The sequence below is a fragment of the Hoplias malabaricus genome, chromosome 1, assembly GCF_029633855.1.
Source record: "Hoplias malabaricus isolate fHopMal1 chromosome 1, fHopMal1.hap1, whole genome shotgun sequence".
Lineage (NCBI taxonomy): Eukaryota > Metazoa > Chordata > Actinopteri > Characiformes > Erythrinidae > Hoplias > Hoplias malabaricus.
The window spans coordinates 86,112,319-86,184,407 of record NC_089800.1 but is presented as its reverse complement, the minus strand read 5'-3'; the positions used below and the strand labels follow the sequence as shown (position 1 = coordinate 86,184,407).

At 44.2% G+C, this 72,089-nt stretch overlaps 2 protein-coding genes across 2 annotated transcripts; both read left to right on the top strand.

The window, feature by feature from the left end:
- Positions 1-34,776: 34,776 nt before the first annotated feature.
- On the top strand, positions 34,777-47,770 carry galcb (galactosylceramidase b). The gene is made up of 17 exons (XM_066685590.1): positions 34,777-34,952; positions 37,079-37,147; positions 37,239-37,302; positions 37,472-37,585; positions 37,937-38,076; positions 38,181-38,219; positions 39,513-39,643; positions 41,295-41,450; positions 42,127-42,251; positions 42,810-42,937; positions 43,031-43,120; positions 43,207-43,296; positions 44,159-44,303; positions 44,429-44,609; positions 45,491-45,651; positions 47,073-47,149; positions 47,541-47,770. The coding sequence occupies exons 1-17, from the start codon at positions 34,797-34,799 to the stop codon at positions 47,682-47,684; spliced, it is 2,010 nt and encodes a 669-aa protein (XP_066541687.1). The 5' UTR covers positions 34,777-34,796; the 3' UTR covers positions 47,685-47,770.
- Positions 47,771-51,604: 3,834 nt separating this feature from the next.
- ak7b (adenylate kinase 7b) lies at positions 51,605-66,016 on the top strand. The gene is given in 18 exon segments (XM_066656885.1): positions 51,605-51,706; positions 53,319-53,501; positions 55,106-55,214; positions 55,323-55,417; positions 55,504-55,614; positions 55,886-55,969; positions 56,303-56,391; positions 56,596-56,686; positions 56,772-56,849; positions 57,027-57,176; positions 59,119-59,247; positions 59,496-59,601; positions 59,935-60,063; positions 60,135-60,206; positions 62,395-62,592; positions 64,805-65,025; positions 65,662-65,820; positions 65,957-66,016. Coding segments are annotated over 18 exon segments (2,151 nt in total). The 5' UTR covers positions 51,605-51,619.
- Positions 66,017-72,089: the final 6,073 nt, after the last annotated feature.

Here is a 72,089-nt window from a genome sequence, read left to right as displayed (position 1 = left end):
AAGTCATCAATAATAAACATCCAGGAACGAGAAAACAATGGGACTGTACAAATAGCACATGTCACTCCCCAAATCCCACGTTATCTAATGAGGGGATTCGTCTGAGGCATTAGGCACGTCAAAGCATTGAGCCACTCATCCTTGTTAAGATCCCAATTTGTTCGGCTTGCTTAACATCTCTCCATGCGGCCTTTTAATCTGCTTTCATTTCTCAAATTAATGAAAAGTTAAGTGTCTGAGGCGATCCTGATATGTGGCCACAGCCATCCATGGACCATGAATACTTTATAACGGCCATAAACCGTGTGATTACAGAGTGAAAACCACTGGAAACCTCGCTCTCTGGAAAGTCCTTCGCAGCAATAGAACACACGTTAATCTGTGGAGGAACCTGAGAAATACTCAGGCCTAGCTTTCAAACACCAATGAGGTGTGGTGCGCAAATTTCTCTGGGTGCAGGAAATGACTGCCCCCCCCCCCCCCCTCTGAAACGTGCTATTTTTCAAAACAAATTACAGTAACGCTTGTGGTAAACAACTAATTTGCATCGGTAATATATACTGTTTATCCCACCAGTCAGAGAGCATGCTGAAAAAGATTAATACCCTACTTTATTTTAAGTGAAAATGCTTATGACCACAGAGACCGCCGGAGGAGACCCAGATACTCATCTTTCATTAGAGCATCCACTGCTAAAAGCACTTGGCACTGGAGTTCTGCGCCAAATCCAATGCGTCCCGAAATACAATTCTGAATAGAGGCTTTGTGGTGGGGCTATCTGATACAGTGCTAATGAAATGCACTAAAGCCAGCTACACACTCTCTGCACACTCTCCCCTCACCGCCGTCCCCTAATCAACCTCCACTGACCTTTGGCTCTAATCCCTTTTGAGCCTCCTGCTGAGGCAGACTGGGCTCTGTGAAAGGCTCAGACTCGGGTCTAAAGGCTGAGGGTGCGTTACACTAAAGAAAATCAACTGCACAGACTGGGAGAGCTCACTCTAAAAAAGAAACTGCTGAGAGGACTCGAAATATCAAGGCAACGCGATGCAGTACGGTTCCCAGCTTTTCCCAACAGCTGTCCTTAGAAAGGGTCATTTAGCCAACACACTCTACATGGTCAAACGTGAGTGGACACCTACTTATCCTGTACTTACTCTGACATTAATGCCACTGCTTGGGAGCTGCTACTGCACTGGAATCTTCTATTCTTAGAGGAAGGCTTTAAGACTAGATGTTCTGTGAGGATTTGATGGCATTTGGTGTTTGGTTTGTGTGTGTGTGTGTGTGTGTGTGTTAGCATTTATTCTTGTTAGCATGGTGTTGTTTAGTCTTATTTGTTTGTGTGTGTCTATGTGTATTTAGTCTTGTTAGTGTGGTGTTGTTTAGTCTTATTTGTGTGTGTGTGTGTGTGTGTGTGTGTTAGCATGGTGTTGTTTAGTCTTATTTGTGTGTGTGTGTGTGTGTATTTAGTCTTGTTAGCATGGTGATGTTTAGTCTTGTTTGAGTGTGTGTGTGTGTGTGTGTGTGTGTGTGTGTGTGTTAGCATTTATTCTTGTTAGCATGGTGTTGTTTAGTCTTATTTGTTTGTGTGTGTGTGTGTGTGCGTGTGTGTTAGCATTTAGTCTTGTTAGTGTGGTGTTGTTTAGTCTTGTTTGTTTGTGTGTGTGTGTGTGTGTGTTAGTATTTAGTCTTGTTAGCATGGTGTTGTTTAGTCTTATTTGTTTGTGTGTGTGTGTGCGTGTGTATTAGCATTTAGTCTTGTTGGTGTGGTGTTGTTTAGTCTTATTTGTTTGTGTGTGTGTGTGTTAGTATTTAGTCTTGTTAGCATGGTGTTGTTTAGTCTTATTTGTTTGTGTGTGTGTGTGTGTGTGTGTGTGTATTAGCATTTAGTCTTCTTAGCATGGTGTTGTTTAGTCTTGTTAGCACGCTAGCATTTAGTCTTGTTAGCGTGGTGTTGTTTAATATTGCTTGTTTGTTTGTGTGTGTGTATTAGCATTTAGTCTTGTGTGTGTGTGTGTGTGTGTGTGTGTGTGTGTGTGTGTGTGTGTATGTATACGTGTGTATTAGCATTTAGTCTTGTCAGGGTGGTGGTGTTTAGTCTTGTGTGTGTGTGTATTAGCATTTAGTCTTGTCAGGGTGGTGCTGTTTAGTCTTGTGTGTGTGTGTATATATATATATATATATATATATATATATATATGTGTTGATCCTGAATGAAATAAAGCAGGCTGAGCATTTCCACTTGAAAAATTTTCCTAAGACACTCTCAAAAGCATGGATTCAGACATAAACCTAAAGAATAAATCCCATCGACTTCCATGGGATTATCTGATGATCCTGATGAACACAGAGGAGGTCCTAGAGGTTTAATGATGGACTGAAGATGGCCTTTAAGACAGTAGTTTATTCCCAGCCAGGATTCTTATTAAAGACCATTACCACTGCTCAGACTTCCTCAATGTTTTGAGATCCTTTCTGTGCTCAGAATTGTTTTTTTTTTTTTTTCCTTCAGGAGGCCATTCCAGAGATCAAGTGATTGTTCCACTCGGCTCTACTGTACAACCACACTACAACACATCAGCATTCAGAGAGAGCAGAGATAATGAATGTTGACTCGTATAAATGACAAGTTAATAACAGCCTGCAACTCCCCATCCCCTTGTAGAGCTGTTCTTCTGAAACCGTATTGAGAGGCCTCCTCTGGAAGACATATGGCTCCGTTTTAATTAGTAATAGGTATCACCCCACTAAATAAACAGCGCTGCGATACTCCCACTGATAAGGCTTTCTAAAGTCAGCTAAAGCACATTAATAATTTCTGATATATGACATTTAGGGGTGGATTTCCAAACAAGGTATGAATTAAAATAGAAACGAGTGGACAGTTTAGATGAACTGCCAAATAAAATGTAAAATAAAATCATAATTAATGATTAAAATAAGTACCTCTGGGAAAAGCAGCAGATGCGTTAGAGAGCAGGTCACACTTACACTGTTAATTTAATTCAAATTTCTTAATGAATCTTGACATAAACGCAAACCTTTGTTCATTTCTCAACTTCTGTAACAACTATGAAAAAAACATCACTTCATCATCAACTCATCATTTCGATTTAATAAATATGTTCCCTTCTGGGGACTTACTGAAATATGTGTGGCCCTGATTTGGTCAAAATACCACAAAGACCAAACATTACAGCAGTTTTCCCCTGTCTGAGCAGGATTGTTCAGAACGGCTGTTTTCAGCGCCTGTTCCTTTAAATGATAATGAGCCGCTCGCAGTTCACTCCGACCCCGAGCGCACAGCAGTGAGGAGCGAGGAGCAGAAGCTCTGGTTTTAAGATGTTTTCACTCAGTTCCCTTTTTTCCTCCCTCTCATTTTACTCCATGTTCCTATTTGCTCAGTTTGGACGCTGTGCTGTGATTGGTCTTGTCCCACAGTGTGTGTGTGTTGGTGGGCTCCAGATCCCTACTCCACATGCATTGAACAAGTTTTTGCGGCTGCAGGTAGTGTTGCTGTCGAACAGGGCTGTGGGTTCGAGCCCCTCTGTGGGTGACCGACTGTGAGAACTCGAGCATGTTCTCCCTGTGTCTGCATGGGTTTCCTCCAGGTGACTGACTGTGAGGAGTGTGTTGTGTTATCCCTGTGGCTGCATGGGTTTCCTCCGGGTGACTGACTGTAAGGAGTGTGGTGTGTTCTCTCTGTGTCTGCATGGGTTTCCCCCGGGTGACTGTCTGTGAGGAGTGTGGTGTGTTCTCTCTGTGTCTGCATGGGTTTCCTCCGGGTGACTGTCTGTGAGGAGTGTGGTGTGTTCTCCCTGTGTGTGCAAGGGTTTCCTCCGGGTGCTCCAGTTTCCTCCCACAGTCCAAAAACACATGCTGGTTCGTGAATGCACGACTCAAAAGTGTCCGTAGATGTGACTGAATGTGTAAGTGTGTGTCACCCTGTGAAGGACTGGCGCCCCCTCCAGGGTGTGTTCCTGCCTTGCACCCAGTGATTCTAGGTAGTCTCCGAACCCACTGCCACCCTGAGCTGGATAAGCACTTACATACAATGAATGAATGTCCCAGTTATGAACATACCTTATTTGAAGGCCTAATTTATATAAAAATAAATCTCTAAATCTTAAACAAATGCATATAAATAAGGAAAATTATAAAGGCAGCTATTTAGAACCCTCAGATTTCCTAATGCAGCATGTTGCCTAGATATATTTTCAGATTTTTTCAAGCTTAAGCCCCCCTTGAGCCTAGAGAAGTGAGCTTAAGGCCGGAGGGTCACCAGCAAGGAAATATTCACTCAAGGCTGAAGTGCCCTTGAGCAAGGCACCCAACCCCGAAACTGCTCCCTGGGCACCTTGCTCCAAGTGTGTGTGCGCTCACTGCCCCTAGTGTATGTGAAGAATTGCTCACGAGTGTGCGTTTGTGTGCCTACTACCTCAGATGGGTCAAATGCTTCTTCTAATAAATCTATCATTGGATGCAATATTTTTCTTCATAGGCCACCTTCATTTACAGCAACGAAATATACAAACATCATCAACAGCACCCAGACGTAGTTAAGTATAACTTGAGTCTGCTGCAGATGAACGGTTTTAACCCAGACCCGCGACCCCTTATGATTAGTGAGGCTTACTGGGCTCACTCTGAAACACAGAGACACAGGATTGCACTGACAATTTGTCTTTTGTAGAAAATCATGAAATGGGATGCTGTGAAACAGCTGCATACATCTGGCGGGGTACGACACCCCCAGGATGATAAATTGGAATAGTGTTTGTGATCCACTGACATCAGTCCCTGACTTCACTGTTGCCATCATCGTCTCACAGAAATGTTGCAACGTCTTGAATGTGTCTTGTGATCGTAGCACTCGTTCAATTTACTGTTCACTTATGTATATTCTTTACTAGTCATCAATTATTTAGTGTATTTTCTTTTCCATTTGGCATTTCTTGGTGAGGAGCAAAGAAATCATTTCATTGTACACGGAAATCTGTTCCTTACTGTGTAAATGAAAATAAACACTCTTTGAATGCTCTAAAAGGGCGGCACGGTGGCGCAGCAGGTAGGTGTCGCAGTCACACAGCTCCAGGGACTGTCTGTGAGGAGTGTGGTGTGTTCTCCCTGTGTCTGCGTGGGTTTCCTCCGGGTGACTGTCTGTGAGGAGTGTGGTGTGTTCTCCCTGTGTCTGCGTGGGTTTCCTCCGGGTGACTGTCTGTGAGGAGTGTGGTGTGTTCTTCCTGTGTCTGCGTGGGTTTCCTCCGGGTGACTGTCTGTGAGGAGTGTGGTGTGTTCTCCCTGTGTCTGCGTGGGTTTCCTCCGGGTGACTGTCTGAGGAGGAGCTGGAGGCTGTTGTGGCTGTGTCTGGTTCTTCCACACGCTACTGAGGCTCCTGTTTGTTAAATGAATACATTGTTAAATTGCCAAAATGTTCTTGTTTCTTCAAACTTCAATTTTCCAGTCCACCACACACCAAACGAGTCAATAGCAGAATAAACTGTTTGGCTTTGGCAGAGAGGATTTTGGCAAATTTTTCATGGGCGCAACCCACATACTCAGCTCTACTGCTCATCCCACAAATGCATGTTCCTTACAAATGTGGCACCATTTAAAAGGGAAATTAACAGGCTTTCCCATGGTATAAGATTTGTTGCCAAGAAGCATTGTTACAAGATCGAAATAATCTACAAACCCAAGTTTCCTTACTTTATGTGCTATGTTTATACAACTTGTTTATTAATGGTTTTGTAAGATTGTTCTTTTATAACATCCCTGCCCAGGGACTGCAGATGATAATTAGCCATTCAGCTAAATCTGACACATTTACATTATGAAATTATGATGTTGATTAATGTGTATTGTCACTGTTTTTAATTGGACTGTGATGTTATTTAAATGTAAAATAAAGAATGAATGTAAGATCAACACAATGGAATTATGTTTATATTGGTAGTGTCTGTCTATGAATTGAAAAATGTAATAAATTTAAAACACTGGTACTCCATTATATTATTGTGAGAGTGATAAATGTGTATTATGATAGGGATGACAGTACAGGACAGCTTCCATAAAACAGGAGCTGTGTGTGTTTGTATGAGAGAGAGAGAGAGAGAGAGAGAGAGAGAGAGCTGCTGAAATTATGTTTTTGTGTAAAACACTAACTGAATTTTGTTTTTTAAACTGATTCATTTTTTAAAAAATGTTTAGATGTAATTTTTATTACTGAGCGCTTGCAATTACTTGTGTGTCCCTGAGCTGCATGAAATCCCCAGGTTAGTGTAAAAGTCCTCATAGAACTCATAGAACCTCCTCACAGACAGTCACCCGAGGGAAACCCACACAGACACAGGGAGAACACACCACACTCCTCACAGACAGTCACCCGGAGGAAACCCACACAGACACAGAGAGAACACACCACACTCCTCACAGACAGTAACCCGGAGGAAACCCACGCAGACACAGAGAGAACACACCACACTCCTCACAGACAGTCACCCGGAGGAAACCCACGCAGACACAGAGAGAACACACCACACTCCTCACAGACAGTCACCCGGAGGAAACCCACACAGACACAGGGAGAACACACCACACTCCTCACAGACAGTCACCCGGAGGAAACCCACGCAGACACAGGGAGAACACGCCACACTCCTCACAGACAGTCACCCGGAGGAAACCTACGCAGACACAGGGAGATCACACCACACTCCTCACAGACAGTCACCCGGAGCGGGAATCGACCCCACAACATCCAGGTCCCTGGAGCTGTGTGACTGCGACACCTACCTGGTGCACCACCGTGACGCCCTGCGCATGTATATATTGTAAATGTCGACCCTACATCGCCACAGGCCTCTTGCCCGACTCTACCCACAGAGAACACCTCCCGCCATTACACTTCTCGACGGTTGAGGGGTGAGCTCTATCACACTGCTCAGTGCACAGACCTGGTTCTGTCCATTGCCATTGGTTCATTCCTGGCTTTGGGGACAAGCATCAAGCCAGTGAATGGAACACAGCAGTGGAGTAACATGAACTTCAGAAGATTGAAGACCAGCCAGGCTGCAGTGTTCTGGAACAGAGGGCATGATGACCCATAGAGGAAGACCAGTGAGGAGTGAGCTGCAGTAGACAAGCTCTGAGATGACAAGAGACTGAACAAACACCTGAGCAGCCTCCTGAAAGAGAGGGTCGAATCCTTCCTACATTGTATAAGGTCTCAAACAAGTGTCAGGAACAATAACAGCTTTCAGACACACATTTCACCGTATAATATACCACATCAGAGCACAGTGTAGTTTAATAATTACAGACTGTAGGCCACCTGTTTCTCTACATATTGTTTTGTTAACCCTTTTTCAACCAGAGCAGCAGGAGACCATCAGCGTTTGGAAGTTAGGTGCCTTTCTCAAGGGCACCTCGGCCATGGATGCTCCCGCCGGTCATGGGGATCGAACCGGCAACCGTCCTCTAACCATTAGGCCTCAACTGCCTCAAAAGTATTATTACCAATTAAATAATAATAAAAATCCACTAAGACCAGTTTCCATAGAAGAGCAACAAACATTGTGCTGTCTCCTGTTTGTGAGTGTGTTCCAGGAGCACAACACACTGCCGTCTCTAAACTCGGTTTGCAGTTAAGGGTAGGGTTCAGGGTTAGGTTTAGGATTGGTGTTAGGATTGGGGTTAGGAGGTGTTAGCGAAACGCAAAATGCTGTCATTGGGTCTCGGTGTTGGGTTTAAGGTAAAGGTCAGGTGTAGGAACGTTTAACTGTCATTTGTTATTATTATTTCTCTCCCTGGGTTGCCAGAAATTCACATGAACATGCTCATAAACAGTACACATTTACGAGGGCCAATGAATGCACTTTGAGACCAATCTGAACTTATAGCACTCTGTCAAAGTCATGATATAAATGAAGGGTTTCAGTGGCATGATATTTTACAGAGTGCCCGAACCCTAGTGCCTGATGCAGTCCTCCAGGTGGACGGTCGTTCCTGGTCGAGAGTACGCTGTGCGCGTTTGGCTCCTGCTTCTCACCAGTGTGTGTGTGGATTGAGTGTTCTGAGCTGTGTGGATTGTAAAGCGTCCTTGGGTGTCTAGAAAGGCGCTATATAAGTGTAACAAGATATATATATATATATATATATATATATATATATATATATAGAGAGAGAGAGAGAGAGAGAGAGAGAGAGAGAGAGAGGGAGAGAGATAGAGAGAGATAGAGAGAGAGCGAGAGAGAGATAGAGAGAGAGCAAGAGCGAGAGAGAGAGAGAGAGAGAGAGAGATAGAGAGAGATAGAGAGAGAGCGAGAGAGATAGAGAGAGAGCGGGAGAGAGATAGAGAGCGAGAGAGATAGAGAGAGAGCGAGAGAGATAGAGAGCGAGAGAGATAGAGCGCGAGCGAGAGATAGAGAGCGAGAGAGATAGTGAGAGAGCGAGAGAGATAGAGAGCGAGAGAGAGAGCGAGAGAGAGAGAGAGAGAGCGAGAGAGAGAGAGCAAGAGAGATAGAGAGCAAGAGAGATAGAGAGCAAGAGAGATAGAGAGCAAGAGAGATAGAGAGCAAGAGAGATAGAGAGCGAGATAGATAGAGAGAGAGAGAGAGAGATAGAGAGAGATATAGAGAGAAAGATAGAGAGATATAGATTTAGAGATAGATGGAGATCGAGATAGAGAGAGATAGATAGATTTGAAGGAGTCTCAAAGAGGATGATATAGGATCTCGATCTTGACCTGCCTTACGGGTTGCCAGGTGTCCTGCGTGTCCTGTCCGCACAAGGAGCACTGTGTCCTGTGGGTGGGGCATAACCTGAATAAGAAAACAGGCGGCAGCCATGACACTTCTCGACTCCATGTGCTCGTTCTTTCCTCTGTCTCGACAAAGACGGCCTTGTTTATTACTGGGCACCAAAATTAATCTCGTTCCTCCTTGCCATGGCCGTAGTAGTTTACAGAGACGAGATGCCAATTTCCTCTTACACTGAAAGTCTGAAAACGACCAAAAGATTAATGCCACTCGGTGTAGTGTGTGTCCCCTTCCGTAACGTGTGTCCGAAAAATATAACGAATAAGTAAATAAACTAAAAAACAGGACTGCAATGCTCCCAACACCCAAACAAACAAGAATAAACATAAAACACAAGGCTCTGGATCTATACGGTCGTCTATAACAACAGACAGATGCAGCTTCTTGCCAGTTCTCATTAAAATCTACAGACAAACCCATGCCAATACTTTCACATGCTGTAAACAACACAAATAATGCAAACAGAATCCTTATTCTCAATTTCTGCTGGAGCCTGTCAGTCCTATATGACTAAGTGCCTCGCCAGCCACAGCAAGTGTGTGTACTGCCTTGAGGTAACGTGTCCTTTGATGTATATTCCCACCATGCGCAGTGTTCTTTCTGTCCTGATGTATTTGTGTAATTTGCCACACAGAGGGGAAATCTCCTTTTTTGTATACCACACTCTAAACAAGAGAGTGGAGGAAAATCTTCCACTTTGTTTCTTGCTGAATATCAAAGGAGAGAGACATTAAAAATAAAGAGCACCATCTGCTCTCGTTCCCCCGCTCGGGTGCCGCGCTGTTTGAGGAGAGGAATCCATTTGGAGGAAGACGAGGAGGAGGAAAGGGGAAAATTTCTGCTTTTTTTTAATCTCCGTTCCTGCAGTCAGGGTCTGAAACAGAACGTGTAAGAGGCCTAACAACTAGTGTATAGTTGTGTGACTCCTGGCAAAATGAGAAATTCATTTTTATTATTTTCCAATTTCAGGCTCCTAAGGGCACATCAAATAAAAGCTCTGCTTAGCAGAACAGGAACACTCCCCGCTCCAGGTCAGGCTCCAGCTCGCTTCTTTACATCCATGACTGTGTCCCAGAGCACAGAAAGAGTCTCTCTCTCTCTCTCTCTCTCTCTCTCTCTCTCTCTCTCTCTCTCTCTCTTTCAGCATTTCTCTCTCTCTCTCTCTCTCTCTCTCTCTCTCTTTCAGCATTTCTCTCTCTCTCAGCATCTCTCTTTCTCTCTCTCTTTCAGCATTTCTCTCTCTCTCTCAGCATCTCTCTCTCTCTCTCTCTTTCAGCATTTCTCTCTCTCTCTCTCTCTCTCTCAGCATCTCTCTCTCTCTCTCAGCATCTCTCTCTCTCTCTCAGCATCTCTCTCTCTCTCAGCATCTCTCTCTCTCTCTCTCTCTTTCAGCATTTCTCTCTCTCTCAGCATATCTCTCTCTCTCTCTCTTTCAGCATTCCTCTCTCTCTCTCTCTCTCAGCATCTCTCTCTCTCTCAGCATCTCTCTCTCTCTCAGCATTGCTCTCTCTCTCAGCATTTCTCTCTCTCTCTCTCTCTTCTCTAATACGCTCTCTCTGTGTTTGTTCTTTCACACTTTGTCCTCTCTGTCTTGCTCTCTCTCATTTAATTCTTGCACTGTTTCTCCATCTCTCACAGTTCTTTCACTGTTTACTCTCCCTCTCTCTTTTCTCTCCTCCATAACTAACATTTTCCTTTTCTATCCCTTCCTTTCTTTCTCTTCCTTTCCCAAATCTTTCCCCACTCACATCACCACCCTCTCTGGTTCTGTTTGGGCTCTCTCTCCTTTCACCAGGACTCCCTCGCTCCCCTCCCTCTAGGCCATATCTCAGCCAGCCCAGAATCTGCATAATGGACCCAAGACAAAGCTGAGTGTTCAGTATTCTCCTCTGAGTGTGTTGAGGAAGTCAAGCATGCTCCATAACCAACAGCTCCAGGATTTAAGGCCAGCAGCTGTTTTTATCCACTTTTCATTTTTCATAAGACTTCTGTAGTGCGTGGGGAGTGATGCAGAGAGGACGCTCTGCACAAAGACTAAATGGCAGCTCAAGTACGGGAGGTTTCCAAGAGGAAATTCACTGACGCAATGTTATTTCATTATAAATGAATGCTTAAGGTATAAGCAGTCATTCAGAGATCCTCTTTTCCAGAGAAACACAGGGTCTGAACTGTTCACAGCAGTGGTGATAGGAACCAGACGTCTGAGGTTAATGCCTATTAAAGGAGACATGTTTAATGATATGCATGTATTCAAATTATTTATCCATGTGTTATCAGGTTAATGTGAGTATCTGGAGCCCACACACACACTGAGAAACAAGCGGCTCAGTATCATTTAAAGGAACAGGGCTGTTTAGACAGGGGGAGAACGCTGCTGTGGTGTTTGATCCTTGTGGTATATTGGCTAAAACGTGTCTGTGACACATGAACAATAGTGTGATTTTGCAGTGAACTGTGGGAGCTGAGGTTCATTCTTAACAGGTCTCTCATTTATTCTTATCGCTGATAAAAGGCATATTAGCACTGTCCAATGAAAAACATACTTCACTACATCATTTGAACATAGTCTAAACATTTCATAATTAATGGACCAATAAAAATGCTCCAGAATTATTTTGAATAAAATGTTTTTACATGAACTTCCATCGAAAATCAAAAACAAAGTGAGGAATAAGGTTTTATATAAAGTTGTAAATTCTGTGGTTTCTGTTTTAACCAACAGCAACCTCAACTAGTGACGTTTAAACCTAGAAGCGCCAAAACCCAACTAAATGACTGACTAACTTCATGTCGTGTTGGTTTTGGTCTGGGAGGGAAGTCAGCGCGGCACACAGAGTCAGTCTCAGAGGTCAAAGGTGAGGTTCTATGTGCTTCCAGGTCTCTGTGGGTCAAAGAAGCATAATGTAGCGTTACGGCAGAAAAAACGTGAACTTTTTTTGTTACCTCCGGCGGTTAAAACAGCAGTGGTTAGTTTGTTTTTTCCACCTCACGGTCTCTTTACTGCTGTAAATGTAGTCTACTTCCCTGTCTTCCCTCCCAGACCAAAACCAACACGACATGAAGTTAGTCAGTCAGTCAGTTGGGTTTTGGCGCTTCTAGGTTTAAATGTGTCAGTAGGGGTTAGCCTCTGCAACACGCTCAACACCAGGTTCCTGTCAGTGGTACGTATCTGCCTGATGCCTGAAGTGAAAATATACGCCATGCCCCTCCTCACCAAAGTTTCTCTGATAGGCTGCATTTTTAATTATTGACAGTGGTGTCCTTGAACCCTGGTAAAAAAAAAAAAAAAAAAAAAAGACGTCCAGAAGACGGTCAGTGAAGCCATTTTACTACAGCTTTACATTTCCATACACTGTCACCGATGTTGGTTTTCATTACCGTGTGCTCACACTCCTCTCTATTCACAGAAGGAAGGACTAGATAATGGAAGCTGTTTCTCTTCGTGAAGGTCACTCTGATTGAGAAAATGCACTGAGCAGCTTGGACACAACTGGTCAATGCAGCTCCTTCAGATTCATGGCGAGTCAGGGTCAGGGAAATATGCATGTGCTTCACACGGACAAGATAAAGGGGGAAATAAAGATAAGAATATAGTGTGTGGATGCACACACACACACTTCATAACATAATCACCACCTTCTTATGTCTACACTCTGTCCATTCTCTCAGCTCCCCTGACCACACGGGAGCACTTTGTAGTTCAACAATTAGACAGTGGTCGTCTGGTGCTATGCATACTTTTTACAGCCCCTTCTTTCAAACATTCGGGACCCCTACAGAGCAGATGTGATGTGGTGGTGGTGTTAGTGTGTGTTGTGCTGGTGCGAGTGGATCAGACACAGCAGTGCTGCTGGAGTTTTTAATAGAGAATAGTCCACCGACCAAAACATTCAGCAGACAGTGTCCTGTGTCCATTGATGTCTCTGACTTTACGTCTATAAGGTGGAGCAATGTGGTGGGTGTGTCTAAGAGAGTGGACTGTGGGTGGACAGTGTCAGAGTCACTGCAGCGCTGAGAATGATCCACAACCCAATCCATACCTGCCCTGTGGGGGTCCTGACCATTAGTTATAGAACTCCAGCATGCTCCTGTGTGGTCAGTGGAGTTGAGAAAATGCACAGTGTGTGTAGAAACGAGGTGGTCGTAATGTTATGGCTGATTTGTGTGGAGAAAATGCAGCACAAGGCCATAGATATTCCAGTGCTTTGACTGAAAAGGATCTTTCGAAGCAATCTGAGCAGTTATGAGTGGCATAAATGACCTCGGTATTATTCCGGTCCTCCATTTATCTCCCGCAGCCCGACCTGTGGCTCCCTATCGGACTTAGGCCGGGTTTACAATTGAAGAGTTTACATCAGCTCCCCTTAAGGACGACTGGGAATTGGAAGCCAGTGATAGGAGTAATATTTAGTACACACAGCATGCGGTTCACTCGAGTGTGAGGAGATGGAGCTTTAGTCCCTTTCCAAAAGCCCTAAACACTGATGGAATGATTAGTGCTTCATATTCAAAGACCTCTCTCCTGAGCGCACTACAAACACGCCCTGAAAACTTCACAGCTGAAGGAAAAACTCATCTGCTTCTGAATAAATAAGAGTCAGCCATGTTTCTTCAGTCACAAAGACTTCAATTTCACTAAAATGGGGCTTTTTATGACTGGCACAGTGGAGTGGTCCTGGGCTCCTGGCTTCCATCCCCACCTCGGGTCAATGCCTGCGAGGAGTGTGGTGTGTTCTCCCTGTGTTTGCATGTGTTTCCTCCCACAATCTAAAAAAAAAAAAAAAAAATGTTGGGTGATGTATTGGCTTTCTGAAATTATCCATAGGTGTGAGTGTGTGAGTGACTGGGTGAGTGACATGGTGAGTGTGTGAAATTATCCACAGGTGTGAGTGACAGGGTGAGTGAGTGAAATTATCTACAGGTGTGAGTGTGTGAGTGACAGGGTGAGTGAGTGAAATTATCTACAGGTGTGAGTGAGTGAGTGACTGGGTGAGTGTGTGAAAGTCTTCACAGGTGTGAGTGTGTGAGTGACTGGGTGAGTGAGTGAAACTCTTCACAGGTGTGAGTGTCTGGGCGAGTGTGAATGACAGGGTGAGTGAGTGAAACTCTTCACAGGTGTGAGTGTGAGTGAATGGGTGAGTGAGTGAAACTCTTCACAGGTGTGAGTGTCTGGGCGAGTGTGAATGACAGGGTGAGTGAGTGAAACTCTTCACAGGTGTGAGTGTGAGTGAATGGGTGAGTGAGTGAAACTATCTACAGGTGTGAGTGAGTGAAACTCTTCACAGGTGTGAGTGAGTGAGTGACTGGGTGAGTGAATCTCTTCACAGGTGTGAGTGCGTGGGCGAGTGTGAATGACAGGGTGAGTGTGTGAAAGTCTTCACAGGTGTGAGTCTGTGAGTGACTGGGTGAGTGAGTGGAACTCTTCACAGGTGTGAGTAAATATATGAGTCAGTGAGGGTGAGTGTGATTATGTAAGAGACCGAGTGTGTGAGTGAGTGAGTGAATTACTCAGTATTAGACAAATTGTGGGAAGTGGTGAGAGGGTTTTGAGTCAATGAGAATGAGTGAACAGAGTCACCAGTCAAATCATAAGGGTGCTTTGCGTCTATAAAAAGGAACTATAACAATAATAACCCATTCATTTTTGTGGGTTACTGAAACCAGCATCTGTGGCTGTGTGTAATATTACGGCCCTGCTTTGTGTTCACTTTGTAAAACACTTAATAAAAGAGGGGAAAAGAAAAGAGGACCTGGCTGACAACTAGTTTTCAAATCATTTTCTTTTTATTAGAATTGTGCCATTTATCAAAACACTCCTGTTTACTTCTTCTCCTTCAGAAACGATGGCGAATACAGAGAAATACCCCCTGCACTGCTCCAGCAGCTAGAAACGTTATTTTCCAGTTTTTAACTTGACCGGTGTCATTTATTCAGAAGCCGCTGTTTACTCGCATGTGTTTGACAGGGTTTTCCGCTGTTTGGTGTTAATTATGCATGATGTTTTTGATGTTCGGTATTAAGATTAGTTATTTAAGGCTGGTGATGGATACTCTGCTGAGAGGATATACTAATCCCACTCTGCGCAGCCTCAAACATCTATCACTGACTTCGCACACATCTGCGAAGTGAGGCGATGTGGTCTAATAGCCTGGGAGGTAGGAGAGGAAACCAATCGCATGAAAATATGGGCGACGGTAATCTTCAGCTGAATAAGCCATAAATTAATCATTAGCCGAAGCGAGATCAAGGGCATGGCTGTGTTAATTAAACGGCAATCACAGTAAACATTTTGTATCCGTGTGGCGGCACCATCGCATGGACAGTGCACAAATGAGCACCTTTGTGAATTATTTGCATGCTTTGGCAGGAAATGCATAAACATGGCCTAGAAACTCGGCTCTCCGACTCTGCTCCCTTACTCATGTTTGTCTGGTCATTCCCACCTTCTGGAGACAAATGAATATGAGAGAGCTGAAGGAAATGCAGTAAATTAACGTCTGTGGTATACACTGCAGCTCGCTATGATCTGCATAAAGTTAGATGAGGTAACCTTGGCGTCTATGGGTAGGGTTCCAAGCTTTTTCTTTAGTGACGAAAGGTGACAAATCCCCACAGGATATTACACACTCACTCAGTCATTCACCCCTGTTTACAATCTCTCTCTCTCTCTCTCTCTCTCTCTCACACACACACACACACGCACACACTCAATCCCCCTGTATTAAACATGTCACGTAACGTTACAATTAACACTGCAGTGTTGTTTAGAAACTTCATAACGTGCCTAGTTTAAATGGCTTCATGTGTCTATTCATTCATTATCTGTAACCCTTATCCAGTTCAGGGTCACGGTGGGTTCGGAGCCTACCTGGAATCATTGGACGCAAGGCGGGAATACACCCTGGAGGGGGCGCCAGTCCTTCACAGGGCAACACACACACACACTCACACCTACGGACACTTGAGTCGCCAATCCACCTACCAACGTGTGTTTTTGGACTGTGAGAGGTAACTGGAGCACCCGGAGGAAACCCACGCAGACACAGGGAGAACACACCACTCTCCTCACAGACAGTCACCTGGAGGATACCCACGCAGACACAGGGAAAACACACCACACTCCTCACAGACAGTCACCCGGAGGAAACCCACACAGACACAGGGAGAACACACCACACTCCTCACAGACAGTCACCCGGAGGAAACCCACGCAGACACAGGGAGAACACACCACACTCCTCACAGACAGTCACCCGGAGGAAACCCACACAGACACAGGGAGAACACACCACACTCCTCACAGACAGTCACCCGGAGGAAACCCACGCAGACACAGGGAGAACACACCACACTCCTCACAGACAGTCACCCGGAGCGGGAACCGAACCCACAACCTCCAGGCCCTTGGAGCTGTGTGACTGCAACATTACCTGCTGCGCCACCGTGCCGCCCTTCATGTATCTACTAGAATGTTATTAAAATGTATTTATTTTTAATTAACAAACCATCCCATGAATTATAAAAACATAGCATTTTCTGCCTCAGCCTCTCTTGGCTTTTTCTGCTCGTGCTCTGAGAGCAGAACTGGTTTGTACTGGTTGAATAAGAAGCTGTCACTCAAAACCACAAAAGACAATGTGAGCCAAGATCTGTAAAACACGCCTAGACGTTTTCTAGTCTGCGTCTGAACAATGAGATGTCAATGCGATTTTGCATCTACTGACATAAAAGCCCACGGCCTGGATATGGACAGTGTGGAGGAAATGTAGTTTGCGCTTTGTGTACGTACACGTGAAATAACTCAGCTTTAACCCTGTCCCGAACACTAAAGGTAACCACAAACATGAGCTCCAAAGTTAAAATGTGGCAGGATTTTATTTTGTCTTCCTCCAGTGTAACATTCTCCATCAATAAGTGACAGCACCATTTCTGCAATTCATTTTCTGTAAATTCACGTTGGGTTTTTTGATCTGAATCGAGTGAGAGAGTGATGTCCAGCACCAGTGAAGCAAGAGGAGCCTCGTCTGAAAATTAAATCCAAAGCTTCCAGAGTGTGAATCGTACACTGACAGTCTGGGGGGAAACCAGAAGAGCTCAGGTGCGTGCTTCAGTGAACTGCAGTCTTACAGTCCTCACAGTAAATGAACTGATGTTAACACTCATCCATATGCAGTTGACACAATCTAATTCAGAGTCTCAGAAGGCAATAAAGTGTATTACACAAGCGGGATAATTACTAACTGACATTAGCATAGAGCGTCTTCTCTGGCTACGCATTGCGAACCCTAAATAAGACATGACCAGTGCTGGGCGTGAGGAAGGAAGGCAAGGACAGAAATGGTACGGTCCGCTTTAGGGCCGTCTGAAACCACATTTCTTCCAGGAATTAATTTGAAAAACAAAATATACTGTAATATTTACACTTTAAACTGATGGTTTCTTTTGGGGATCTGGGTATTTAAGACAATCTGAACCCTCAAACCCCTTTTAATTTGAAACATGCACATTTCTCATTCTAGGTCCTTTTTGCATTCATTCATTCATTATCTGTAACTCCGCTTATCCAGTTCACGGTCGCGGTGGGTCCAGAGCCTACCTGGAATCATTGGGCGCTAGGCAGGAATACACCCTGGAGGGGGCGCCAGTCCTTCACAGGGCAACACACACTCACACCTACGAACACATTTGAGTCGCCAATCCACCTACCAATGTGTGTTTTTGGATTTTGGGAGGAAACCGGAGCACCCGGAAGAAACCCAAACAGACACAGAGAAAACACACCACACTCCTCACAGACAGTCACCCGGAGGAAACCCACGCAGACACAGAGAGAACACACCACACTCCTCACAGACAGTCACCCGGAGGAAACCCACGCAGACAAAGGGAGAACACACCACACTCCTCACAGACAGTCACCCGGAGGAAACCCACACAGACACAGAGAGAACACACCACACTCCTCACAGACAGTCACCCGGAGGAAACCCACACAGACACAGGGAGAACACACCACACTCCTCACAGACAGTCACCCGGAGGAAACCCACACAGACACAGGGAGAACACACCACACTCCTCACAGACAGTCACCCGGAGGAAACCCACACAGACACAGGGAGAACACACCACACTCCTCACAGACAGTCACCCAGAGGAAACCCACACAGACACAGAGAGAACACACCACACTCCTCACAGACAGTCACCCGGAGGAAACCCACGCAGACACAGAGAGAACACACCACACTCCTCACAGACAGTAACCCGAAGCAGGGCATTTTCAAAAACATTTTTTAGTTTGATACTTCTGACAAGTCATGTTCTGTTCATTCGCTAAAATCATTGGATATTTTTACCTGAATCAGAAATGAATCAGCTGATTCATTTCCTAACCAATCAGAATGGTCAGATCTTATTAAAGCAGAGCTAATTCAGTAGCGTACCCAGCTCATCACATTTACCTGAGAAAACATCTGGGCATAGAACTGTGGACAAAAGGTGGTTGGTATGCAATCCTCTGTACCTCTGGGTGTCGTCATCACACTGTAGAGCTTTCTCTGAATAGCTTTGTTTTTAACCTATGCTTAAATACACCGGTCTACAAGGAAGCTTGGTATAAATGATTCAGCCGTATCCCTCACTAATCAGACCGGCAAAGAGCAGTACAAACATTTGTCTGTTGGGGTCTTGTAAAAGCAGCGGTCAGCGGCGGTAAAGAAGAGTGGCACTGCTTTGTTGACAGTCGGTCTCAGCCGTAAACACTGGAGTAGGACTGGAGCAGTCTGTGATGAATGCAGTCACATCCACTTCACTAATGGAAAAAAGAATGACTATTCTAGACTAAGAAAACACACACACACACACACACACACACACTCACAAATGACCACAGAGACCAGAAGCTATCAAATTAATTTCTGAAGCAGAACAGTTTAATTCTGAACCCTTTCTTCGGCCCTGACCCAGCGCCAATGTATTTTTAATCAAGATGAATGACCTTTCTTCCAGCCCCCCCTCACGTTAGCCGCACTCTGCCGATGAAAATTCACGGCCTTCGTTGTTCGCATGGATACGTTCCTCTATGAGAACCCAAATGTTTTTTTTTTCTTTTTTTTTATATATAAAAATGTATGAATGTTTGTTTTTTTTTTTTCTGGAGTGCTGTAAAGATAGGGAACTGTTATTCATTGCCAATGCTGCTGCTGCTGCTGCTACTGTTGTTGTTGTCGCTGCTTCTGCCTTTTTTCTAAGCGCCCTGGGCTCATTCAGTGTAAGAGGTATCAACAGTGGCTTTCAAAACATATCCCTGCATTCGCTGACTACAAGTAGTCAACTAATCTGAACAGAGCCCCCCACCACAGAGCCACATTCAAGCTTGATTTTAAATCTCCTGCACTGTGTGGGAAGATATGATCCTACGTCGTTCCAATACACTTCACCACCAATCTGTTTTCCCTCAAAAGATGTTGTTGCTAGTGTTTGCTTAAGCGGAGCGAATCGGAGAAACTGACCTGGTGGAGTCCAACTGTCTGAAACCTTGACTAACTGAGTCTCCGGCTCTTGTTTGTTGCAATTTTATTATTGTGGGTTTCCTATACATTGCTTATTACATGGTTATTCCTTTGTATTTTTATGATTATTTACAAGGAATCCTTTACACTGGGGGCACTCCTGGCATAAAGGTTAGAGAAGTCAGGAAATATGGGGTTGGGAATATTGTAAGAACTGCAATGTCTCCTCCTTCAACATCCACAGCTGAGGTGCCCTTGAGTAAAAGCACCTAAACCCAACAGCTCTGGGGATGGCTGTCTGAAGCTTCAGGTGTGTGTGCATTCACCCTGCTCATAGTTCACTAGTGTGTGGGTGTGTGTGCGTATGCATGTGTGCATGTTTTCGCTGCCTCACATGGCTGAAATTCATTCATTCATTCATTATCTGTAACCCTTATCCAGTTCAGGGTCGCGGTGGGTCCAGAGCCTACCTGGAATCATTGGGCGCAAGGCAGGAATACACCCTGGAGGGGGCGCCAGTCCTTCACAGGGTGACACACATTCACCCCTATGGACGCTTGAGATGCCAATCCACCTACCAACATGTGTTTTTGGACTGTGGAAGGAAACCGGAGCACCCGGAGGAAACCCACGCAGACACATGGAGAACACACCACACTCCTCACAGACAGTCACTCGGAGGAAACCCACGCAAACACAGGGAGAACACACCACACTCCTCAAAGACAGTCACCCGGAGGAAACCCACGCAGACAAAGGGAGAACACACCACACTCCTCACAGACAGTCACCCGGAGGAAACCCAAACAGACACAGGGAGAACACACCACACTCCTCACAGACAGTCACCTGGAGGAAACCCACACAGACACAGGGAGAACACACCACACTCCTTACAGACAGTCACCCGGAAGAAACCCACGCAGACACAGGGAGAACACACCACACTCCTCACAGACAGTCACCCGGAAGAAACCCACGCAGACACAGAGAGAACACACCACACTCCTCACAGACAGTCACTTGAAATTGAGAGACATTATCATTGTACACTGTGCAATATCAGTAAAAGCACATTTATGTTTACAATATTTGAAAGACATTTGATTCCCATTCTTTATGAACAGAACTGAGCCACATTGGCCCTATTGCAGAGAACAAGCGGTTTCACTGTTCATTTGTCCTTGCATCAGGAGCAACTTGAAAGGAAGGAGTTGGTTGGCCTTGTGTCTCTGATACAGCATGTGTTAGCCTCCACCCTCCTCCATTGGTACTCTGTGACTAGTGGAGATTTTACTGGTGTGGCATAGTGGTCTTTCCTGAACGTAAGGGTGTTACACACTACACTATTCCAGACACTTTTCACAAGCACAGAGTTAAAAGAATCCACAGAAATCAAACTACAGTGGTTTCATCTTCTGCTTTGTTTCAAGACAAACCCCATTTCCCCAAAGAATGATCCCTTTCTAAAAATGCAATAAAAACCTACATCTAAGTTGTTAAATCACTTGAACATTTAACACCTAAAAGTACAAAGAAAAAGGTTGTGTTTTCAGTAAAAAAATAAGCTTTTTTTTTTTTTTTTAAATAGCATTTATTTAGAACTTGACGTCACTAATTCATGTCGATTGAGGCACAGATGCCTGGAGTCAATTGGACCTTCACACATATGAAGCTCATCCATGCCATGGGCACTGACACACCAGCATCCGTAAAGGCAAGGCTGGGGGGGTTTGCACTTCTCGTGTTTGACACATAGAAGCCGATGTCTGGAAACCTGAATTCATCCAACCACAGAAGAGCACATCTCAGACAACTCTGGGATTTCTTCACAAAAATAATCCATGGCTGCTTCTTTGCATTACACCATTTTGTGTTGCATTCCTTGATGCAGCAGCAGACCGTGTTAAATGAATGTGTTTAGTGTTCCAAAGTACTCCCACGCTGTTGTGGCTATAGTCATCAGAAACCTGATGGATTACCATTAAATACGGTCTGAGGGCTGGAATGTTATGATTGGGACTCAAATTCAAAATTTGTTTATATTTGCCAAACACAATAAAGTGATCAAAGGACTGGCGCCCCCTCCAGGGTGTATTCCCGCCTTGCGCCCAATGATTCCTCCGGGTGACTGTCTGTGAGGAGTGTGGTGTGTTCTCCCTGTGTCTGCGTGGGTTTCCCCCGAGTGACTGTCTGTGAGGAGTGTGGTGTGTTCTCCCTGTGTCTGCGTGGGTTTCCTCCGGGTGACTGTCTGTGAGGAGTGTGGTGTGTTCTCCCTGTGTCTGCGTGGGTTTTCTCCGGGTGACTGTCTGTGAGGAGTGTGGTGTGTTCTCCCTGTGTCTGCGTGGGTTTTCTCCGGGTGACTGTCTGTGGGGAGTGTGGTGTGTTCTCCCTGTGTCTGCGTGGGTTTCCCCCGAGTGACTGTCTGTGAGGAGTGTGGTGTGTTCTCCCTGTGTCTGCGTGGGTTTCCCCCGAGTGACTGTCTGTGAGGAGTGTGGTGTGTTCTCCCTGTGTCTGCGTGGGTTTCCCCCGAGTGACTGTCTGTGAGGAGTGTGGTGTGTTCTCCCTGTGTCTGCGTGGGTTTCCTCCGGGTGACTGTCTGTGAGGAGTGTGGTGTGTTCTCCCTGTGTCTGCGTGGGTTTTCTCCGGGTGACTGTCTGTGAGGAGTGTGGTGTGTTCTCCCTGTGTCTGCGTGGGTTTTCTCCGGGTGCTTCGGTTTCCTCCCACAGTCCAAAAACACATGTTGGTAGGTGGATTGGCGACTGAAGTGTCCATAAGGGTGAATGTGTGTGTTGCCCTGTGAAGGACTGGTGCCCCCTCCAGGGTGTATTCCCGCCTCGCGCCAAATGATTCCAGGTAGGCTCTTGACCCACCGTGACCCTGAACTGGATAAGGGTTACAGACAACGAATGAATAAAAGTGATCAGTGACAACATTAGAATTCATTTGTGTGTTTTTGCCATAACCCTGATGGGCAATTTTGTTGATCGTCAGAAGATTAGAAGCTACTTGATTTGTTACTCATTCAGTTTATATGACACTTTCAAATTACTTATTGCATGGTTATGACATTAAACACAGCTCTATAATGATGTACAGATGTAGTCAGTACACTGCAGCACTGTCTGCATTCTCAATAAAATCCAACTGCTGAACATCACAAAACGGGCAAAAAAAATGCACACACAACAAATCACTTTTCATCCGATTCTAATCAGAATAAAATGCCTCCTCTTTATTCACAAAGACAAATCTGGTGTGGACAGAAAGAGTAGAATCTGCACTTCTCCCAGAATTCCTCCATTCATCCCAATGAGCTGCAAGCAAGAAATAATTAAACCAAATGTAAGAGGCGGCATTTCTCTGCAGGTCAGTGATGATGGGTTATCGCCGACATGGAGCCCACACTGCACACTGCTGTGTTCTGTCATTTTGCTGCAGAACTGAGACAGATTGCCCCTGTCAATACAGCAATATAGCAGACCAGGAGCTCTCTGAACAGATTTGTAAAACATCTCAGTCATTCCCTCTTTTTTTTTTCTTTAAAAAAATAAATAAATAAAAAAAACCCTCTCCACTTTCCTTCCTACACTCAAGAGAATAAGTGGAAACAGAATTGTCCTGCCATTCAAACTGGCCCCGTTCGAGCAGGGTATAAAGGTGACAGATTCATTTATATAACAGTTAGTTCCCATCATGCAGTCTGATTGGCTGAGGAGTGTTCCCCCCCTGCTGATATTTGTGATAACAGTAAGCCCCCCCCAAAAAAAAGAAACTAAAAATAATGTAATAAATACACACACGTTAACTGTATAATTCTTCCCAGAACCCAACGCTTTTATTAAAGACCTTTAAGGACATAGTTATCCTGTCATTTATTGTGTTCTTTGGCCAGAGCTGTGTAAGAGAAACAATTAAAACTGAGGCTGAAATTGGTTTCTTATTCTCTACGTGCTCCGGTTCCAAAAAGCACATGTTGGGAGGTGGATTGGCTGTGGAAATTGCCCACAGGTGAGAGAGTGTGTGAATGACTGGGTGAGTGTGTGATGCCCTGCGGTGGATTGGCACCCAGTACAGGTTTTGTTCTTGCCTTGAAATGATTTTTGTAGTCTCCAGACTTGCACTGACCCTGATCAAGATGAAGCAGTTACAGGTGATGAATTAATTAATGAATGAACACATTTTTATTATTATTATTTGATTACTGTATTTGCAGATAAGTGTTTGCTATTTGCAGAAAAAATACCCTTACACTGCCTCCAGAACTAAAACATTCTTAATAATCACTATACATTAAGAGAGGTACAGGAGCACAATACTGAGTGTGAGTGCAAGCAGAAAAACCAGTGTGTAATAACAGCATATAATTGCACTGAGATACAAGCATCATTGGTATATACATTCATTATCTGTAACCCTTATCCAGTTCAGGGTCACGGTGGGTCCAGAGTCTACCTGGAATCATTGGGCGCAAGGCAGGAATACACCCTGGAGGGGGCGCCAGTCCTTCACAGGGCAACACAGACACACTTGAGTCGCCAATCCACCTACCAACATGCGTTTTTGGACTGTGGGAGTAAACCGGAGCACCCAGAGGAAACCCACGCAGACACAGGGAGAACACACCACACTCCTCACAGACAGTCACCTGGAGGAAACCCACGCAGACACACGGAGAACACACCACGCTCCTCAGAGACAGTCAGCCCGAGGAAACCCACGCAGACACAGGGAGAACACACCACATTCCTCACAGACAGTCACCTGGAGGAAACCCACGCAGACACAGGGAGAACACACCACATTCCTCACAGACAGTCACCCAGAGGAAACCCACGCAGACACAGGGAGAACACACCACATTCCTCACAGACAGTCACCTGGAGGAAACCCACGCAGACACAGGGAGAACACACCACATTCCTCACAGACAGTCACCCGGAGGAAACCCACGCAGACACAGGGAGAACACACCACATTCCTCACAGAACATATGATATGGTGCATTCATATTGTCACTGTCCAAAGAAAATCATGCATCTCCATTAATGAAGTTTTAATGGAAGTTTCTACATCATTCGAACACAGCGGCTCTCCCTCACACTGAACATTTCTTGATGAAGGGACCAATGGAAATGCTCCAGAATTACTTTGGATTAATTATTTTTACATTCATTTCCAATGCAAGTTAAGAATGTTTTTTCCCCTTGGACAGCAATGAGATAAACACATACAGAATAGATGCTGTGTTGAGTCAGTGTGGTCTGTCTGCTTGGGTCAGAGCTCACATTGGCTCCTCACAGGGTTTCCGACTTACCTTGAACTCAACTGGGTGCTTCTGCTTCAGCTGGTGAAAGATTAGTTGTGTTTTCAGTTGTTGTTGTGACAGGCTTCTCTCATACCTAACTTTATCGTGGTTTGTTCCGTGTCTGATCTGTGTGTGGAGGTGAAGTGCGGACGCTGTAGATACTGTCTGCGCCTAAATGACTCACGTAATAAACATAGGCCATGTTATTCATAACTGCATGGCGTCATTACATACATCAGAACATCATCACAATATTGGTTATTTTAAAAATACAGATATTCTGGAACACTACAGATAATGTTTTAGCTTAGCTATCAAGCTGTCTGCATGTGTGTGTGCGCACATCTACAATTGGATGCAGAGTATAGGCTTGGTACACTTTTATTAACCTGGAATGTATGCATGAATATATGTATATTTTGTATTATGATAAAATGGATGTGTCAGGACTTTTGTTTTGAATGTAAGTAGTTTTCCACTGTTGGAGTGCAGTATTTCCTACAGTTTTTGCGATGCAATATTTATAACATCAAGAACTGTACAGTACTCACGTCAATCAGAGATAAGAGTTTTACAGTTCCAGTAACCCACACAGAAACGGAGAGACCAGCTCAGCAGCATTTCACCGCATTGCTTCAATAAGCCAACACCTTCCAGAGCAGTTGCTTAATGAATCAAATTATGTACAGGAAGCAAAACAACATACCACCAACCAGCAATTCAACATCAGGTCGAACACTAAACCCGTCTTCATCAAATGAAGCTTTCATCTTTTACAGAAACACCAAGCTTCAGATAATATTATTATTAGTGAATACATTAACAACTATAATCCACAGGTATTGATAAATAAAACTGAAAAGTACAATAGCAAATCCTTGAAAGAAGCTGCTGGAGTTCTCAGGACAAGGGACCAGAGCCCAGACCTCAACATCTGAATGTGTTTCCTTGGATGATCAGAGGTCAGAAAAGACAAGTTCTGGTACTGAACGTCTGAACAGCTTGGAAGATGTAATATAAGTAAAGGTTGGACAAAATACTGAAGCTTTTGATTGGCTTCTGTGTTAATTTCTCTTGTGCTTTTTTAATGAATAAATAATTAAATAAGTAACTTAAGACTCTGAGGTCATAAGTTTATGGGCATTTCCTGGAAAAGTAGGGGCTTAACATCCGGCTAAATCTGTCACTGTAGTCACTTCTGGCCCCAACTTCAAATACATAAGCTCATTAGCTTGGTCACCCTCTCGAGGTCTATATACTATAAAGTGAGTGCACTGGTGTAGTTTGGCTGCTGTGGCATTGTCCAGGTGGATTCTACACATTTAAGGAGTTGCTTCAATTACCAGCAAAGTTTGTAGAGTGCTTTGAGGGTCTAGAAAAGCACTGCATAAGTGTAAATATCATAATTATCATCATACCAGTACTGACTGCTGTCGGACAAAAAATTAATGCTGGTCTGACTTTTGCACAGCTTTGTAATATCCTAAATTTAACACCACATTAAGAAAAATTAGTATTTTCATCAGTTAAAAACCACATTAGTCTGATCCCATCTTTAACAAGTCTACTATTAAAATTATAACACTGAAAATAATGAAATCGCACCAGTGGCCACAGTATCTATCTATATAGTGTTTACAATGTATTTCACTTTACAGGAATTAATAAACTCTCTCAGGACAATGGAGCCCTGCTCAGGACAGCCTTTCTCAATAAAAGTAAGGCATGGGAATGGCTTTAAAAAGTGTTAGAATGGCTTAATGTAATATATGGGAATGACTTTTATACACGGTGTGGGAATCCGTAGACAGCTGTTGAAGTAGGCAGCTTCTAACGGTCGTCTCTCCTCATGAGGCAGATGATTGAGACGCTGTAGTTAGACAGCGATTGCGTCACGGCCTGTTCCCGCCCACCGCACGCAACCGTTTTTTTTTTTTTTTTTTTTAAATAATATTACCTCAACGGCTAGCGTCGCCTCAGCGTTTCAGCGCGGTGGATTCTATTCTTGCCGTTTGTTATCGCCATTTGAAATATTTTTACTCTGGAGGAAGATCCAGGAGTTGTTCTTACATTGCATCATGGGATTGTCTTTGCAGCTGAGGATGGTTTCGATGCTGCCTTAAGATTTGGCCAGATTACGATATCTTAGTAGGCAGCATAATGAGGTGTCTAAGAATTGGGACAGCCTACGTGTCGGGAGCGCGCACACTATGACGTAAAATGCTCTAGTTAGGCAGCTCACTGGCTTTTGGGACAGATCCCTAATTAATTTCCATGGCTTAAGTCATTCCTATACATTAGTTTATTTTGAATTGATGTCACCAGCAAAATAATGGTTAACAACACTGAATTTCAGGGTCCCCCCCCCCCCCCCGGCACCAGATATCTATCTAGTCGTTTCAGAGATATATATATAAATAAATAAAAGGCAGAAAATGACCTGTGAATCTAATAACACTCCCAGGTTGAGTTGGAGAGGCAGGGGGTTTGAGAGAAGGACACAGCTGGACATCAGCACAGACAGAAACACTGCACCTTCTCATCACCATCACAGCAAACATGTGCTCTGTCCAAATCCATAGCGAAACGATTAGCCTTGGACACCACAGCCTGCTGTAATAGATAAAGCTGCTGTCTCGTACAGTAGAAAATACAATACACTTTTTTAAGAGCCCTCTCAATAGTCACTGAAAATATTCTGTTTAAAATAGGCTTCTGTCCCACAGTGTCATACATTTCAACTCCTGTTTTTCTTCGCATCATCTATGTGCACATTATTTTATTTGTTTTGCTCACTGTTTCCTTGGCCTACCTTTCTTTGTATGTGCTTCTTTCTCACTAGTGGTGGCTACAACAAGGAGTTACCATGGCTCCTACTGCTGCTAATGGTTTACAGGAAGTGTTTAGACAGGACTAGTACAGTAACTAACCTATACAAAGGGTCATTCTCCTACTGTCGTAAGCTGATCATTACCATATTAAGTTTGTCCCTAATCATCGTTTTCGTTATGAAACAGCCATCACTGTGACACCTAGTGGCCTATGAGACTCTGTACTAAATATACTTTAAACATGGACCCTCACATGTAGGGGACCCACTCGGGGGACTACAAAGCAATATGACTCTTCATCTACTGTTAAATAAATAAAATAGATTAATATTTTATTTATAATGAACACATTTTTGCTGTTAATAATGACTTTTCATTTTGTGTGTGATTTACATAAAGCTTATTCATTAAAAAAATAATAATAAACTAGCATGATCATTGGGTCAGGAGGATAGAATACATTTGTGTGTGTGTGTGTGTGTGTGAGTGAGAGAAGTAATGAACCTCCTTTAAAGCCTGAAATCAGAGATGCAAAGTCATAGCAATTGGGTCAGATTTGGAGTATGGGATTTTTACAATTTAATGGGCTTGGTACATGAAATTAAGAAATTCAAATCAAAAATCAGTGTGATAGCAGATCATTCACTTCTGCAGTCATCATCTGCAAGCATGAGTCATTAGAATCATCCACTAGGGGAAGGAGCTGAAGCACAACCCAGTAAACAATTAGCCGTTGATTCAACGTTGAAATAACGTAATGACTGCCGTCTAATCAACGTTCTCTTAAGGTTGAAAATGAAAGTTGAAAAAACGTCCAAACAGACGTCCATTGACGTTATTAATTGGTCCCGAAATAAATTACTTGTATGAAACGCGTTTTGGACGTCCACTGACGTTATCGATTGGTCACCACTTAACTAACTTAAGATGGATTTTGGACGTCCATTGATGTTTAAAATATGTCCTTGACGGACAGACTACTTTTAGACCTATTTTGAACGTCCAGGAACGTTCCTTGTTTACTGGGAACTCTCAAAAGGATTTCCTCAGGTTGCATGCAGGTACACATCTTCACCACAGAGGGCACTAAACCCCCAACAGCTTTAAATGCATCCAGTACATTACGCTATGAAGCATTGTTAGAAGCTATTGAACACAAATGTCTGTCAATACTTGACAGTGCATTAAGAAAATGTATCATTTCATTGTGTGTGTGTGTGTGTGTGTGTGTACACAGTGATGTCCATGTTGTCCAAGAATGCAACAAAATCTGCTGAAAATTCTCCAGATTTTGAGAAAGAACACAGAAATAAATAGAGGAAAAAAAAAAAAAAAAAAAAAAAAAAAATGACTTGTACAGCAAACAGGTAGCATGTGTTTCTCACTCTCACAGTAGATGATACGTTTCAGTCCAGGAGGCTGCCCTTAACTGCACAATAAGAAGGATAATATTTTCAGGTTTGGTTTGACAGTCTCACGAGCCACTGTCTCACAAACAGACAGATTCCTGACAACAAAACTCGCTTCATCAAAACACAGTGTAGTCTTCAGAAAAAGGGGGGGAGATAATAATACAGCTGACGCTCCTCAATATTTTTAGGACAATTCAATATTACACTTTAATTTAACTTAACGTGAATCTGAGGTATGACTCAGCTTTACAATCCTTACAGCAGCCACCTGAGATAAACCCATAAGCTCCTCATTCTTCAGAAATATATAATCAGTTTACCAGGTTATCTAACGTGGAGCTCACTTGTGTTGGACTGAAGAGTGGAGTCGCTGATGAGATGAGATCCTGTGCACTGTGTGATCTAAGCTGATCCATAATCGACCAAAATAATACAAATTAAAAAATAAAATAAATAAATCCTTGCCAGTGTTCCTCAATCATGTGTCTTTTCTGCCACCTAGTGGTGAGGGAGAATCATTCAGACGGTATTCACCCCTCAGAACTCAAATCCTCAGGCTCCCAGTCGTCATCTCAGGGAGAGGTGGTGGGCAATGAAAAAGGACATTGACTAGGGGTTAATGTTGTTTTCCCCCAACCCCCACCCATGAGCACACGATGATATAGTCAAGCGTCTGAATGCTTTAAAGGTTAGGCACAGGTCATTGCATGTTGACGTCAAGAACATGATGTTGTGCTTAATTTGACCAGAGATACAACTAACAGGGCGTAGGAGTAGTTTTCACATGGATTTTAAACCCAGACAGTAGAATTTGAAACTATGTAGAAGTACAATACCCTGAATCCATGAGAATAAAGTGATGTGTAGGAAGACCCTGAATTAGCTTAGCATTAGAGAGAATATTAGCATATTCTCAGCCTCTTTAATTTGCTACAAGTTTGCACCTGTACTGAAAATCTAGATTATTCCCCAAGCAATACAACACAGCATAGCAACCATTAACAGTGTTTTCATCATATTACATATTATCAGTGATCTAGAGATTATTTAAACACATGGGAAGTATATAGGTTATATGCAAATATTCCGCTGATAGCATTTGCAGATTTTGGTATCTGCCTGAGGTCCTGGAACCAGTCCCCGCAGATATAGAGCGCCAAATGTACTCCATTACATCATAATTATTTCCTAGAGGAGTTTTAGAAAGGCCCGTTTCCCCTGATAACAGCAATCTAACCTCTTTCCAAATATCCAAATACCACTCCTTATTCAGCTTTAACACAGCACAGATGTGCATCTGACTGAAGAACGAAAAACGAACATGTAGCAAGTAAAACATTGCATCAGCATGGAGAGGTGACCAGTTCAGCACAATGAAGAACACAGTGTTTATAACAGGAATAGCAGCAGCACTCAGATACAGCACAAAAGGCACTTACCTGACCCTTGTTAGGTGAAAAAGACCCTCCAAAAATCAAAACAGCAAATCGTTTAATTTACTGTGTCCAAAACTGCACACTCTTCACTATACAGTGCACCATTGGGTCCTGCCATTTTGTAGTGTTGCCTAAAATATAGTTCACTCAGACTATCCCACAATGCACTACAATACTGTAAGTAGTGTACAACCAATGTACCCTAGCAGATATCGGATACCCATAATGCACCATAAATTTTGTTTGGTAAAATCCTGCATGAGGTTATGTCAGTTGTTGTTCACTATGTGATGTGCCCTATATTGTTGTGCACTATGTAGTAAGTAAGGTAGGGAATAGTGAGTAGGCAGCCATTTTAAAACTCAAGGCCTTATGTGAGCCCCCGTTTCAACAAATTCTATTCAGATGAAGGCAGAAGAATGAAGAACAGAAACCCGAACAACAGTCAGTTTAAGGAAAGAAAAGGACATTTCTGTACTTGTTATTAACTGCTAGAGGGTGACCTCTGACCTTTTTTTAAATCATCATCATTAGCACAACAAAGCAACTCAACCAAACATCACACAATCTTCATGTTATTATCAATTCAGCTGCAGCAGGACAACACAAATAATGATAATTATTGAAAATACTGCATTCAAATATAAATAAATAACACATTCCTAAGGAAAATCTCCTGTAAGCAACCAACATGCTCTTGGACTGTGGGAGGAACCCAGAGCATCCAGAAGAAACCCACAAAGACACAGGGAAACCATACCACACTCCTAACAGACAGTGACCTGAAGAGAGAATCAAACTCACTCCTAACACCGGGAGCTGTGGGGAAACAACACCAATGCAGCAGCACTGTGGCTCAACTCTGTGCTCCAGTGGGTCCCCCACAAGGGGGCGGCCATGTTTAATGATTTAATACAGAATCTCTGATATGTCCAGGCCACGAGGTGTCAGTACAGATTTTTTTGGAAAATGTGAAGAGGAGTGTTATTGCTTATTTAGCCCCAACAACAAAGCATTAACAAGCCATAGTCAAACATTTCTGATGCAGAGGCCCCAGATATTCCCCTCAAAACTGTCTCTGCATTTAAAAGGAAAAAAGCCAAGCAGCCGAACAAGCAGAAACAAACCAAATATCTCTCAGACCAAGCCCTGGCCAGTGACTTTACTGTTGACAGTGAGCAAAAGTCAGCAATTCTGAATAATCCCAGTGTCCTACCTTTGTTGATCTTCAGCCTCATGATCCAACTGTCAGTCCTGTAAAAACATAGTTATTGCTACTATTAATAAACAGTCATCCAAATATAATTTCACTTCAAATATGGCCAAATATATTTGTACACCTTGTCCAATATAAAACTAATATATATAGATATCAGTGGCGGATGCTGGTCTTTCAAGGAGGGGAAGCTCAATTTCGGCCTACATCATAAAATGTGTCGGTTTATTTATATGTAAATTCTACCCCCCGTTCTTTTTAAGAAAATGATCTGTGACCCTGTCGTACCAACAAGGCGCCTTTTCCAGGGACTTGACTAGTGTCCTCTCAGCAGAGCTAGGCTGCTTAAACGGCCTTGGCCCATGTGAAGTGTGTCCGCCTGTGAGTGCTTTGTGACGGTGGAGGGGCTCAGCAGCACCCGCTGGACAGAAACTGCGATAGAAGTCAGCAAGAGTGATAGAAGTCAGTCTCCAAACACAAGCCGCTACAAAAAACCCACCAGAAATAGAAGCTCGATTTGTCGCTAGTCGTTTTTAACAAAGAAAATGCCGCTAAGAGGATTAAGAAAGTCTCCGGTTCAACTCAGAACAGAATGAAAATGTAATGCTCCCACGGATCTTTACACCAAAGGATCGCTGATTCGCTCATTTCGCTGTCAATCAAAAAGGGATTCAGCCTCAGACAGATCATCCAATCATCATGCAGAAGCTGAGCGTCCGAGCCAGCCGAGGCCAGCCCACTGCCCCATAGACCCCCAGAGACGCTGAGCGTCCGATGGGCAGGACAAAGCCCAGCATTTATCCAATGACTCGTCGCTGCTTCGCTGCTTCGCTATTGAACTGTGTGGAAGCTCAGCGTCCACACCGTTTAAAGCACTGTGAAGCTGTGGGAATGATTGAGAGGAAAGCCACGTCTTTACCAGTGATAAGAAGCTGATTCTGAACAAAAGTTGAGTGCGTTGTAGTGCATATTTATTCAATGACATGTACACACAACAGTATATATTTGATCACTTATTTTTTGACATTTTTGGGGAAGCTGAGCTTCCCTTGCAGTCTTAGAGCAATCGCCTCTGATATTATATATAAGTGTGCTTCTCTTTTGTTGCAGTAGCACACACGATTCTTCTAGAAAGATTTTACAATAGTGGTGGAACATTGCTGTGACGAGCTCATTGCATTCAGCTTTGAGATCTTTGCTGAGGTCAGGTCCTGATGGTGTAATCAGATTGGGATGTAGAGTGCCACTCAAATTCATCCCAAAGGGTGTGTGATAGAGCTTCGTCACTTCACAGCCCAGTGCTTAGGAGCATTATACCCATCTACAGTGTGGATCATTGATCTTGGCATTGATCAGGGTGACCTTAATGATCATGTGCAGCTGCTCCATGATCATTCCATACTTTTCTGTGGAGATCACACACACACAGTGTCTTCACAGTTGAATTGGCTCAAGGAATATTCCTCTACTGTGCACAGTGTTAAATAAATAAATAAATCCTATTCAAAATACGCCAAAGTGCCTGGCTGCTTGAGCTTCCAGCAGATTGCTGGCGACTGGCTGTACACATTTACATGTTAATAACACCTAAAAACAGTGTGGTGATAATCAGCATTTTAAGAGTGTTAAAAGGAAAACAAATTTATTTAATTAACGACAATCTTACATCAGAGCAAAGCTTTACTTTGACCAAATATGTTACATTTGCTGTGGTACAAAAGGAAACTCCTGCTGTATAAAAGATTAAGGCCAATAAGATGTTTCTAATGAGCAGAGGCACCACTAGCAGAACTGAGGATACTTGTTTTTATTTATTTATTTATTTAACCTGAGAGCACACCTGACTCTCTGCACCAGAACACTCCCAAGGTCTTCAGGAGGCTGAAACCACTGTTAGAGTGGGGGAATGCATCCTCAGGAGCTGTGTAAAAAAAACATACACCCCAGCTCCTAAATGCTGCAAAGTCTAAGCTTTGGCCCCATTACTAAGAGCTCGCTGATTTAATCTCCAGTGATGCCTCAGTCATCCAAGGCCAGGAATCTGGAGTCTTTTGGGGGGCGCTGGATGATCTCATCTCCCCGTCACGGACACAGTGTGGGCCAACATCGAAGTCTGGTGGTTAACACAATTGTTCTGGGCTTTTTCCTCCAAGAATGTTTAGCTGACCAGTGGTATTTCAACAGCGGCAATCTGAATATAAGTGGCGGAAAACCTCACGTCTCAGAAGAATCATGTGCTTGCCCTCACACAGGTCAGTGGCGCTGTGTGTGACTGGGGCAATCATAGCTACATTGGTGGTTTTTGAATTGGTAACTAACTGGGGAGAAAATTAAGATTAATTTAAAGTGTGTGTGTGTTTGTGTGTGTGTTATATAAACTAACAACAGGCCTGTGTTTATGAATTATTAAACAGACTAAGAATATACTTCTATATAAAGGAGATATAATAAATTAGCATTTGGACATCTGTGCCATATTAAAAATGTATAAAGTTCATTTGTCATACAGCGATATACTTTGAGGAGTTTCTTTGCAGACTTTTTGAAGGTTTGGCTTCGTGATCAGTGAACCTCAGTAACAAGACAAAGGAGAGAAAAGAAGCTGTAGGGTTTAATTCCAGTTCTGTGTTTTACAGCAACATTAGTGCAGTCTGCTTTCACAGGGAATCAGTGTTTTCTAATGGTGCACTACAGGTGTTTATTTTCAAATTTCTTTAACATAAAAGCACAACATTATTAAAAATTAAAGTCAATTAAAGAACTTTAATGAAGTTTAATGTTAGTCATAATTGTTAATATACATTTTTTTTGGAGCAAATGTGTATTCCCTCTGTTATTAAAAAAATCAATTTGATAAACTCCTTGCAAATTAAAAAAAAAAAAAAAAAGAGCTCGTAAAATGAATGAACTCAACACATTATTATATATATATATATATATATAGTATTATTTCTTCTACTAATCATTTAAGAACAAAATCAACACGAGAAGAACATTTCTCACAAGCTTTTATTTTTTTTTGTATTGTATTTTTTTATAGAATTTTTATTTATTTATTTATTTACACGTCAATATATATTTATTTGTTTATTTATTTATCTATTTATTTTTAATGTAGTAATTTTGAAAAGAAGAGTTTTAACAATAACAGAATGTCTTCCCTGCAGCCAATGGCATGCCGGGAGGGAGTGGTTATGACAGTAAGTCCCGCCCCCGCGGCGCTGCTGGTCATGTGACTGAAGCGAAGTGGAGAAGAGATGAAGAGAGGAAGATCGCTGTGGTTTCTCTCTCTTTATTCCCTTTGTGTTTATTCTCTCCGTTCTCTGCTCTGTGGAGCTCAGAGTTATTATCTCGACGATGTCTTCGGCCTAGGGCGGGTGTTTGACGGAGTTGGGGGACTGAGCGGCGGAGGGGTGAGAGACTTCACTGTTTAGTGTATAGACAGTCAGCTGAGGCGCATGCGCAGAGCGAAGTGCCGAATTTGTGAAGTATATTCGCTAATTATTTGTGTTTAACTCGCCATTTTCGTTCATAACTTGAATACTTCGGAGTAAAGTGCAGCTCACTTTTGGTTATTGTATGACGTACATTTATTCCCTGATTTTGTGTTCACGTCACACTGTTATTTTGGTTTTTCGTATGTTATTTAAACAACGTTTAGCCTCTAGGTCTGAAGCTAATAAATAAAAACACACTTAAACCGCTTTTAAATCTCAGGTCTCTGTCCAAATGTCTACAAAAACACTGAATATCCACAATCTTGAAGAAGACACCCTCATAATCAAGTGTTCAGATTTCTCTTCATGTAGTGGCTTACCTTGGAGCCCTATTTCCAAAGGGTAGTTTAAAAAGCAGGAATTCTTAGTTTAACCCGATATTCTTCAGGTACAATGTGTACAGATAGTCGAAGGATGTTTACCTCAGTCAGTATTTTACTCAGATTATTTTAGCCTTAGGTGACTTTCCCCACCAGCTTTAGTTTTATGGTTATTTTGGCCATTTATCTCATTGTCAGTCGGCTTTTTAATTAACTACTGAACTGAATCAGGTGTGGAAAAGTAGGAACATGTGTCCTAACTGGGAGGGACATGAAGGTTAGTCTAGAAAAAAACAACACTGCTCTAAACCAAACCATGGTAAAGAGGCCATTATTGAATACGCTGCTGGGGGTGTGCTCAAAAAATGTGACATTATTATTACCAATAAAATCTAAAGTTCACCAAGAAACAATGAAACAAAAATCCCAAGTCAAATGTGAACAAGAAAAAATAAAGAAGATTATGAACACTGTATTAACAGAGAAGGTGGGTGGGTAAATCGGGGCAAAGTGTAATGTCACCTACTCACATCTCCAGAGTCTTTGGTGGGAGTTTGGTATGGTTTTCTCCTGTCTGTGTGCTTCCTCCTAAAACACTTGTCGGTAGGTAAATTGGCTGTGTGTGTGTGTCAGGGTCATGGTGGGTCCAGAGCCTACCTGGAATCATTGGGCGCAAGGCGGGAATACACCCTGGAGGGGGCGCCAGTCCTTCACAGGGCAACACAGACACACACACACATTCACTCACACACTCACACCTACGGACACTTTTGAGTCGCCAATCCACCTACCAATGTGTGTTTTTGGACTGTGGGAGGAAACCGGAGCACCCGGAGGAAACCCACACGGACAGAGGGAGAACACACCACACTCCTCACAGACAGTCACCCGGAGGAAACCCACGCAGACACAGGGAGAACACACCACACTCCTCACAGACAGTCACCCGGAGGAAACCCATGCAGACACAGGGAGAACACACCACACTCCTCACAGACAGTCACCCGGAGGAAACCCACGCAGACACAGGGAGAACACACCACACTCCTCACAGACAGTCACCCGGAGGAAACCCACGCAGACACAGAGAGAACACACCACACTCCTCACAGACAGTCACCCGGAGGAAACCCACGCAGACACAGGGAGAACACACCACACTCCTCACAGACAGTCACCCGGAGGAAACCCAGGCGGACACAGGGAGAACACACCCCACTCCTCACAGACAGTCACCCTGAGGAAACCCACGCAGACACAGAGAGAACACACCACACTTCTCACAGACAGTCACCCGGAGGAAACCCACGCAGACACAGAGAGAACACACCACACTTCTCACAGACAGTCACCCGGAGGAAACCCACGCAGACACAGAGAGAACACACCACACTCCTCACAGACAGTCACACACAGCGGGAATCGAACCCACAACCTCCAGGACCCTGGAGCTGTGTGACCTGCTGCGCCACCGTGCCGTCTAAATAAGCTCTTAATAGTGACAAATGATCCACAGTAAGGCAGTTGCTGCAGCTGCTCCGCTGTAGATAAGCTACAAATGAGTTGGTACGAATGCCAAAGACACTTAATTTAAACAGGTTTCTCTGCACTTGCGTCTGTATGAGCTGGTACAGGTAAATGTAGCCGCGTCTCCACAATGAAGTCGGACTTCGCCTCATTGCCATGATATTTAATATGTTACATATATTTATGTGCTCTCAGGCCACATCCCGACTACTTGTGAATTATGCTGAACCATACAGGAGTCAGATCCTGGATTACCTGTTTAAGGTAAGTGCGCGTGAATGCAAGTCACTGCTGGTTTTGGTTGTCGATGTGTAAAAGCATACGTCTGTTATCGTTTTACTTACATTTATTTCAGCCCAACTTTGGAGCTTCTTTGCAAATTCTGAAAGTTGAGATTGGAGGAGATGCTCAGACGACAGGTATGTTTCCAAACACAGTGTAAAGCGGATGAAACTGTCGCCTCGTTATTATTCAGATTGTCTGACGATGTGAGTGCCATGTGATTAGTAATCAGTGTGTGAAAAGAAACGAAGCGGCAGTGCAGCTCTCATATCTCGCCTTTTTTTTTTTTTTTTCCACTTTCTGCAGATGGCACAGAGCCCTCACACATGCACTATGAGAATGATGAGAATTACTTCAGGGGATATGAGTGGTGGCTGATGAAAGAGGCTAAGAAGAGGAACCCTAACATCACACTCATAGGTGCTGTACATTTATAATTTTACATTACAACTCAGTAAAGACACGTTCAGTTATTCACACTCAGTCTGTAGCAGCTGCACATGAGCCAGTGCTGAGTGTGGTCTAACACTGGGCTACGTGGCAGCGACACTATTTTCTGGAGTGATAGAACATCTCTGAAGTTCTTGTGCAGTCAAATCTTCACAGAAATCTTCCAACGTCCAGTTTACACCCTTTCAGAAGAGTAGAAGCAAAACTACTGGAGTATAACATTAGAAAACCCTGAAAATCCTAAATATAACACTCTTATTTACGATGAATGTATAGTTTACTTGTTAATGCATGTCCTCTTTTGTCATTGCTGTCTTTTAGGTTTGCCCTGGGCTTTTCCTGGATGGATCGGCCGTGGGGAAAACTGGCCCTATGACTTCCCTGATGTTACCGCTTCCTACGTTGTGTCCTGGATTATTGGGGCAAAGCAGTACCATGACCTGGACATTGATTACGTTGGGGTGATTATATCACTGACTGATTAATATTATCACTTTCAAAGTGTGTGTTGTTTGTTGATAGTAAATCAATAACTAACCAGGCTTTTTTTTGTTTTTTAAAACAGATATGGAATGAAAGAAGTTTTAATAGCAAATACATAAAGGTAAGCTGTATTACCCTGCTGTTATCTTCATGGGTTCATTTCGATCTTCGCAGCATGTTGGAGTTGGTTGGTTTCTCCTGGAGAGTAGGTGTCTGGACTGTCATAAGCCCTGCCACAAATATGGGCTTGTTGTTCTGCTGATGTTGCGTGAGACGTGTTAAATAAGGAGTAGCCCCTGTTTCCATTGACACCAGAGACTATACAGGGATGACACAGCTGAATAAAGAATGGAATTGGCTTGATCTGAAGCTAATAAGGTGACACGGTGGCGCAGCAGGTTAGTGTCGCAGTCACACAGCTCCAGGGACCTGGAGGTTGTGGGTTCGATTCCCACTCCAGGTGACTGTCTTTGAGGAGTGTGGTGTGTTCTCTCTGTGTCTGCGTGGGTTTCCTCAGGGTGCTCCGATTTCCTCCCACAGTCCAAAAACACACGTTGGTAGGTGGATCGGTGACTCAAAAGTGTCCGTAGGTGTGAGTGTGTGTGTCTGTGTTGCCCTGTGAAGGACTGGCGCCCCCTCCAGGGTGTATTCCCGCCTTGCGCCCAATGATTCCAGGTAGGCTCTGGACCCACCGCGACCCTGAACTGGATAAGCGGTTACAGACAATGAATGAATGAATGAAGCTAATAAAGTTGAGAGATGTTCTATATCCAAGGCATCGTGGTTTGTCACAGGGTATGACTGGACTGTTCTTAAAGACAGTGTACTGCTGTGTACTGTACGTTATAAAAAAAGGGGAGTGGTCTCGTTTTCGGGAAACTCCAAAGAGCCAATCAGCTGGTAAAGAAAAAGCCATGTGTCTCCTGATATTAATATTTGTGTTGTTTTGGATTGCTTTAACTCTATGGCTCCTCCATAAATGATTATTTGGGTATGAATTTCAGCAGCTTTAATGGACTGAGAGCACGTCCACACCACAGGAACTCCAAAATGGATATAGCTTACTCTACAATAAGCAGAATTTTAGAAGCTATTCAGATCAGTTCCGGATGTATTCAGTTATAGCTACATCCAACTGTGTCAAAACTGTGTTTGTCATTTCTCCTCAAACCCCTCCAATTGGTCTGTCTTTGCATTTACCCACTTTTGATACATAGACAACGCTATGACAAATCCATGCAAATATGCCTAAATGATTCCCCCATGCCATTACAGGTTACATTACACAGGCTCTTATAGACATGCATCATGAAATGTACAGAAAATAACTCTATTACGTTATTACATTACCAGCAGGCTTCATGGGGTTTCAGGGTAATGCACTTTTCCCTCTCATCTCTGCTGTGTTTGATAGCTTCTGCGATACACTCTGGATAAGAGCGGTCTGGACAGGGTCAGAATCATTGCCAGTGATAACCTCTGGGAGCCCATAACCTTCTGTGTGCTTCTGGACCAAGAGCTTCGAGACGCTGTGGACGTGCTGGGGTAGGATACACAGCTTTCTGATAACATCTGCTTTCATACTGTACCCGACCAGAACAGAGTGAAAGGAATAATCATGTTCCAGTGGTTCCACAGTTAGGGGATGACACCAAAGAGGGCAGAGTACAAGAAAGAATAAGAAAATCCATCAAATAATTGAAATGATTAAAAGCAGCTCTCTGTCCATGTCTTGTTGTATGAAGTGATTTCTGTCTGCAGAGGCGCAGTTTTACGTAAGCACTTTCACTCCAGCGGGTTCAGGGCAGTTCGCTGATGCTTTGTTGTTGGGGTATTTATTTATTTATCTATCTATCCACCCAAGTAACTTCTTCCCAAGAACCTACACAAATGATTCAGTTTATCTGCCCCACTGATGACACAGGAGCACTTTTTGTTGTTCTACGTTTGCAGAATGTAGTTTCTCTGAATGTTTTATACTCATTACACGCTGCTTTTCACGGATCACTGGACAGAGCAGGTATGATTTCGGGGGTGGGTCGCTCTCAGCGCTGCGGTGACACTGACCTGGTGGTGGTGAGTCGGTGTGTGTTGTGCTGGTACGAGTGGATCAGGCACAGCAGGGATGCTAGAGTCACTGAGAATAGTCCACCAACCAAAAAGATCCAATCAACAGTGTTCTGTGGGCGGCGGCGCTGAGAATGATCCACCACCCAGAGCGTACCTGCTTTTGTGGAGGTCCGGTGGGGGTTCTGACCTTTTTTGAAGAATGGAGAAATTGGGATAAGAAAATATGCAGAGAAACAGACGGATTACAGTCTGTAATTGTTGAACTACAAAGTGAATCTGTAGGGTTAGTGGAGCTGATAATATATAAATAAATATATCTTATATATTACACTGTTTAAATAAATAAAATTTGACCTCAAACAGGTTTAAAAGGAGCTTAAAATAAAAGATTTGTTTACTCCCTGTGTCTGCATGGGTTTCCTCCGGGTGACTGTCTGTGAGGAGTGTGGTGTGTTCTCTCTGTGTCTGCATGGGTTTCCTCCGGGTGACTGTCTGTGAGGAGTGTGGTGTGTTCTCCCTGTGTCTGCGTGGGTTTCCTTCGGGTGACTGTGAGGAGTGTGGTGTGTTCTCTCTGTGTCTGCGTGGGTTTCCTTCGGGTGACTGTGAGGAGTGTGGTGTGTTCTCCCTGTGTCTGCGTGGGTTTCCTCCGGGTGCTCCGGTTTCCTCCCACGGTCCAAAAACACACGTTGGTAGGTGGATTGGCGACTCAATTGTCTGTAGGTGTGTGTGAGTGTGTGTGTTGCCCTGTGAAGGACTGGCGCCCCCTCCAGGGTGTATTCCCGCATTGCGCCCAATGATTCCAGGTAGGCTCTGGACCCACCGCGACCCTGAACTGGAGAAGGGTTACAGACAGTGAATGAATGAATGAATGAATGGAAATTTGTTTCTGGACGCAGATAGACATTCTCAGGGTAAATCCTACACATCTTTACAGACCTATGCAATTTGTCATGTGCGACATAGCTTTTGCATTGTTAACAATATCCCTTACTGAATGGGAATCATGCAGTTGCACTCTCCAACTGCACATACCTTCAGCGCCACTGGCCCCAACCTGCGGGAGTGAAACTACTGCTGGAAATATCAGTGGATGCAATGCTTAATGTTTCTCCAAACTTTCCTCCAGAGCCCACTACCCAGGAACCACTGCGGTAAAGTCAGCCCTGATGACCGGGAAGAAGCTGTGGTCTTCTGAGGATTACAGCACTTTTAATGATGAAGTGGGAGGAGGCTGCTGGGCACGGATTCTCAACCAGAACTATGTCAACGGACAGATGACAGCGTATTGGAGCTTTCTCTTTGTCTAGAACAGCTATATCCATCAACCATAACATTATGACCAGCTCTTTGTTCACCTACCTGACCATACAGGTGCATTCTGTAGTTCTATAATTATAGACTGTAGTCCATCTATTGCTCTACATACTTTCCATGCCCTTGTTCTTCAATAGACTTGAACTCCACAGAGCAGTTAGCCTGTTATTTGGCTGTTGTACTGCTACAAGTGGATCAGACACAGCAGTGTTACTCGAGTGTTTTAACACTGTGTTAGACACACCTACTTTGTTGGTCCACCTTGTAGGATGTAAAATCAGAGATTAAAAGTGCACAGTGTGTGTCTGTCGTCCTCTAGTCCTTCATCAGTGACACAGGGCGCTGGTTGAGTGGAATATTCTCAGTTCAGCAGTGACAGTGATGGGCGAAAATCCAGCATCAGTCTGATCCACTCGTACCAGTGTCACTGCAGCGCTGAGAATGTTCCACCACACAAAACATACCAGCTCTGTGGGGGTCCTGGGGGTGACTATAAGAACAGAGCAACAGGTGGAGTCTGTAATTATAGAACTACAAATTGAACCTGTATGGGCATTGAAGCTGAGAGTATGGACAGAGCTGGTAATGGCTGGTCTGTCTAGATCGGTAAACAGCACACTGTTGTTGTATTTGTTTTCTTGTAGCACTATTTCCTGGAACCTGGTTGCCAGTTATTATCAGGATCTTCCTTTTGGGAGAGATGGGCTGATGACCGCTCAGGAGCCGTGGAGCGGAAATTACGTTGTGGAGTCCCCCATTTGGATAACGGGTAAATATATCATACATTATACTCCCAGAAATAGGGTGGCACGGTGGCGCAGCAGGTAGTGCCGCAGTCACACAGCTCCAGGGACTTGGAGGTTGTGGGTTCGATTCCTGCTCCGGGTGACTGTCTGTGAGGAGTGTGGTGTGTTCTCCCTGTGTCTGCGTGGGTTTCCTCCGGGTGACTGTCTGTGAGGAGTGTGGTGTGTTTTCTTTGTGTTTGCGTGGGTTTCCTCTGGGTGACCCTCTTTGAGGAGTGTGGTGTGTTTTCTTTGTGTCTGCGTGGGTTTCCTGAACTAGATAAGGGTTACAGATAAAGGATGGATGGATTACACTCCCAGAAATGCAGTAACAGACTTCAGAAAAAGAATTACACTGCTGGAATATAGCTGTGAGAATTTGATTGCGTTCAACCACAAAAATTGGAATGGAATTTAAGACCCAGAAGTAGTCGTCCAACCTCAGTGCACGACTTCACTCATGCTCTTGTGACTAAATGTCATCAGCTCTTCACAGGTATGTTTAAACATGTAGTGAGAACGCTTTAATCTGCTCCATCTTCCAGCTCACACTACACAGTTTACTCAGCCTGGATGGACATACCTGCAGACTGTGGGTCACCTGACACATGGAGGGAGTTATGTTGCTCTGACTGACCGCAAAGGAAACCTGACCATAGTCGTGGAAACAATGGTAAGCTCTGATTTCCACAGTTTACCTCCCACGAAGGTGACCAAATTAGCATTACCCCTTTAACCCCCTGCATTCCCATTTGTATCCTCCCAGACTCATGACCACTCTGTGTGTATACGACCTCCTCTGCCGCCCTTTAACGTCACAGCCCAGATAGCCACGTTCTTTTTGAAGGGATCTTTTGTGAGTATGGCTGATGTTACGTTTACTCAGCAGGGTGTTAATGATTACTGACCCCCAGTCGTTACTGAACCTTGTCCTTGTTGCAGGCGTCGATCAATGAGCTGCAAGTGTGGCACTCGAGGTTTGATTTCAAAACCAACAAGTCTCTCTTCTTCCAAAAACTCACTCCACTGCAGGTAGGTTCTGATTGGCTGATGTGTGTAAGGCAACGCTGTCTCTTTTAAAGTTGGCGTAGGTGATTTTGTAGATGCCAAATTGGTCCCACCCCCTACAATTCAGCCCTCTTTTCAGAAGCCACCCCCTGTAAAACTCAGTTGCTCACACTGCTTATAACTCACACAGAGAGTGCTGTGCAACTCTAAACTCTAATGATTACTGTCACAAACCTGCCTCACCATAAGAGCTTTTAAGAACTACGTATAAGCCCTTCAGGTGATGCGGGTTGGTAAAAGTAGTCATTAGTTTCCCACGTTTTACAAGCCGCGCTGGCAGCGAGAATAGTCATTGTGTTTTATGATGTACTGTAATGGTTAAAGAGGGGGCGGCACGGTGGCGCAGCAGGTAGGTGTCGCAGTCACACAGCTCCAGGCACCTGGAGATTGTGGGTTCGATTCCCGCTCCGGGTGACTGTCTGTGAGGAGTTGGTGTGTTCTCCTTGTGTCTGCGTGGGTTTCCTCCGGGTGACTGTCTGTGAGGAGTTGGTGTGTTCTCTCTGTGTCCGCGTGGGTTTCCTCCGGGTGCTCTGGTTTCCTCCCACAGTCCAAAAACACACGTTGCAGGTGGATTGGCAACTCAAAATGTGTGTGTGTGTGTGTGTGTGTGTGTTGCCCTGTGAAGGACTGGTGCCCCCTCCAGGGTGTATTCCCGCCTTGCGCCCAATGATTCCAAGTAGGCTCTGGACCCACCACGACCCTGAACTGGATAAGAGTTACAGATAATGAATGAATGTAATGGTTAAAGAGTAGTGTCGTTATTTTATCTGGCCCATTCTAATTATTTTTGCCATGAATATAACAGAAGGCTTATCCGTTATTTTAGGTGTCTAATGGGTCATTCACCTTAGACCTTGATGTTGATGAGGTTTACACAATCACCACCATAACCACGGGACTGAAAGGGAGTTACCCAGACCCTCCTCCTTCCGCTCCTTTCCCTAAGACATATAAAGATAATTTCAATGTCCGTAAGTATTCATTTTTCCATGCTGTCACATCAGCATCTGTTCCACAGAGTCCTGCAGATGCTCGGGAGTCATTTAAGAACAGATTGGGATGTCTGATAAATCACCTATTTGTCTTTCCCTCAAAGAAATACGCAGCTTCTCGGAGGCTCCGAACTTCGCCGATCAGACTGGCGTGTTTGAGTACTTCACGAACCTGACAGACCCTGGCGCTCATGTTTACACGCTGAGGCAGGTGGTCACCCAGCGGCCGATCACTTGGGTGGCGGATGCAGATCAGACCGTCTCTGTCATCGGGGATTATAAATGGTGTGTAGTGAGAGCTCTGAGCTCTAATTACAAGGCATTTGTAAATGTGTGTGTTTTGGGAGGCGTTCCACAAATTTGTGCTGGTGTTTCTTGTGCAAATGCAGCATGTGTAATCCAAACTTCTTCATTCGTAAAGGTAAAAACTCTTCTCTGGAGTAACAGCCTCTGTGGATTTGATGGCATGACATTCCGGATCACAATGGCCACTTAAATCATCTTAGAAGGACTTGATAGAGCTCTGCCATTCCACAGAACACAGTCTGACATCTCCACAGCCAAGTGTTGGGTGCTTTTATGCTCCTCTAGCTCATATTTGGAATCGGGCATTGTGAACTTAAGCTTCGCAGCGTTCTATTTCACATCCTGCTTTTTCTATAAAGATTACACAGCCTCCACAAATGAATATAGAAGCAGAAATTATATCGAATTCAGACATTATAATGAAAAATATTAGAATCTGAATCATTTTATTGGCCACTGGGCATGCACACAGAGGAATTCTTTCTCATTTAACCCACAATGTGCAGTGAAACACACATTTACACATACTAGTGAACACTAGGGGGCAGTATGTACACATTCCCAGAGCTGTGGGCAGCCCTAGCCATGGCTCTTATTTATTTCTATCACTCTATCTAGTGTAGAGGGGCATTTAAAGTAGAAGTGATGATTGTGGGTCCTAATGTAGACCATTAACAAACAAACTTCTTATTAATACCTTTAATTTCACACAAAAAAAATGTTGGATGTGACTTTTAGCACAACATTTAATGGTTAAGTGTGCTTGAAAGATGAAAAGAAAACAGGAAATAAGGTCTAGTGGCTAGTGTGACTGTCTTTTTAAGAAGCTGGCGTTATCCTGAATCAGCTTATCTTCACAGGCAGAACGGGACAGTCTGGTGTGACGTGTACATGGAGCAGGAGGACGGAGGGGTGTTTGTAGCACTGAGAGTGGATAATGGAGGAGGATCTGTGAGGAGCGCTAAAGGAATCTTCTTCTGGGTGTTCACTGATGGCACATACAAAGTCACCAATGATCTCAGTAAGCTGACATTGCTTTAATGTACATGGTTTAGAGTTATTGTCTGTGGGCCTTGTTGGTTTTGAAGATTTTCAAAAGTCTGTCTCTTAAAAATTCAGAGAAGCGCTTTCTGACAGAAACGGATCAAACGTCACAGCCGTGGATCTGTCAGGCCTTTGTTCTCCATAAATTCAAAGTAATGGTGTAGTACAAAAATGAGCAGTTTTCACCATTACATCGATAAAGTCCATCAGCCAAGACATGTTTTGTGTCTGAAGTTTGTTTCTTTGTTTTAACAATTTTTTTCTTTTTTTAAAGACAAAGGAAAAAAGGAATTCCACTCCTCTTTTTTTAGTTTGTTTTATTTTGCTTTTTAAACATAATACAATATTGAATAATAGAAAACATGAAAATAAGTAATTAAACAATCAAACAGAGAGGGGGACCTTAGAAGCTTTAGCTGCTATTGCTGTATGAATATACCATTGCTTCTCAACGTTCAGTAACAATGAGACCATGAAGATGAAGGTGAAAACCTCTCTTACCTGGCTATGTACAAAGAAATCTGGTCAGAATAACAACTCACATTTAAAATCTCCTTTTTTTTGGACGGAATTTAAAAATAACAGTTGCCCATAATACGCTCCGGGTGACTGTCTGTGAGGAGTGTGGTGTGTTCTCCCTGTGTCTGTGTGGGTTTCCTCCGGGTGACTGTCTGTGAGGAGTGTGGTGTGTTCTCCCTGTGTCTGTGTGGGTTTCCTCCGGGTGACTGTCTGTGAGGAGTGTGGTGTGTTCTCCCTGTGTCTGTGTGGGTTTCCTCCGGGTGACTGTCTGTGAGGAGTGTGGTGTGTTCTCTCTGTGTCTGCGTGGGTTTCCTCCGGGTGACTGTCTGTGAGGAGTGTGGTGTGTTCTCCCTGTGTCTGCGTGGGTTTCCTTCGGGTGACTGTCTGTGAGGAGTGTGGTGTGTTCTCCCTGTGTCTGTGTGGGTTTCCTCCGGGTGACTGTCTGTGAAGAGTGTGGTGTGTTCTCCCTGTGCCTGCACCACCTCCGGGTGCTCCAGTTTCCTCCCACAGTCCAAAAACACATGTTGGTAGGTGGATTGGCGACTCAAAATTGTCCGTAGGTGTGTGTGTGTGAGTGAATGTGTGTGTGTGTGTGTCTGTGTTGCTCTGTGAAGGACTGGCGCCCCCTCCAGGGTGTATTCCCACCTTGCGCCCAATGATTCCAGGTAGTCTCTGGACCCTGAACTGGATAAGGGTTACAGATAATGAATGAATAATGCGTACTGGAAGTAATGTTTGTATTCCATATATAATTACTATTTTGGAGATGTGAGGGTTTTGTCTGACACAATTTGAAATAAAAACTAATAATAATAATAATAAATAAACCTGGCTTGGCCGGAAAAATTCATCCAATCACATTTTCTTTTTCTCTGAAAGGTGGGAAGAGTGTCCTGGCTGAGGGGTTGTCCGGAACCAGAGCCAGAGTCTGGCACACGCTCACGCTGTCTGTAAAGGTTTGTCAAATGCTCTCACATTCAGCAGAAAATACATTGACTTTAAACAATTCTAGATAGTCGTTCTATTAAATAAGTTCAGATACTTTATAGAAGCTATCGTTCATGTCCGCCACTAATGATCCCTTACTTTATTTAAACAAAAATAACAGCCATTACACTGACACCTGCTGGTCGAGATGTAGCAGACATTCTGTACAAACCTTTTAAACATGCCCTTCCCCATTTGGAGGCCCCGCTCTGTGGAGTATAATGTGGTTTGTTAAGGGACAACAGGACAGCTTGATTTTACTGGTTTAAAGTAGGTAACTGAACTGAACCAAATCAGGGTGAGATGTTTCAAAGTGGAATTAAGAATCACAGCGAATAATGATCTGTTCTCTCTTTCCAGGGAAACTTTGCCTCGGGAGAGCTCAATGGTTACCTGTTGTGGAAGAACGCTGTAGTCCTGGAGCCTAATAACGGATGGGCGGCTATAGGCACAAGCTCGTTTGAGTTGGCTCAGTTTGATAACTTTGCCTTACAGGCGGAATGACATTCCCATTCTTTAACGGTGGAACTGTGGTCTGTAAAAGGTTAATTGTCATTTCTCAGGGTTTTTTTTTATTTTAAACCAATGTGCCTTGAAAAAACATGTATTATTATTATTATTATTTTTTTTTTAAAGATTTAAATCCAACGTTTGAAAATTCCATATGTAATTCTTAAAAATCTCAACACTGGAGCTTACAAACTCAGCTTTACGTTCTTGGTGTTGCACGTGATGAAGCTGAGTGCACGTAAGAGTCTGTTAACACTTTTGTGGATGAGCTTTGAGTGGCTTTTTTTTCTTTCTCTTCTTTCTAGTTGATTTCAGACTCAAAATTGAAATAGGGGCTGATTCCACGCACCAGTCGGAGAAGTGTGTCCCTTGTAGCAATTGTTTACCTTTCCTAGGAGTGTTTATTTTTTTGTCTGATGAGGTAGGGTTAAGAGGCAGATGTGATTGGCCGAGAGACCTGTCAGTTATTATTTTACAAACGGCTGATTGGAGCTTAACCAAAATATACTGGGATATTTGGTTTGTGAAATAGCTGTGTGCTCTGGTGTGTGTGTGTGTGTGTGTGGAGGAGATGGAGTTTGAATGCACTGAAATATAAAGTATGTAGTTGATTGTTATAAAAGCTGCTATTAATGATTAAATGGGGTACTAACTGACGAACTGATTTATTAAAGCAGGGTTTAAAATGTTTCAGTTTTCATCTTGTCTTTACGTACATTTTTGGAGATCAACAGATCTACTGAATTTGAGTTGCTATGGTACATACATCAATCATTAATTCATTAATTAATCCATTATTCGGGCGGCACGGTGGCTTAGTGGTTAGCACTTTCGCCTCCCAGCGCTGGGATCTTGGGTTCAAGTCCCATCTGGGTGGAGTTTCCATGTTCTCCCTGTGTCGCGTGGGTTTCCTCCGGGGGCTCCGGTTTCCTCCCACAGTCCAAAAACATGGAGGGTAGGTGAATTGGCTTCTCTAATAACTGTCCTGGTGTGTGAATGAATGTCTGTATGTGTGAACCCAGGTATGGATTGGCGCTCTATCCTGGGTTAAACCCTAGTGCCCGATGCAGTCCTCCAGGTGGACGGTCGTTCCTGGTCGAGAGTACGCTGTGCGCGTTTGGCTGCCGCTTCTCACCAGTGTGTGTGTGTGGTTTGAGCGTTCTGAGCAGTGTGGATTGTAAAGCGTCCTTGGGTGTCTAGAAAGGCGCTATATAAGTGTAAAGATACATACATACATTATCTCTAACCAGTTCAGGGTCATGGTGGGGTCTGGAGCCTATCTGGAGAATCACTGATCTTGTATCGTACCCTCATCCTGAACAGGGTACATCTGCAATATTACTCCTAATAATAGAATCAGTATAAAATCCATCCATCCATTATCTGTAACCGCTTATCCAGTTCAGGGTCACAGTGGGTCCAGAGCCTACCTGGAATCATTAGGCGCAAGGAAGGAATACACCCTGGAGGGGGCGCCAGTCCTTCACAGGGTGACACACACATTCACTCACACTCACACCTATGGACACTTTTTTTTTTTGAGTCACCAATCCACCTACCAACGTGTGTTTTTGGACTGTGGGAGGAAACCGGAGCACCCGGAGGAAACCCACGCAGACACAGAGAACACACCACACTCCCCACAGACAGTCACCTGGAGCGGGAATCAAACCCACAACCTGCAGGTCCCTGGAGCTGTGTGACTGCCCTCTGTATAAAATATTAGATCTAAATATTAACATGAACATAATTTATATTAAGTATACTTTTAATTTCTGGATGTAATTTAAAGAATGCTATCATCATAAAGAGAAGACCTACAACACATCCACACATTTTTTTTGTTTTTCTTTGTTTATTGCAGCATGCCAATGAAATATGTAATAATATGCTTGAATTTACATATAAAGTAAAGTACTCTTCGTACTTGACAACTCACCACGCTACAAAGCCACTAGCCACGTTACAGCAACATTGACTGGTCTTTGCCTCCACCTTCTGGTTAAACATAGTCACTGCAGTAAAAGTATTAACGTTGTATACAGCAATCGTAGGTTTAGCCCCTGTTATTGGAATCTGTAAAGTGCCTTGGGATACATGATCTCTGGTTCACTAAATTCTGGGATTGATTGCCCTAGATCTTTTAGGAGTACTGAACTAATTTTAATGAATAATAATGTAATATATCAGTTGGCCTGTTGCTAGGATACCTGTCCTGTTTCCTGGAGTATCAGCTTTGACTCTTTTAGGAGCATTATACTCTGGATTTGGAACGTTGTTGTGAAACTCAGCAGACACTGTATACACCCTGTACACACACACTGCTCAGTAATACCACTCTTCTGTGAGAGTGTGTTCACACATGACTGTGTGTGAAGAGCTAAAGCACATTTTCTGCTGATGTAAATAAAAGTACAGAAAGGAAATGCTCTGTGAACCACACCAGCAGAGAAAACACTTGTTATCAATAAGCAATGTGTAAATGCAAAGAATAAGGGACACACTTAATGGTCTCCAGTCATTTTCAAGTCTTTTGCTAATCTCTGCTCCTGGAATCCACTAGATCCTCAGACCCTTAGACTCCCACTCTACCCACCATCAGACATCCTCCAAATGTTTGAGTAGTTGTGGTCCGTCTGATTATTACTCAAATATTTCCATTACTGTTTTTTAAATGAATGATATAATGCATGTTGCTGTTTTGCTAAATGTATAGTTTGGTTTGTTAGGCAACTGAGCTAGAAGCTGTGAGCTAACAGCCTTTTCCATAGCTGCTCCCTCCCTTGGAGATCTCTCCCTTCTTTATAAACCTCCGTTTATAAAGAACTTCCCAAAACTCACCTCTTTAGATATGCTTTTAATGTAAGAGCTAATAAGGTGTTCATTTTCAAAGCTTAGCTTTGCAGTTTTGATATTTATGGGTGGAGCTAGCCCAGTAAACATTTAGCCGTTGATTCAAAGTTGAAATAACGTAATGACTGCCGTCTAATCAACGTTCTCTTAAGGTTGAAAATGAAAGTTGAAAAGACGTCCAAACACAGACATTGAAAAGACGACTATTAGACGTATTTTGGACGTCCATTGACGTTATTAATTGGTCCCGAAATAAATTACTTGTATAAAACACATTTTGGACGTTCACTGACGTTATCGATTGGTCACCACTTAACTAACTTATTAAGATGGATTTTGGACGTCCATTGACGTTTAAAATATGTGCTCGACAGACAGACTACTTTTAGAGCTATTTTGAACGTCCAGGGACGTTCCTTTTTTACTGGGAGTGTTGTTATTTTTGTATTACATTTAGTTTTTTGTTATTTGAACTGAATTATATACAAATTTTGTTTCTCTAATTGTTTGTTTATGTATTCAAGTGACTTTGAGTATCCTGAAAAGTGCTACATAAATATATAAATTAAATATGAGAAGGACACACCCCTCCCTCTTTGCGCCCAGTGATTCTGTACAGGCTCCGGACCCACCGGGACCCTGAAATTGATAGGTGCTTACAGACAATGAATGAATAAACATATAAACATAACAGGTAGGTGTGTCAAACATGGTGAGCACATGTTTTAAAAACTCCAGTAGCCTTGCTGTGTCCGATGCACCCATACCAACACAACACACGCTAGCAAAACCACCACAACCCAGGAAATAAAACCTGCTCTGTAGTGGTCCTGGCCATTAAGTCGGCTAACAAATTGTGCAGAACGATAAACTACAGTCTGTAACTCTAGATAGATAATCTGTGACTCTATATAGTGCTCCTGTTTAGTCAGTGGAGCTGAGAGAATGGACAGTGAGGTGGTGTTTATATAACGGCTGATAGTGGGCGTTTCTACAGAGCCCGCCCTGTGAAAACACGCCCCCTGTGTCTACGTCACCACGGAGCTCGTTGCCTAGCACCGGAGCATAAACACGCAATGGCGGGAGGCGGGGAGAGAGCCTATTTATCTAAACGGGTTTTTATCAACGATATTCACTCTTTTTCCTCCAGAAACATCGCGCAGGTGAGTTTCAGCCGCAACCCACTCACTTCTCAGTGGTTTATTCAAGAGTCAAACAGAGTTACAGATGTAGTTTTAGAAGAAGAAAAGTGTATAATGTACATATAACAATGAGCACAGGTTTGAATGCCATTTTTTTACAATGACCACGGCTCTCTCTCTGTTTAAAACATTAATAAATAAATAAATATTATCCACAGTAGGTAACATGCAACTGTTGTGTATTGTCAGCTACTAAAGTCCTCCTCCTGACATTGATAAGGAGGCAACACCCTCATCCTGTTCAGTGCTGTGGAGGGTCCGGAGATCACCCAGAATCACTGGGAGCCAGGCAGTGGACCCAATCCATCCACCAACATGTGTTTTTGGACTGTGGGAGGAAACCCCAATTGACACAGGAGAACAAATCGCACTCCTCACAGATAGTAACCGAGGCGGGCTTTGAACCCACAACCTTCATTCAGTTTACGTGGCTCTACTCTGTCTGAAAGACTGACGCCACCTCCAGGGTGTGTTCCAGTGGCGGATGCTGGTCTTTCAAGGAGGGGAAGCTCAATTTCGGCCTACATCATAAAATGTGTCGGTTTATTTATACGTAAATTCTACCCTCCGTTCCTTTTTAAGAAAATGATCTGTGACCCTGTCGTACCAACAAGGCGTCTTTACCAGGGACTTGACTAGTGTCCTCTCAATGGCCAGCAGAGCTAGGCTGCTTAAACGGCCTTGGCCCATGTGAAGTGTGTCCGCCTGTGCTCCCACGGATCTTTACACCAAAGGATCGCTGATTCGCTCATTTCGCTGTCAATCAAAAAGGGATTCAGCCTCAGACAGATCATCCAATCATCATGCAGAAGCTGAGCGTCCGGGCCAGCCGAGGCCAGCCCACTGCCCCATAGACCCCCAGAGACACTGAGCGTCCGATGGGCGGGACAATGCCCAGCATTTATCCAATGACTCGTCTCGTTTCGCTGCACTTCGCTGCTTCGCTATTGAACTCTGTGGACGCTCAGGGTCCTCACTGTTTAAAGCACTGTGAAGCTGCGGGAATGATTGAGAGGAAAGCCGCGTCTTTACCAGTGATAAGAAGCTGATTCTGAACAAAAGTTGAGCACGTTGTAGTGCATATTTATTCACTGACATGTACACACAACAGTATATATTTGATTACTTATTCTTTTACATTTTAGGGGAAGCTGAGCTTCCCTTGCAGTCTTAAAGCAATCGCCACTGGTGTGTTCCTGCCTTGCGCCCAGTGATTGCGGGTAGGCTCCGGACCCACCGTGACCCTGAACTGGATAAGCGCTTACAGACAATGAATGAATGAATGAATGAATGAAACCCTGACTCTCTGAGTCCGTGGCAGTTTCAAAGCTACAGTTCTCAGCCTCACTGCTTATTCACTCATGATATGTCTCCTAGAGTCTAAACATCACAAAACACACACACACATGCTAATAAGGCTAAACACTTGATTTTCACTGGAGGCAGTGAAAGTTTCATCACTGGAAGATCCTCAGGAGAGCACAGCTCCACCAGAAATCCATCAGTCTCTGCTGTAATTGATGGATGGAGAGTTGTCTCTGTTCTGTCACTGTTTCTTTCATTTCTCTCACAGTTTTTAGACTCGTGTGTTGTCGGAGCATCTCTTATCGATGAAGCAGATCCAGATCTAGAGGAAGATGAAAGAGAACAAGACGAAGAGGCAATTAAACCCAAAGCAGGGACTTTCCAGATCGTTGGAACTACTTCAGGCTCAGCAGCGGAGGAGAAACCCAGGTTTATTGCAGTGGAGTATACAGTGAGTGAGGGGTTAGATTGAGGGGTTAGATACACGCATACTCCACATGCACTGTATCCTCCAAAAGACCTCACAAATTTAAGAAATGCACAGAACCCCAGAACATTCCTGACTTTACCCAGAGGAGTTATATGTGTGAATGCAATTGCGTTCATAATATTTGTTCTTGTGATTTTATCCTGCTATAGATATGTACAGAGCTGCACAGTGCTGCAGCAGGTAGGTGTTGCAGTCACAGCTCCAGGGACCTGGAGGTTGTGGGTTCGAGTCCTGCTCCGGGTGACTGTTTGTGAGGAGTGTGGTGTGTTCTCTCTGTGTCTGCGTGGGTTTCCTCCGGGTGACTGTCTGTGAGGAGTGTTGTGTGTTCTCCCTGTGTCTGCGTGGGTTTCCTCCGGGTGACTGTCTGTGATGAGTTTGGTGTGTTCTCTCTGTGTCTGAGTGGGTTTACTCCCGGTGACTGTCTGTGAGAAGTGTGGTGTGTTCTCCGTGTCTGCGTGGGTTTCCTCCGGGTGACTGTCTGTGAGGAGTGTGGTGTGTTCTCTCTGTGTCTGCGTGGGTTTCCTCCGGGTGACTGTCTGTGAGGAGTGTGGTGTGTTCTCTCTGTGTCTGCGTGGGTTTCCTCCGGGTGACTGTCTTTGAGGAGTGTGGTGTGTTCTCTCTGTGTCTGCGTGGGTTTCCTCCGAGTGACTGTCTGTGAGGAGTGTGGTGTGTTCTCTCTGTGTCTGCGTGGGTTTCCTCCGAGTGACTGTCTGTGAGGAGTGTGGTGTGTTCTCCCTGTGTCTGCGTGGGTTTCCTCCGGGTGACTGTCTGTGAGGAGTGTGGTGTGTTCTCTCTGTGTCTGCGTGGGTTTCCTCCGGGTGACTGTCTGTGAGGAGTGTGGTGTGTTCTCCCTGTGTCTGCGTGGGTTTCCTCCGGGTGACTGTCTGTGAGGAGTGTGGTGTGTTCTCTCTGTGTCTGCGTGGGTTTCCTCCGGGTGACTGTCTGTGAGGAGTGTGGTGTGTTCTCTCTGTGTCTGCGTGGGTTTCCTCCGGGTGACTGTCTGTGAGGAGTGTGGTGTGTTCTCCCTGTGTCTGAGTGGGTTTCCTCCGGGTGACTGTCTGTGAGGAGTTTGGTGTGTTCTCCCCGTGTCTGCGTAGGTTTCCTCCGGGTGACTGTCTGTGAGGAGTTTGGTGTGTTCTCCCCGTGTCTGCGTGGGTTTCCTCTGGGTGCTCCAGTTTCCTCCCACGGTCCAAAAAGTTACGTGAATGAATGAACTAGTCATTGTACATTGTACAACAAAATGTGTCTTCCGCATTTAACCTCATGCACCCAGTGCGGTGGGCAACCAGCAGTTTGAGGTCAGGTGCCTTGTTCCTGTTGTGTGAATTGAGCCGGTAATGTTCTGTAGAATCATTCCGTGCCTCGCAGGTGCCACCCCATGCCTAAAGCATGTGGAAAATTTCCAGCTGCGAGATATAGAAAAGCTAATTGAAACTTCACCTCAGAATCTTTAATATATATATATATACTATTAGGCTGTGCTAGTGATACGAATACAGCTGCAGTTCTTTACATTATTAGTAAATGCTTGAAATATTATTTTCATTTTAATATTGTTTTAACAGAACTTACCCCAAGAAGAGCTTTTCCACCACCTGATGGAGTGTGATGTTGTCATTTATAACATTACTGAGCGTGCTGATCAGATAGAGGAAGCTTCCTGGGCAGTGTCAGGTATCTGTGATGTTTATATTTATAACTGTGGGGGCATTTAGGTGGTTTTCTGACCTCAGATTCTATTCTATTGAGAGGATTTCTACTTAAAGCCTTGTTCGCTCACAGCTCTTCACAAGGAAATGGATGCATTTTCTGGATCAAAGATGTTCATCCTGATCTCGACGGTCATGACGTGGGCTCTGAGTAAACCGCTCGATCCGGTAGGGACTGAACTGACCTCACTGACTCACTTTGACCATAAGAAGACACTCCGCTTAGTTTCACACTTATTTTTACATTACTGTAGGAGGACCCAGAGATTCCTTTCACAGAGGAAGACTACAGGAGGAGGAAAGCACATCCCAACTTTAAAGATCACATCACTTTGGAGAAGCTTGTTGTTAAACTTGGAAAAACTGTGAGTAGTTTGTTACCTAACCTTCTTATCGCCAGGGGACATTTCAGTACTTTCAGTTAGGGAACCTAATTTTCAAGGTGTAAACACAGCAATGGTGAAATACTGCCCTCTACAGGTTCAACAGATGAGTAAATCCTCTTCTTGAATGTGATCTAAAAACGCATAACACAACTGATTATTAAGTCAGCGGGATGTTTCTGAGCTGAGCCAGTGTGACTTTTCTGAACTCTGTAACACGTACATTCAGTAACGTTATTTAACACGGTTCCAGAATCCGTCCCTGCTCTCTACCTACGTTGTGGCCTCAGGACTGCAGTATGGAATGGAAGAGCAAGTGTTTCACTTCTTTTTCAAGGTAAACAGAAAGTGGTTCTACTTTTCTTTTGCACTTTATTAACAGGTAGCTATTATAACTGATCACGTGACCCTCCCCAAATAAACAAGGCTTATTATTTATAGTAACTGCTGTCTCCTTAGTTTTAATGCATCCAGCCTTTACCTTTTCAACAGCCTCCATTTAATTATGACACTAGCTCCGAGTTTTTCAAACAAATCAGGGATGTTCCAGCGTGTTGTTGTGGCCTGGGCTCTGATGGGCAGCCCATTGTTCTGAGAGCAGGAGAAGCCTGTAGCAGTGACCTGTCTGTGGGCTTGTATTTGGTGATGTCTCTGGCTCTTCTCTGTTTAGACGTCGTGGCTGGGGAAGGAGTCGAGGGTTCCTGTGTTTGGAGAGGGATCCAATATCGTCCCAATTATTCACATCAAAGATCTGGCTGGGTTGGTATTGTTTGGACGTAGTTGTTGTGACGGTCAAAACCTCATATCTCCATTTTTATTATTATTTATGTTTTGACTTCATTTGGAAATATCAGCTGCCCTTTACAAATGACCCCCAAAATAACGTAAATATTTCTAAATACGAATTTGTTGAGTGTACGCTGGTGTTGATGGTTCACTGACATTGTTTGTGGTCTCAAAAAGGATTGTCCAGAACATAGTTGACCATAAGCCCAAACCTCAGTACTTTCTCGCTGTGGATGATTCAAAAAACACCATCAAGGACATTGTCAAGGTGAGTTTTTTATTTTATTTTTGTATTTTTAAAAGTAAAAGCTTTTCTATTAACCTCTTCAAGCTCTTCCCTCCATTTGTCACAGGCGATAGCAGTTGTGCTTGGTCCAGGGCAAACGCAAACAGTTCCAAAAGAGGACATCTATCTCACACAGGACTTGACAGTAAGTTTATGACAGCGGTTATTCTGAAATATTCAATACAACGAAAGCTGTTCAATTCACCGTATTCTCCTGAGCGTTTTTGCTGGTGTGCTTACAATTCTGCACACATTGTGATATTGATTCACAGATATTAGCAGCTTAAAGCAGACTTTCCAAGATCTTCTGTTCCTTTTTCAGCAAACAGAGATCGATTCCTTGTTTGTCAACCTGCGAATGGAGGCACTTTATTTGAAAGAGAATTTTAATATCCACTGGGTTTCTGAGACTGGGATCGTTAAAAACATTGAACGAGTCACGGAGGAATACAGGCTTACCAGAGGACTGCTGGTAGGAAAGGGTTAAAGAATATACAATGCTTGTCTATATTTGTAGTAGTTTGGATAAATCTTTGTTTTATAAATGTAAAGATGTATTTGGTGGTAAAGGATTTTGCTTAGGAGAGTGAAGGTTGTTTTTATTTCAAACTTAAATATTGACGTTTTAAATATTGTGTCTAAAATAAAAAAGATGTAATTTCCAAAATAAAACAAATAAACAAAACACGGCACGGTGGTGCAGCAGGTTAGTGTCGCAGTCACACAGCTCCGGGGACCTGGAGGTTGTGGGTTCGTGTCCTGCTCCGGGTGACTGTCTGTGAGAAGTGTGGTGTGTTCTCTCTGTGTCTGCGTGGGTTTCCTCCGGGTGACTGTCTGTGAGGAGTGTGGTGTGTTCTCCCTGTGTCTGCGGGGGTTTCCTCCGGGTGACTGTCTGTGAGGAGTGTGGTGTGTTCTCCCTGTGTCCGTGTGGGTTTCCTCCGGGTGACTGTCTGTGAGGAGTGTGGTGTGTTCTCCCTGTGTCTGCGTGGGTTTCCTCCGGGTGACTGTCTGTGAGGAGTGTGGTGTGTTCTCCCTGTGTCCGTGTGGGTTTCCTCCGGGTGACTGTCTGTGAGGAGTGCGGTGTGTTCTCCCTGTTTCCACATGGGTTTCCTCCAGGTGACTGTCTGTGAGGAGTGTGGTGTGTTCTCCCTGTGTCTGCATGGGTTTCCTCCAGGTGACTGTCTGTGAGGAGTGTGGTGTGTTCTCCCTGTGTCTGCGTGGGTTTCCTCGGGGTGACTGTCTGTAAGGAGTGTGGTGTGTTCTCCCTGTGTCTGCGTGGGTTTCCTCGGGGTGACTGTCTGTAAGGAGTGTGGTGTGTTCTCCCTGTGTCTGCATGGGTTTCCTCCAGGTGACTGTCTGTGAGGAGTGTGGTGTGTTCTCCCTGTGTCTGCGAGGGTTTCCTCCGGGTGACTGTCTGTGAGGAGTGTGGTGTGTTCTCCCTGTGTCTGCGTGGGTTTCCTCGGGGTGACTGTCTGTAAGGAGTGTGGTGTGTTCTCCCTGTGTCTGCATGGGTTTCCTCCAGGTGACTGTCTGTGAGGAGTGTGGTGTGTTCTCCCTGTGTCTGCGAGGGTTTCCTCCGGGTGACTGTCTGTGAGGAGTGTGGTGTGTTCTCCCTGTGTCTGCGTGGGTTTCCTCCGGGTGACTGTCTGTGAGGAGTGTGGTGTGTTCTCCCTGTGTCTGCGAGGGTTTCCTCCGGGTGACTGTCTGTGAGGAGTGTGGTGTGTTCTCCCTGTGTCTGCGTGGGTTTCCTCCGGGTGACTGTCTGTGAGGAGTGTGGTGTGTTCACCCTGTGTCTGCGTGGGTTTCCTCCGGGTGACTGTCTGTGAGGAGTGTGGTGTGTTCTCTGTGTCTGTGTGGGTTTCCTCCGGGTGACTGTCTGTGAGGAGTGTGGTGTGTTCACCCTGTGTCTGCGTGGGTTTCCTCCGGGTGCTCCGGTTTCCTCCCACGGTCCAAAAACACACGTTGGTAGGTGGATTAGTGACTCAAAAGTTTCTGTAGGTGTGAGTGTGTGTGTGTGTGTGTGTGTGTTGCCCTGTGAAGGACTGGCGCCCCCTCCAGGGCGTATTCCTGCCTTGCGCCTAATGATTCCAGGTAGGCTCTGGACCCACCGCGACCCTGAACTGGATAAGGATTACAGACAATGAATGGAAACAAGTATTTTAATTCGAACCATTTGTTTGTGAAGTTTACACCATAAAAGCTGCTTACACCAATGTGACCCTAGGAAGTTTTTTGAAAGCTGACACTGGTTGGAAATATCTTTATGTCAGTTGTCATTAAATGCTTCTGTAGGTGCCTTGTGTTCTCACTGATGCATTTCAGCCAAACTTCTGCATAATGAGAGGGTGGGTGTGGCCTAAAGAAATCACTTTAAGTAGGAAGCCAGCATTTCTGACTGGAGTACTTCTGTTCAGCCTCTCCGCATCTGTGTTCTGGGGCCTCCTGCTGTTGGGAAGAGCACTGTATCTGAAAAGATTTGCGAACATTACAAACTGCACCACGTCAAACTCAAAGAAACCATCGCCGAGACCCTCGCTAAACTGGTATGTGTCAGTAAGCAGTGGATTGCACACCTCCACATATCATTTTTACCCCTTCTCCCTTATCCAGTGTTTGATAAAGAAAATAAGAGTGATTTTTATTACATTCATTGTAATAGCAGAACAACATCAAAGCAGTTTGTACGTTTATTAATGTTAAATGTGAGTGCTTGGTTGCTGATGACTCAAGGAATGAATGAACAGTGATCTGTATTGTGAACGGTGATGGTTCACGGCTGTGTTTCTGGCAGGAGGCAAGTGTCCAAGAAGAAGAGGGAGATAGCGGGAGGGACGAATCCTCAAGTGAAACAGAGGAGTTCCTGGAGACCCTCAAAGAGAACATGGAGCAAAATGGAGGTCATAAGAAATGTTTAAAACGAATCCCCATATTCCTGTTCTCTTCACGTATTCAGAGAATTCTCAGAAATCATGCATCGTTACTTAAAATGTTTTCCTTAGTACTATATAAATAGCCACATTTAAACATTTAAACAAGCTTTTATCCAGTGATATATGTAAATTCAAAGGGTTTATGTGACATCACAAAAATGAGTAGGTTCTTATCACATTTGATGAAGCAACGGATTAAACATAGTCTCTTTAAGAATGTCTGATCAAAGCTGATAGATTTACAGATGTTCAAGACTGGAAAAACGGGAATGATCAGATGTGTGTCACATCTCTGTTCAGGTCGCTTGGATGAGCAGTACCTAATCCGGATCATGAAGGACAAGCTGATGACAAAACCTTGTAGAAATCAAGGCTTTGTTTTGGACGGCTTTCCAAAGACATATGAGCAGGCTAAAGAGCTGTTCTCAGGTGAGGAAACGAAAAGCACTTTTGATGTTGAGTTCATTGCAGGTGTTCTTTAACTTTGCTGTATTATGTAGCTGAGGATGATGATGACGAATCTGAAGACGTGAGGTCCAAAATCCCTAAACACAACAAGAAGATCATCCCAGGTCTACAGGCTTTTTTGATTATTTATTTATTCATTCATTGTCTGTAACCCTTATCCAGTTCAGGGTCGCGGTGGGTCCAGAGCCTACCTGGAATCATTGGGCGCAAGGCGGGAATACACCCTGGAGGGGGCGCTAGTCCTTCACAGGGCAACACAGACACACACGCACACACATTCCCTCACACACTCACACCTACGGACACTTTTGAGTCACCAAATCACCTACCAATGTGTGTTTTTGGACTGTAGGAAACCGGAGCACCCGGAGGAAACCCACGCGGACACAGGGAGAACACACCACACTCCTCACAGACAGTCACCCGGAGGAAACCCACGCAGACACAGGGAGAACACACCACACTCCTCACAGACAGTCACCCGGAGGAAACCCACGCAGACACAGGGAGAACACACCACACTCCTCACAGACAGTCACCCGGAGGAAACCCACGCAGACACAGGGAGAACACACCACACTCCTCACAGACAGTCACCCGGAGGAAACCCACGCAGACACGGAGAACACACCACACTCCTCACAGAGAGTCACCCGGAGGAAACCCACGCAGACACAGGGAGAACACACCACACTCCTCACAGACAGTCACCCGGAGGAAACCCACGCAGACACAGGGAGAACACACCACACTCCTCACAGAGAGTCACCCGGAGGAAACCCACGCAGACACAGGGAGAACACACCACACTCCTCACAGACAGTCACCCGGAGCGGGAATCGAACCCACAACCTCCAGGCCCCTGGAGCTGTGTGACTGCGACACCTACCTGCTGCGTCACCATGCCGCCCCTATTTATTTATTTATTTATTTATTTATTATTATTATTTTAAAATTTGTCCTTCATAAGGTCAGTGTTTCCACCAGAATAGTAAATCAGTTTATTCCTTTTTAATGGAAAAAAATAGAAAAATTAGAACTTTACATTTAGCAAAGTGGAATGCCATTAGAATGGATATCAGTCTATTTTCAGTACACATTATAAAATTCAGAGAGTGTGTCCTCACCATTCACTAGCTTTCCTGTTTGTTTGGGCTCTGGAAAAATGTCCAGTGTTTGTACTTAGCCCTAGCTCTGTAAATGGAAAACAAACAGAGCGAACAGTAAAACACTACCCCGCCTAATCAATAAAGAGGAATCACGCACAGGACGGGAGAAGCGAGGAGCAGGGACGAGTTAAACTACAAGCATTGTCTAGGAGAGGTGGCTGAGAAATGGCACCAGGAGGCGTTTGGACGGTGCGGAGACCTCTGAACACTGAAAGGCATGAACAGAGATGAGGATGTTGCTGTGTTCCTGCTCTATAGGTGGACAGCATTGATTTATTTTTGCGATTTCCCAGATGGAGTAAGTTAAGGTGGAATGGACTCAAAATATGGGGGATCGTAGCTTACTTTACATTAAAGTACAGTTGCAGTGGATTTGAAAATGTAATTTAGTGGTAATTCTCACTGCGAATAAAAGTTTATAAGCATGTTACAGTCAGCTTCTTACTCGAACATAATGCTCCACCTTAAAAGATGGCAATGGAGCGAAGCTTCTGAAGGAGCACTGACAGTAGGGAAGGATTTATTTGCAGTGCGATCACTCATTCTCCAGAATCTTAATCGTCTTTAAGTATCCCTTATGCAAAAACACTGGACACTCTCCGGGGCGGCACGGTGGTGCAGCAGGTTACTGTCGCAGTCACACAGCTCCAGGGGCCTGGAGGTTGTGGGTTCGATTCCCGCTCCGGGTGACTGTCTGTGAGGAGTGTGGTGTGTTCTCTCTGTGTCTGCGTGGGTTTCCTCCGGGTGACTGTCTGTGTGGTGTGTTCTCTCTGTGTCTGCCTGGGTTTCCTCCGGGTGACTGTCTGTGAGGAGTTGGTGTGTTCTCTCTGTGTCTGCGTGGGTTTCCTCCGGGTGCTCCGGTTTCCTCCCACAGTCCAAAAACACACGTTGGTAGGTGGACTGGCGACTCAAAAGTGTCTGTAGGTGTGAGTGGGTGTGTGTGTCTGTGTTGCCCTGTGAAGGACTGGCGCCCTCTCCAGGGTGTATTCCCACCTTGCGCCCATTGATTCCAAGTAGGCTCTGGACCCACTGTGACCCTGAATTGGATAAGCGCTTACAGATAATGAATGAATGAATGAATGGACACTCTCCTGACTGGTCCTTTTCTCCTCTGTGTGTTAAGAATGTGTGTTCTCTCTGGACGGTTCTGATGCGTTCCTCAAGAAGCGTGTTCTGAATCTCCCGGAGAGCGCTGTGGAGGGGACGTCTTACTCTCAGGAGAAATTCCTTCTTCGCCTCGGCACCTTCAGAGAGAACAACTCAGAGGATGAGACTGTGCTCAACTACTTTGATGAGCTAGAGATTCAGCCTCAGCACATAGGTAATCCTCCACAACTGCACGACTGTAGGAACAAAACCTTGTAGCTCTACTTTTGTTTTTCTTTTTCTTTTGCTGAACAAATGGTCCAAAATAACTCTGTATTAAACCTTCTTTTCTGGAGATATAAGGTTTTGTAATGAAGGTGACCTGCTGACCAACCAACGTTTGTTTTGAACTGTGGGAGGAGACTGAGAGACACAGGGAAGACACACCACTCCTTAGGCCAAGTTCACACTGCACAGTTTTACTGTTTTTTGAGACTGTAGAGAAAATCCCCAGGCTGTCGCTAGGTGTGATGCTGATGCCTTGCAAACACCCAGCAGTTCTCTAACAGGTTTATTATCTGGACCTGCCTTTGATTCTAACTACAAGACACAGAGCTGTGACTGGCAGGGTGTGCAGTGACAGCCAATGAGAACACAAAACACACAGTGAGAGGAAAGCAAAGGGAGGTGTTACAAGCAGGCAGTTAGGTTTTCCAACTCTCTCTGCAGAACAGACAGCCCCTACCGCCCATGTGTCCTCATTCATTTTCTCTTCCTCACTCTTTTCCTTTTCTTACATGTGCTTTCGCCGCAACCCAGCACAAAAACAACTTGTACTCCTCTTTTCTGGACATTTTGAGGAAAAAAAGTGCCTCGCACGTGGCATCGCATCAAGTCTGATGTGTGTTTTCATGACGAAACCTATTTTTGGAGAAAAGATAGACTCGCTGGGGCTTCCACCTGGTGAGAGATTGTGTAGTACGTGCTGTTTAATGCTGATCAGTCATGTAGCGTGCAAACTAAAACAACGCAAAGACTCCCTTTTACAAAAATGCATGTTATGTAGTGCGAAGAGTACAGCAATCTGACTACTTTTAATCTGTAGTTATTTGTCATTGTACAACATACAACAAAATGTGTCTTCTGCATTTAAAGGCTAAGCACCAGTTGTATGAAAGTGTCAAACAACGGTGTTGGGAAACTCTAATAGGCGTCTTGCCTGTGACGTAGATGGTGGACAACAACTCTAGAAGCTGCACTTAATTTAATGCAAAATGACGAAAAGGTGTGTTGTTTTTGGCTGCAATCATTCAATGTACAGTGGGACATCTGTGCACAAATGGCCCAAAGATCCCAAAATATCCAGAAAATGGACTCAATTTGTCCACTTTAAACGGGCACTTTGGAAAGGACCATCCGCTCACTCCGTTATCTGTAGCTCATTTCACTGGCGCTTTTCCAACAATATGGGCATGTAAGGACACCAACGAAAGGTGTTCAAGAGCCTCTGTAACATGGAGGTAAACAGGGTAAGGACACTCACTTCGCCTGTTTTAGTTGGTGTTAGTTAACGTTAGCTTGACTTGCTAAACTCGGTGGCTCAGATTATACTCGGCTACGTAGCTGCATTACGGAGGTTTATAGTGTCGGATGAATTCGAGTTCGACTTCGATCACATTTACAAGAATAACGGTACCTCTAAATTTGAGTTTAGCTTATTGCTAGGCTATTGTCATGAATAATGTTGGTTATTTAGCTAGATACTGTCATAACAGTCAGTCATAACGGTGTTTTACCGCGGCGTTGTTCGGCTGTTGTCCACCAGTGACGTCACGGTTGCGTTCAAGAATTTCCGTAGCGAGCTCGGGTTTTTCCGTCAATTTAATAAAATTGTCAGTTTTAAAGCAAATTAAGCAGCTATTTTCATTTTAATTCATACTTATATCTGTCAGTAACTACAATAATGTGGAATATTCATGGAGGTCCATTAAGTGGTGCTTAGCCTTTAACCCATCTGTGGCAGTGAACACACACACACAGTAGTGCACTAGGGGCTGTGACAGTGAACACACACACCCAGAGCGAGAGGCAGCCATCCCAGGTGCCCAGGGAGCTTTTGAGGATTCAGTGCCTTTCTCACAGGCACTTCAGCCGTGGATGTTCCTGTCTGTCCTGGGGATCGAACCGGCAACCTTCCGTTACCAAGCCCGGTCTCTAACCATTAGGCCAAGACTGCCCCAAAAAGTCATGTCATGTATATGTGGCATTACATACAGTGACCTGAGGTGGGGATTAAACCCAGGACCCCAGGACCCTGGAGCTGTGGGGCCGACACTCTAACTGCAGCACAGATCAGGAACAAAATATTGCATATAATAAATGCTAACTTTTCAGACGCTACCTTGTGATGACATTCGGCCACATCTTCTTATGTTTCCTCCCTGCAGAGATCACAAGTAGCGATGACCTGGACTACCTCCTGGTGATGGAGAAGGTGGTTGAGAGTGTGGGGAAAAGCAGGAACTATGGGCCGAGCTCGGAGGAGGTGGAGCAGGAGGAGAAGAGGCAGGCGGAGATCAGGTTCAGAGAGCAGGAGGCTCAGAGGGTGGAGTTGGAGCGCAGGGAGATGGAGGAGGAAGCTCAGAGAGCTCAGAACTGGGCCGAATGGGTGAGGACAGAGCACGTTCATAACCGTGAGATAAAACTGCGGCGCTGAGGGAAAAGCCGTCAGGATTCTGGAGAACCATGAAGTGATATCTCCACTCCGGTTGAAATTTATCACCTACATGTACCATACAGGAGCACTTCGTCCTTGTACAATTACAGACTGTAGTCCATCTGTTGCTCTGCATACTTTGTTTGCCCCATTCTACCCTGTTCTTTATTGGTCAGATGCTGTGCAAAACAACTGTGCAGCAACAGATGAGCTACTGTCTCTGACTTTACATCTACAAGGTGGACCAACGAGGGAAGAGTGTCTCACAGAGTGGACAGAGAGTGGACACAGGGTTTAAAAACTCCAGCAGCACTGCTGTGTCTGATCCACTCTACACCAGCACAACACACACTAACACACCACCACCACCATGTCAGTGTCACTGATCCAGCACCCACATCATACCTGCTCTGTGGGGGTCTGTAGGGGTCCTGAGCATAGATGAACAGGGTGAGAGGGGGCAGATAAAGTATGCAGAGTAATACACGGACTAGATTCTGTAACTCTAGGACTACAAAGTGCTCCTGCGTAGTCAATTGAGCTAAGAGAATGACCAGTAAATATATATAAATATTGACCATATTTCAGAGTCAGCGTCTGGAGGAGATGAAGAGGCAGGAGGAGGAGCTGCTGGAGGCTCAGTCGGTTCCTATGAGGAATTACCTGATGAGGGATGTGATGCCCACTCTCACTCAGGGCCTCATCGAATGCTGCAGGATCCGTCCTGAAGATCCCGTGGACTTCCTGGTGCGATTTCTCTAACTTTTACCTCGTTATCGGAGCCGTGACGTGTACAGTATTCAGGCAGGATGAATGATCTGTATGGATTCTGCAGAAAGGCGTTCTTCCTTTCACTGAAATCTCATTATCTTTTATGTTCCAGGCTGAATATCTGTTCAAAAACAATCCACAAGCGGAGTAAAACCCTGGCACCTCTGCATAAAGGAAGAGCCTCAATCCTGTTCAGGTTCCTTTGAGATGTTTATTAAAGTCTTACAGTGAGATATAAAGGGTGTTCTGTCTCTGATAAATAATAGATTTCAGTTCTTCCATCGCATGTTCATTATACACAGTGGCAACTGATTGTGAAGTTTCTCATTTCTGACCTTGTTGTTTGTGTACCTGTGCATTTAAAAGCTTTGAAGCACAATAAAAGCCAGCTGCTAATTAAAAGTTCATTAATATAATGTACTTGGGAGTGCTTCGCGACTAGAAAAGTAGACATGTCATGGCATAATTGTTTTGATTTGCCCTGTGCTTTCAAAGGATAAATGTTACAAATGGCAGATAATTAAAAGGCTCGATCACATTTTCATATGCAACTCGGGAAGCGCATAATTAATTACACTAGTAAACAAAATTATTCCATTTTTGTGACTACTGCAGTTCATTCAATTCATTGTTTTAAGAAATGATTATTTGACAGGGCAGAATGTACTAATGACGGCTGAAGTATCTTCAGAGATTCCTTTTAATTATCAAGAATCAGAACTTTAATGGACTTGTTGTTCAGGAGGCCATATTTTTTCTCTTCTCCTAACAGAAAGTTGGCCTTCATCCGTTCTTGTGTAATATGGAGGCAACAATTTATATAAAGTAGGTCCTTGTGGTAGAACATGGAGCAGAATCACAGTGTTTGAAGTCAGCGTTGTGCTTTGGATGAAACGGAACTCAGGAGTGACTTGGTGAGTGTGTGAAACTGTTCACTAGTGTGAGTGTGTGAGTGACAGGGTGAGTGTGTTGAAACTGTTCACTAGTGTGAGTGACTGGGTGAGTGTGTGAAACTGTCCACAGGTGTGAGTGTGTGAATGACTGGGAGAGTGTGTGAAACTGTTCACTAGTGTGAGTTTGTGAGTGTGTGAAACTGTCCACATGTGTGAGAGTGTGAGTGACTGGGTGAGTGTGTGAAACTGTCCACAGGTGTGAGTTTGTGTGTGACTGGGTGAGTGTGTGAAACTGTCCACATGTGTGAGAGTGTGAGTGACTGGGTGAGTGTGTGAAACTGTTCAATAGTGTGAGTGTGAGTGACTGGGTGAGTGTGTGAAACTGTCCACATGTGTGAGTGTGTGCGTGACTTGGTTAGTGTGTGAAACTGTCCACAGGTGTAAGTGTGAATGACAGCCTGAGTGTGTGAAATTGTCCACAGGTGTGAGTGTGAATGACAGGGTGAGTGTGTAAAACTGTACACAGGTGTGAGTGTGAATGACAGCCTGAGTGTGTGAAATTGTCCACAGGTGTGAGTGTGAATGACAGGGTGAGTGTGTAAAACTGTACACAGGTGTGAGTGTGAATGACAGCCTGAGTGTGTGAAATTGTCCACAGGTGTGAGTGTGAATGACAGGGTGAGTGTGTAAAACTGTACACAGGTGTGAGTGTGAATGACAGGGTGAGTGTTTGAAATTGTCCACAGGTGTGAGTGTGAATTGCAGGGTGAGTGTTTGAAACTGAAAATCACAGACCAATAGCATGGGATGCTCTGCAGTAGCCACACATAAGCCTATGGTGTCCCTGACAAATGCCTTCAGAAAAAAGGTGTCTACAAACATTTGGCCATGAAGTTTATCTTTATTAAGTGCTGCACACACTGCGCTAGAGCTAACCTGTGTTAACCAATGACCACTACCATCCCTGGCCCTCTTCAAAATGGAGTGGCCAACACTAGATGGCAGTGTTATCAAAGCAATAAGAGGAAGACTGGCTCTTACTATACATAATGTGGCCAAAAGTTTGTGGACAGTTTGGTCATCCAGATTCTCTGATCTTCTGAAAAAGATTCACATTCATATTCATAGAGTTTCCTGTTTGCAGCAGAAGTACACTAAAATGCCAAAAGTATTCACTTACCCATCCAAATAATTGATTTCAGGCATTCCACTCACTTTCACAGCCACAGCTGAATAAAACTAAGCACCTAGGCATGCAAACTGCTTTTACAAACATTTGTGAAAAAATTAGTCACTCTCAGGAGCTCAGCGAATTCCAGCGTGGTAGCATGATAGGATGCCACCTACGAAACAAATTAAATTTCCTTATTACTAAATATTACACAGTCAATTGTCAGTGGTATTTTAAAAAAAGGGGAAGTGATTAGGAACAACAGCAACTCAGCCACAAAGTGGTAGGCCACATAAAATGACGGAGCAGGGGTCAGCGGATGCTGAGAGGCATAGTGCGCAGAGGTTGCCAACTTTCTCCACAGTAAATCACTACAGACTTCATGTGGTCTTCAGATTAGCTCAAGAACAGTGCATAGAGTTTCATGGCATGGGATTCCATGGCCGAGCGGCTGCGTCTAAGTCTTACATCAAAAAGGGTTGTGTTTTTGGGCCCTGCCCCTTATTTCCAGTAAAAGGAACTCTTAATGCTTAATTACAGAGATTTTGGGCAATTTCATGCTCCCAAGTTTGTGGGAACAGTTTGGGGACGGCCCCTTTCAGTCCTAACATGACTGTGCACCAGTGCACAAAGCAAGTTTGTGCGAGTTCGGTGTGGAAGAACTTGACTGGCCTGCACCTCAACCTGATAGAACAACTATGAAATGAATCAGAGACTGCGAGCCAGACCTCATCCAATATCAGTATCTGACCTCACACGTGTGCTTCTGGAAAAATGGTCAAAGATTCCCATTAACACACTCCTAAACCTTGAGGAAAAGCTTTCCCAGAAGAGATGAAGCTGTTATAGCTGCAAAGGTTGGGCTGACATCATATTAAACCTTATGGATTAAGAATGGGATATCACTCAAGTTCATGTGTACAAAGGCAGAAAAACAAATACTTTTGGCAACATAGTGGAGCTTCTACCCTTCTGAGAAACCTGTTGAGAATATTGCAGTGAGGAATTGATGGCAGCCTCATGAGTATGAGTGAGGTATTGATGCTTGGCGATTAGGTTTTAATAATAAAACAGCACTCATCTGGATCACCGCAAGTATTGGATGGAGCTGTTGCTTCGATGCAGGGTCCTTAGTCAATCTTATTCCTCCATGCCCCCTTTCAACTGTTGTGTTTCTTCTGCATTTGTGTTAGAATTTCCAATAACTGGGTAAAGTACAGAAGTGTAGATTAAAGGTGTAAAGTCTGTGGCTTGTTTGTTTTAAACAAACAAAGAGAGGAATGAGACCTGTTTAAGGTGGGAATATAAGTATTTGATACGCTGACGATTTTGCAAGTTTTCCCACCTACAAAGAATGGAGAGGTCTGACAGAATCTAAAAAAAGTAGTACAAGAACAAGAACTTGGTACAGAAGCCTTTGTTTGCAATTAGAGGTCAGACCTTTCCTGTAGTTCTTGTAGTTCTTGACCAAGTTTTCACACACTGGAGCAGGAATTTATGCCCACTCCTCCATACAGATCTTCTCCAGATCTTTCAGGTTTTGGGGGCTGTCGCTGGGCAACATTGAGTTTCAGCTCCCTCCAAAGATTTTCAATTGGGTTCAGGGCTGTAGACTGGGTCAGCCACTCCAGGACCTTGACATGCTTCTTACGGAGCCAATCCTTAGTTGCCCTGGCTGTGTGTTTCGGGACATTGCCATGCTGGTTGTTGGCCAAAATCTCACGATACATGACCCCATCCATCCTCCCCTCAATACGGTGCCGTCATCCTGTCCCCTTTGCAGAAACCACCCCCAAAGTACAATGTTTCCACCCCCATGCTTCACGGTTAGGACGTTGTTCTCGGGGTTGTACTCATCCTTCTTCTTTCTCCAAACATTGCGAGTGGAGTTGATACAAAAGAGCTTTATTTTGGTCTCATCTGACCAGATGACCTTCTCCCATGCCTCCTCTGGATCATCCAGATGGTCAGTGGCAAACTTCAAACGGGCCGGGAAATTTGCTGGCGTGGGCAGGGGGACCTTGCGTGCCCTGCAGGATTTTAATCCATGACGGCGTGGTGTGTTATTAACGGTCATCTTTGAGACTGGTCCCAGCTCTCTTCAGGTCATTGACCAGGTCCTCCCGTGTAGTTCTGGGCTGATGTCTGACCTTTCTCAGATTCATCCTGACCCCACGAGGTGAGATCTTGCATGGAGCCCCAGACCGAGGAAGACTGACAGTCATCTTGTGTTTCTTCCATTTTCTAATAATTGCGCCAACAGTTGTTGCCTGACTATTGTCCTGTAGCCCTTCCCAGCCTTGTGCAGGTCTATAACTTTGTCCCTGGTGTCCTTAGAAAGCTCTTTGGTCTTGGGCCTTGTGGAGAGGTTGAAGTTGATTGATCGAGTGTGTGGACAGGTGTCGTTTATACAGGTAATGAGTTCAAACAGGTGCAGTTAATACAGGTAATTAGTGCAGAATAGGAGGTGCTTCTTAAAGAAAAACTAACAGGTCTGTGAGAGCCAGAATTCTTGCTGGTTGGTAGGTGATCAAACACTCATTTCATGCAATTGCCCTTACCCTCTACTCCCTGTCTTGTGTTTTCTCTCCACCTGAAGCCAGTCCCTTGTCCAGACACATTCCTGCAGCACTCGGTCAACTTTAACACTGATATTTGAGTCCAGAAAAAAGTGCATATATTTATTTGTGTGCTTATTATCGCTGTGGGTGTAATCGATATCAAGGGATCCACTGTCTCACACACTGTTCTAACACAAAGTAAACAAAGATGGCCCCCCTCCGCTTGCTGAATACCTTACCAGCTGAGCTGTGGCGCAGTGGACCTGTGTTCTCCGAAGTGATGTAGCTCCATCCTGTATCTGACCTCACTAATGTGTCGCCATCAAACCCTCACAGCAGTGTTCCCAACACCCTTTCCAGGAAAGCCGAGGCTGTTACTACAACAATCGCCCTGATTATACGCGTGATTACAGAAGAAATGCTGGAAACGTTCATGTCAGCCGTGCTGCAGGTGTGAATGTGGAGAGTGTTGGTCAGTGCTCTGTTTTCAGAGTCTAGCTTTATGTTTACAGCAACTCTGCCCTTCAATCCTTCACATGCTGTGGACAGTCAACAAAAAACCCCTCTTGCATTTAGAGGAACAATGTGTTTTTGTTGCTTAGGAACAGTTTTCTCTCCGTCTCGGCGGGGGATCTCCTCCTGAATATCATTAAGTTGCCTCCAATCGACAGAAAACACACATTTTCTTTGACTGCCAATATTTATCATGGGCTGCGCACTCTCTCGTGGCCCGAAAACGCTTTCATTGATCAGGGGGCAGAGACGGCCGCAGATGATGACTATCATTGTATCAGAATAATAGCTTATCTAAATAATCTTTCTCTTTTTATAAAGAAAAACACGTTTTAAAGAACAAGAAGCAGAAGTTCTGCAAAGTAAACTTTCACACTCTGTGTGTCCTGTTCAATGTAATTTGCTTTGATTTGTGAAGAATTAAAGACAAAGGGACAGCGAAGATGTGGCACAGCACTTGATTAAAATAGCTTGTTTTGACAAGTAATGATAATAATAATAAAGCAATAACAGTATGTCTTATTAAAGTGCTAAATGTCTTGCTTGTGTTTGACCACTATCCAAATTATTATGTCATTGCCAAAAGTACTTTCTAAAGTAATCAGCCACAATATTAAAACCACTGACAGGTGAAGTGAGCAACACTTATGAGAATACAGTGGCCCTTAGGGGAGAGTGATATATACGAAGCAGGAAGTGAATAGTCATTTCTTGAAGTTGATGTTGGAAGCAGGAGAAATGGGAACTGATCGACTCTGACAAAGGCCACATTGTGATGGTCCTCATGTTTCAGTCAGAGCATCTCTAAAACAGCTGACAAGGCCCTTGTCAAAGTAGACACGGGCCACTGTAACAAGAAATCTCACATCTCAACAACACAAGTCCTGCCAAACATGAGGAAACTGAGGATTCTAAGCGTTTGTGAGGAGTGTGGTCATTTTCTCTTCTGTTGCTTTCATCGTTAGGAAACCTATAAAACAGAACCTTACATCCACACTCCACTCTCACATCAGAGTCAAACAAACCTGATGTGTCTACGTTTGTACGTGGGATTAATTGGATTGTGAGAAGTGAAGTTACCATGGGACTTAGTGTTGGGAGCTGGAC

Excerpts from the sequence above, each read along its gene's own strand:
- galcb (XM_066685590.1), top strand. The coding sequence starts at position 34,797 with ATGAAGAGAGGAAGATCGCTGTGGTTTCTCTCTCTTTATTCCCTTTGT. Across the intron at positions 43,121-43,206 it reads TCTTTTTGAAGGGATCTTTT|GCGTCGATCAATGAGCTGCA; the intron begins GTGAGTATGGCT and ends TCCTTGTTGCAG. Across the intron at positions 45,652-47,072 it reads CAAAGTCACCAATGATCTCA|GTGGGAAGAGTGTCCTGGCT; the intron begins GTAAGCTGACAT and ends TTTCTCTGAAAG.